This window comes from Elaeis guineensis, chromosome 16, assembly GCF_000442705.2.
Source record: "Elaeis guineensis isolate ETL-2024a chromosome 16, EG11, whole genome shotgun sequence".
Classification (NCBI taxonomy): domain Eukaryota; kingdom Viridiplantae; phylum Streptophyta; class Magnoliopsida; order Arecales; family Arecaceae; genus Elaeis; species Elaeis guineensis.
In genome coordinates this window covers 29,549,280-29,621,368 of record NC_026008.2, presented here as the reverse complement: position 1 = coordinate 29,621,368, position 72,089 = coordinate 29,549,280, and the positions used below count along the sequence as shown (strand labels likewise).

The window sequence follows — 72,089 nt, the reverse complement described above, 5'->3', positions numbered from 1 at the left end:
AAAATAAATATTTAAAATTTAAAAGTTATTGCAACAGCTTTGCCATCGCTAATAACCAAACAGTCCATCGCTATTAGATGTTTGACCCTTTAATGGCGGTTTTCTTTTCGGTCATAATTTTTCATCGATAAATATCTCTATTAGCGATGGCTAGTGTGTCGTCGCTAATAGCCATCGCTACTAAGAATATTCTTATAATAATTATAAAAAAATATTTTTAAAAATTTTTTATGATAATGCAGTTATTATTTTTTTATCTAAAAATAATAATAATGAAAGCTGAAGTAAGCACATCGATATGAATTATCTTTTTATTATAAAAAATATCTAGAGACATGAAGTGATCATTGAATCTATAAGTACTAAGCTAATGAATGCCGACTCCATGGACAAAGCATCGCCAGCAAACTAGTACTATGATCATATGTGATCTATGAGGTATGTTAACTCATTTCCTACGTAGTTGTCTTTGTAATTGCTCTATATTCTTAGACATGTCTATTTTAGGCATTCTTAGAAAATAAAGTTTCGATGTTTATTCATGTATACATAAGAGTACATTAATATCCGCTGAGATATGTGAAGTTGGACCTGAATGCTTATTGGAAGTCATTCGTCAAAAAATTAAAGCTCATAAAGTGCTCAATTAGGGAGGGCTATGCAATGTAATATATGGAAGGAAATACTTGTCATTTTGAGTATGACTACTATGATTCGTGTGATGGAGTTCTCTATTTGAGTATTAGCAGTTCCACAACTATTTATTATGGATATTATTTGGCCATATAAAGATTATTATTACCTATAAAGGGACAATATATCTTGTAAGACAAATGGGAGAATGTAAGAAACGTCTCACTATGAAAATTTACATGGCCTATATACCAATAGGTACCACCCATTTTAAGTAAATTCATTAAGATGATAAATATAGTTAATAGCAATATAGTAAGTTGTCTTTTATGGAACATAAAATATTTCTATGGAATATTAAGAAAATTACAATATCTTCTAACTATTCGTGATGGAAAGAATATGAAAAGATTGTCTAACATTAAAGAGCGCCCCTACCCTGGCCTTTATAAAATAAGGTTTGTATTTTTCCATCGGCAAAAAAATTCAGCAAAATATAAGCTAGAAGAGTCCTCTTAATATTAAGAATTTGTGACTTGTGAGTGGTTAATTTCTCTTTTAATTGAATAATAGTAGCTGGAGGTAAAATCTGGTCATATCATTTATCGCTAGATATTTGTGTATGAATTTTATAATATATGATATATGTCCTTTTTCTAACAAAGTAACCAATATATATTTTTCTGAATTTTTTGAATTGTTAAACCTATCAGGAATCTAAACAAAAGTAACCAGGATGCCCAATGACCCTACAGTTAGATTCCTCTTGGATCTAGCATGCCCAATGATACGTAGGATGGATTCCAAAATCTATCTGACTGAAGGGTCAAAAACTGTCATAGTCTGCATGGAACCAGTAATCTTCTAAGACGCACAACTTTCTGCAAATATGTTGAATCTTGATGATCTTAAAATCCTTGGATAGGTCTTTTCAATATTTAAAATTGATATTAGCAAAATTTTAACATTTCTGAGTCCAAAGCGACAGAAAATTATTGCCATTGTTCAAGGATTTTCGATTTTTCAAATCTGAGTTACATGAGGAGTCTAAATAAAGATCGCCAAGGTTTCTTCAATTAAATTCAAAATCCACAATCTTGATGCCAATGTCTTGGCCAAGAGCTTCATCAGGATGGAACTCCTGATTCTTCCAGAAATATGTTGCAAGCATGATATTAGCAAGATTGTTCATAAACTACTTCTCAAATAATAAAAATAAAGACAGCTTTTGCCGGAAGAGTTTGTTCTCTCCTCCTAATTCCTTCTTCTATCATTTTTACACCGAGAATATCCTCCTATCCTTTTAAAAAATATTTTCATTATCCTACTAGCTTTGTCACTAGCATTAACTGCCACATGCATATTCTTCTTTTTTACAATTATGGTGGACCATTTATATAACTCTAATAGATTGGATTCGATATATATTCCTCTAATTTGACCCCCAATCATATGATATCTGAGGGCATGGAAACTTAAAGACTATTTAGAATTGCTACATTATCTCTTTGCCTTGGTTGGGAGTTTGGGGAAGAAAAGAAAATATTAGTAAGGAGAGAAAAGAAGAAAGTTTTTTTTTTTTTTTTTTGATTGAGAGTTTAAAGAAAGAAAAGAAAATAATTTTTTTTTTGATCAGAAGCCAAAAAGAAAAGAAAAGAAAAGAAAAAAAATGTTATAATTTTTTTTACTATTATACCCTTGAAAGGAATCCAATAAATCTAACAAAGAAACCAAAAAAGTTCCAAAAAAGAACCAAGAAAAGATCTTATCTTTTAATTTTTTTCCATCTTTCCTTTTGTTTTCGCTGATTTTTTCCATCCATAAGAGTCTCAATCGGATGGGAGGCTTAGGTGGGATGTTTGAAATAAGTCTTAAGATTGAAATATAATATTAATTTTGTTCTTCATTATTAAAGAAATAAGATGAAAATTATAAAAGATTCACTAATTCTCATTTATTTTCTTTTCAAATCTACTCGATTTGGAAGAGAAAAAAAAATAGAGATTTGAGAAGATTTGTATCCTCTTTGTTTCTCTCATTTTTTTTCTTTTTTTTTATAAAAAAATTTTCAATCAATAGAAAATATTAATTTTTTCTCTCATTCTTTTTTTTTCTCTCGTATTCTTCTATCACAACCGAAGCGTTAAAAGATGAGTTTGCGCTGTTTCTTAAAAGAAACTATCACAAATTTAAATGGATCAGACAAGGCTAAATTTAATCTGACATCCAAACCGAAGATCTAAACATTTGGTTAGCACAGGTCCTTAATTCAGAGCCAAAACCTTAACAAAATCTGATTTAGGCGAAGCTCCCCTAAAGTGGAATTTATTTGACTTGATATTGTTTTCTTAGTCTATCCACGATTCATTTTAGCAAGAATTGGTGTTAGATTTCAAAAAGCTGAAGGATAAAGGTCTTCCTGCTTTTTTTTTTTTTTTTTTTTGGTAAGAAAAGGTCTTCCTCCTGTTTGCTTTGTCTTTCCGCCAGGGGTTTGACCTAGAAAGTTGGCGACAAGTCTGTTTTGCAGGTTGGCCGGGGAAGAAAGCATCCACTTTGGTGTAATATCATCGTAGCCCACTTGCAAATCACTGTTGCTGGACTCAAACATCTAGGCAGGTGAACCAACCAGCCTAGGCCCAGCGTTTCCTCGATGCCTGTGTTTAGCAATCATGGTTAGAGTCTCAAATTATTAGAAGACATCATGACGGCTAGAGAAGTTCATTATGAAACTTCTTAAATTTTTTTGAATTCATACTAATTGGCTGTGCGTTGCTACCAGGTGATTGAATAACATATTATATATCAACATTGGTATATCCATTTTATATGTACTCAGAAATGATGAGAAGGTTTTGGATCCTTATAAAAAAAGACTGCGATCCGTATAAAAAAGACTGCCCCCAAGCTCGCGTGCTACATCTAGATTTGTGGGTAGGCATTATACAATGCAAGGATCCACGATCCTTCTATGTCAATTTAATTGGATTTGTTTTTGCATGGAAAGATGCAAGTACGAGTAATTACAGTGCATCCACCTGTATATTGGTTAAGGATACAATCGTGCCGGATCGAACAGGTAGAAGCTCGAGTTTTACTAAACTCAAAATTTTCAGATACGAAACTCGACTCTAGATTTATCAAATCTTAATATTCTAAGTTCAAACTTGATTTAATGAAAAATAGACAAATCTCGAGATCGATTCGATTCGACTTAAATATCAATTGAGTCATACTTGAGTTCGAAATCGAATTTTAATCTATTAATAATATATATATTATAAATAAAATTATATATATATATATATATATATATATATATATATATATATATATATATATATATATATATATATATATATATTTGAATAGACTCACAAATTTTTGAGCCGAGCATCTTGCTACTCAAACTTAATTTGAAAAATTATTAGAGCTACTCGAGCTCGATAATTTAATTGAGCTGAACTTAGACTCGAATCGAGTTCGAGTAACTCATGAGTGGCTTGACTTGTTTGCATCCTACTACTGATGTACTTTGATCACCTTTGCTCGGTTTTGGCTGCCAATGCCCCTCTGACACTTGATTGTTCATGACCCTCATCCATCTTTTGTTTCTTGATACCTACCATAGGTTTCTAGTTAAGTATCTATTATGCTAGAAAATGAGTTTGATGATATGGCATGATCAAATTGGTCCAATCCAAAACTGAAATAGCATCATGCACTGCTAGATCAAATCCACCTCAATTAGGCTAGGGAATAGGATGGGCAAACCAAAAGACTTCCAAAGTCACATGCTGCCCAACATGAGAAGCACCATAGCCCAAGTGGATATTCCTTAGCTCAGTGTCTACCACAAGCTAATTAAGGCCCCCTCATCTTTTTTTTTTTTTACTAAAAAAAGAGAGTTGGATGGGGAGGGAGGATCCGGTGCATTTACCTTCCCTAAGTATAACCATAGAGTCTCAATTTCTACTGAAAAATATTCGATTCGAGACCGAATTTGGATGAATAGACGGTCTCCTTCTCACCATATGGACGAATACAATGAATGAGTACGTCAATCCAGTATCATCGAGAGCCAACGGATCAGATATTATTTTCAGATATCGTGTTCAAACCATCAAAATATACTCTATTCGATAGTCATTTACATTCTGATATTTAGTCGCAATCTGATATCCATCGTGATTTAAATTTAAATAGCAAATATTTTTATCATAAGTAGAAAAGCACACTTTCCACCGAACCAAGATGAAGATTATCAAAGTATCCTTTGATGGTTACATTAAATTTTTGGACGGTTACAGCACAATCCCAGATGGCTGCAATATGTACTCCAAGCTGTTAAGATGTGATTTATCGAATATTTGGAATCCTGCAGCAATAAATAGACCATAAGCGCCAATAAAAAAGGTACAAATCCTTTAATGACCAAAGCATTCCTAATACTGGTATTACTAAGCTTTTTATTCTCTTTATCTTCTTCCTCCTCATCTTCTATGAACAATGGCTTTGACTTAAGCACGGAGGTCCCGATCAAAGTCAATCCTCTTTAATCTTGTTCATTGCCTTGCAAATCCATTGAAATAACCCACATTATTGATTTGGGATCTAGCAACAATATCTATACAAAAAATAATATTTATTGGAATTGCAAACATGCAAGCGAAACATTTGATATTAAATGACATATTTCTAAATACACACCAATTTGAGAAACAAGCAACGTGACACATTATAAGTGATGGACAAATAATATAATTAACGTCTTTTATAATCTTGTTGTGATGGTCTACATGACCTGTTTAATTAATAACTTGATGTTCTCTTCAATTTTATCTGGCATACTGAAGCATCTATAGGTTCTCATTTACATCTATATTATTTTTTGAGTGCCAAATTTGTTTTATGGCTTTTCTTGTGGGAATCAATTAAAATTAATTCAAAACATATATATTCCAGACGTTAAATCATGATTTGCTGCAAATAGTCTAGAACCCATCACAGACTGCTTTCTTGAGTGGTATCATCTCTTACCCATACACAAGAGAGTGAGGATTCAACTCTAAGCAGTGCCGGCCCTCACTTTGGCCCTTATTTAACTAGTTCAAGTTGCATCTTTTGCATAAAAGAATGATTGATCTTCTTTCATAGCGTTGATTATTGGATTGCACCCTACACATATGTGTGAGCAATTCGAACTCCTTCATTCATCCATCTATACAAATCTCAAAGCAACTATTATGTGATCCAACAATAAATTTGTGCGAAGGAAGGTGAACCTTTTTTCATGCAAAAGGTACAACTGTTCTTGTTTAACAAAACTTGTTCGTCTAAGTCTAAACTCTGGCCTAGAAAGTAGGATGAGAACGGGTAGCAAGAGGTGACCAATCAATCCTAATCTCAACAATAAAAATTGTTCAGAACTCTAAATTTAAAATGTAGATTGGAGTCAGAGACCTAATGCATCCATACATTTTAAGTCACTTATACCATCAAATCTATATTGTTTAGTTGATAATTAGGAGTCAATTTTGAGCTAGAGCTATGCTTGACATAGCAGACTGAGCGAATTAAACATAAGCTTTGGTTGCAAAGTGCTTGAAAGATAGGTGCCTTAAAGCCAATCGAATTTATATTTCGATGACATTTATCTTTGTAAAATTCCAACTCATGTATTGACATTTATATATTAATAAAGGCATCTTTTGATTCATCATTTACAACTGTATCTTTCTATATTTAAAAGATAATGATGAATCCCATAGATTAGGACAATGATTTTGGGGTCATGAAGTGGTTATGCCTGTAAGATCCGAAATCCTAAAATCCTAATCTAAAATTATTCCTAGTTATAGGAGCATTGAGTCGGGGATCAATGTTTCGGATAGACTGGCACATCCTATGTATGCTCAATGGAGAGAGTGGCTGATCTTATAAGCCACTTGTGTGAGATATAATACAAAGATGTTGATGCTCCTTAGGTAATGAGTTCACTAAATTGATCTACTGAAAGAGAACTTCTTATAGAACCCTTACATACATGTCAAAAAAAGATTCTCTAAGTGGGAGTTATGCAACTGGTCCTTAGACCTGAGGCCATCATGAGATTTTATTCACATGAACCCATATTTTAGTTCATACTCACTCATGACTAAGTCATGAACGGGATGTTTTGGCTATGGTGAATTATGTATAAAGATCATGAGTTCGATCAACAAGGAATCGATTACTTCTAGTAAGAGGAGATGTATCCTAAGCTATCACGTCAAATGATGACTAAAAAAATCTTTGATCAAAGCAGAAAAAGATTAGAAATAGTTTTTAATATTTTTTTAATCGAGTCTTCATTAGCAAGATGAGATTCACATAAATAAGTATTAAGATTTGATTTAATTTCATACCCATCGCTTATTCGGGATGAAGATTGATCGAATGATTGAATTACATGATAACTTACCATTGAAGGATATTTTTAAAATTTTTATCGAATTTCACATCTTCTGAATAAGCATGATACGTTGCTAGACGTCAATCTTATCTTGTAAGTTTTCATAAATTAAAGAGTTCAATTCATGAGTCAATTAGAAAAAATTCTAATTGGACAACTTGGGTCGGCATGTGATTTGACCTAAATTGATTAGATCGGTTCTAATCTAACTTGGTCAACATGCACATAGATCTACTACCAGCTAGATGTAGAACTCAATGAGTCACACACATCAAAAATTGATCAAAGAATCAATTAGATTCATTCTATGGATTAATTGAATCTATTTGGGTAGCTAAGCTAGCATTTGTTAGCTAATTCAAGCTCCTAGCCAAATTATATTTGGCTTAAATCTTATTTAATTGGGCTTACCTATTTATGTAGGACCCTAATTGGATCGAGCCTAAAGGGGGTAGCCAAGTTTGGACATCCCCAAGCCTTATCCATACCCATATCAAAGAGTCCAAAGAGGCTTAGATTCTGGGTGCACCATATTTTTGCAACGAAATAAAAGTAACGTACAAAAGGACCAAGAGTCCTTCTGCATGTTAATCACTTATTTTAAGTGATTTTCAGATAGATAAGAAAACCTTCCAACATCCCTTGAATTCTGAAAAGATTAGAATTTTTATTTGAAATTGTGTGGAATTTTGAATGGACACCAAACATAGATGGGACGCCACAAAAATTAATATGCTAATTTGAGGGACACATGAAGAGGTATATCTGAGTCCTTTTTTGTGCCCCTTCTGCTCTTATAAATAGGACTTATATCGAGAGTCCAAGGTACTCAAACTCTCAGACAAAATCAGTCCCTCTCTCTTCCTTATTTTGTTAGGATATAGTTCTTTTATTAAGACAAGTTTGCTGATTTTAAGGCAAGGCTTAGGAAGAGAGTAGAAAGTGATTTAGAGAGTAGAGAGAGTGAGGAAGAAAGGTTAAGGGTTCATCTGAGAGGGGTCTTGGTCTGGGTGAGGCTAAGAGGCTCAATTGGTGAATCTGTTCATAGACAAGGTTCTGTCGGAGTAATTCTTTGATCAACTTTCTGTGTGGATCAACGTTGGAGGACTCATACTTGGAGGTCTTGTGGAATCGATTATCGTTTTCTTCCCTTTCTTCATCAACTTAATAGGTATGAGTTTTATATCTATTAGTTATTTTGACTATATAGTTAAGGGGGTCCTAAGGTTTGGATTTTTGGAAGACTTGAGTTTCAAGAAAAATTTTAAATTCTATCTTCCGTTGCACTCCTCGGATTCTAATAGTGGTATTCTTCCTTAATCAATACAATCAAAGAGTATTTTTAGAATATATATATATATTTTTTATTGGTGCTGATTAGGAGTTTTGATTTCTGACTAAGCATCAAAATCCTAATCAACATTAGAGATATGTTTAGAATTGATTATCCATCATTCTATAAGGTTTCCCTAGCATAGTAGTGGATGTCTGCTATATGGTAAATGATTATCTTAGAATGATGAAATGACTATCACCTTGCACATCATGTGATATTATTGTTACTTTGATTGTAGCATGTTCAAATTTTTGTTATAATATAAAGATGTGCATGAGACCATGAAAAACCCTCATTAAAGTTATATTAAGTTGTAGTAATAAGCAACTATAAGCTAACCAATTCTTGAATCGATTAAATCAATTTGATGTCTAAGAGTGTTTCAAGTGTGGCGGTTATTTAATTAGTTCTATTTGCTGGCTTGGCCAACTTGTTGATATTTAGAAATGTAATAGAGAGACTCCCACCAATCTTGTTTTAACACTTTTCTAATCAATTGGATTGGTTCGAATCTTGAATTAGGATTGCTTGACGTTGAAAAATTACTACTAGGGGCCTTCCTTCATGCTAGGTCTATGTTATGACTAGAACTATAATAGATTTATTGTGTAACCACAAGACCTGCTATGGGAATAGTTGTAATATAGTTTTGGTACATATTAGATGCTTACGGTATTTTTGAGTGTGCTGCTTTGTTGTGTAATCATAAGGACAGCATTATTCAAATCTGACCGTATGAAAATAAAAGATTTAAATTAACTAAAATTTTATAGTTTGTTGTATAACTACAAAGTTATAAAAGTTTTAGAGGCAAGAATATGGTTGAGAGTTGCATGGGATGTAATTGAAAATGGTCTCTTATCTTTGAACTCATAGGGGTTTATTGTGTAATCACAAGACTGATATAAAGAATTAGGATCTTAACCCCACTTAAGAAATTAGGATAGGATTTTTCATTTACCATAGGAGAGGACTATGGTATTCGATAAAAAAGTGAAAAACATAACTAGATAGAAGACCTTATCTTGTTGTGAATGTCATTATGAGTAGTTTGATTGTATATTGTTCTTATTATGTAGATAATTTCATTATGGCTTCTTCACTCTCATTACGAAGCATCCTAGATAATAATAAGTTGATCGGTTCAAACTTTGTAAACTGGATGAGAAACTTGCACATTATTTTTATGCAAGAAAAGATCTCCTACATTTTGGATACTCCCAGCCTTGATTCTATTGGAAAAAATGCTACTGAGGAGGAGAGAGCTACAAATAAATTATGGCAGAATGACAGTACTACCATCAAGTACATCATGTTGGCCTCCATAAGTAACGAGCTACAGAGGCAATATGAGAAAATGGATCCTCAATCCATACTCCTTAACCTTAAGGAGTTATACGAAGACCAGACTGCTAGGTATGAAATATCCAAGCAGCTTTTCTGAGCTAGGATGACTGAGAGCACACCAGTTCAAGCCCATGTACTTAAACTCATTGACTTGATCACTAGATTAAGTCAATTAGATTTTCACATAGATGATGAACTCAGTCAGGATCTGATACTACAATCTCTCCCAGACTCTTTCTCTCAATTTGTAATCAACTATCATATGAACAAGCTGGATACATCATTGCTAGAGCTACCTAATATGCTTTAAGTAGCAGAAACCCACATCAAGAGAAAGAAAGGTATTGTTCTTCTTATGAATAAGAAGAAAACTGACAAGAAGGGTTTGAAACAAAAATTGAACCCTAATAGTAGCACCTTCAAGAAGAAGAAGGCAAAGGATGTCACCTATTTCCACTGCGGCAAACTAGGATATTGGAAAAAGAATTGCAAAAATTTTCTTGCAAGCATAAAGCAGAGTGCAAGCACTGCACAAAAGGGTATGTATATGATACAAACTGCTTTTTCATTAAGTCATTCAGCTAGTAATCTTTGGGTATTAGATATCATCTGTGATTCACACATCTGTAAATCTTTGCAGGGACCGCAGAAAATTCGAAGGCTAAAGAAAGACGATTTTAAGCTGTTTGGTGCTAGTGGAGAGACCATATACATCGAAGCTATGGGCACCTATCTACTAAAGTTATCTTCTGATAGAATTTTGGAACTGAAAGATTGCTACTATATGTCAAAAATAATTAGAAATATAATATCTATACCCTTGTTATTAAGACAAGATTTTGAAATAAATATAAAGGATAATAGTTGCTCTATTATTCATTTTAATAAAATATTTGGTATTGATTTTATTGAAAATGATCTTCTAGTTTTATCACTTAATGATGGAATTTTTCATATTAATGTGAATATGAAAAGAAAAAGAGAGGATATCAATAAGATATACCTCTGATATTGCCGTCTTGGTCATATCAGTAAGTCAAGAATAAACAAGTTGTATAAAGATATATTCTTTGACTCATGTGATTTTGAATCATATAGGACTTGTGAATCTGTCTCGAAGAAAAAATGATTAAGACTCCATTTGTTGGATATGGAGAAAGGGCAAACGAGTTGTTGGCTCTTGTATACTCTGATGTATGTAGGCTTATGATGACTCAGGCCAGAGGAGGATACTTTTATTTTATTACATTTATTGATAATCTATCTAGGTTTAGATATATATTTCTTATGAAATATAAATCTAAAGTTTTTGATAAATTTAAAGAGTATCAAAGCTTGATCGAGAAACAAATTGAAAAAAATATTAAGATCCTTCGATTTGATCGAGAAGGAGAATACTTATCCAGTGAATTTTTTGATCATCTTACGTCTAAAGGTATTCTTTCTGAATGGATCTTTTCTTACACATCATAATTAAATGGTATAGAGGAAAGAAAAAATTGCATCTTATTAGACATGGTGCAGTCTATGATGCACTTCGCCAATCTACCAATATCTTTTTGGGGATATATCCTGAAAACTACTGCATATATTTTAAACAAGATGCCTTCTAAAGCTGTTTCTAGCACTCCATATGAATTATAGAAGGATAGAAAGCGTAGTCTTAAGCATCTTAAGATTTGAGGCTGTCCAGCTTATGTCATAAATAATTTTGGATATAAGTTAAGTACTAGATCTGAAAAATATAAGTTTGTAGGTTATCCACAAGAGAGTATTGGATATATTTCTATATGCTTACAGAATAAAAGATAATTGTTAGTAGGTATGCTACTTTCTTGAAAAGGGAGTTTATCTAAGAAAGGGTTAGTGAGAGGACAATTGAATTTTAAGAAGTTGATAACCTACAAATAAATATGGATAGCCCTCAAAAAAATCTTCAACTAGAAGTATTAAATGAACAAGAACATCTATAACACATACCTCTTCTCTGAAGATTAGAAAGAGTTCGTCATATACCTATAAGATATGGCTTTGTCATTGGAAATAACAATGAAGCCAATATCATTGAGAATGATGATCCATTGATATATTTGGAAGCTATTATGAGTAAGGACTCTGATAAATGGCGAAAAATCATAAAATCTAAAATGGACTTCATGATGACCAACCAAATATAGACTTTGGTTAATTTGTCTGAGGGTGTAACCCCGATAGGTTGTAAATGAATCTTCAAAAAGAAGATTGGGACAGTTGGCCAAGTTAATACCTACAAGACTAGGTTGGTGGCGAAGAGTTTTAAACAAAGACAAGAAATTAACTATGATGAAACCTTCTCACCAATAGCTATGCTCAAGTCCATCAGGATTTTACTTGCTATAGCTGCATACTATGACTATGAAATCTGACAGATAAATGTCAAGACTATTTTTCTTAATAAAAATCTTGAGAAAAAAAATTTCATAATATAGTCGAGGGATTTGTCTCAAATGAGAGAGCAAATCAAGTGTGCAAGCTAAAAAAATCTATCTGTGGATTAAAGCAAGCATCGAGGAGTTGGAATATCCACTTTGATGTTACTGCCAAATAGTTTGTCTTCATCAAAAATATAGATGAACCTTGTGTGTACAAGAAGATAAGTGGGAATGCTATTGTCTTCTTAGTTTTTTATGTCGATGATATATTATTAATTAGAAATGATGTCTCAATACTTCAATCGGTCAAAACTTAGATATCAAATCAGTTTTCTATGAAAGACTTAAGAGAAGCATCCTATATACTTGATATTAGGATCTATAGAGATAGATCTAAAAAGATGTTAGATTTATCCCAGCCTAAATATATAGACCTTATGTTGAAGAGATTTAACATGGAGACAAGTAAAAGAAGTTACTTATCAATGAGTCAAGGCATACGTCTCTCTAAGAAGATATCTCCTAAGACACAAGAAGAGAGAAAAAGAATGAATTCTATCTTTTATGCTTCGACTGTGGGATCTCTAATGTATGTCATGCTATGTACCAGGTCCAATGTGGTTTATGCTTTAGGCATAGCCAGTAGATTTCAAAGCAATCTAGAAGAAGAACATTGAAAAACTGTGAAGAATATTCTTAAGTACTTGAGAAGGACTAAAGATGTTTTTCTAATCTATAGAGGATCAGAGCTAAAACTAGAAGGATATACCGATTCAAGTTTTCAGTCTGATCTAGATGATAGCAAATCAATATGTGAGTATGTCTTTATCTTAAATAGAGGAGCAGTGAGTTGTAAGAGTTTCAAATAGTAGACTGTAGCTAACTCAACCACTGAGGCAGAATACATCGTTGCTAGTGAAGCCGTCAAGAAAATTATTTGGATGAAGAAATTCATCACTGAGTTAGAAGTGATTTCTAAAATTGAACGGTCAGTACCACTTTAGTGTGATAATATTGGAGCCATTGTTCAAATAAAGGAGCCGAGATCTTACCACAAATTCAAGCACATCCTCAGACACTATCATCTCATTCGAAATATTATCGAGAGACAAGATGTATCTATTGAACGAGTTGAAACGAAGAATAATATAGCAGATCTATTCACTAAAGTCTTATCATTATAGCTGTTTGATCGCTATCTTGATAATATGGATTTAAAATATAGAGGCGATTGGCTTCAGTGTAAGTGGAAGAATGAAAGATAGGTGTCCTAAAGTCAATCGAATTTATATTTCAATGACACTTATCTTTATAAAATCTTAACTCATGTATAGATATTTATATATTAATAAAGATATTTTTTGATTCATTATTTATAACTGTATCTTTCTATATTTAAAAGATAATGATGAACCCCATAGATTAGGATAATAGTTTTGGGGTCATGATGTGGTCATACCTGTAAGATTTGAAATTCTAAAATTCTAATCTAAAATCATTCCTAATCATAGGAGCATTGAGTCAGAGATCAATATTTTGAATAGACTGGCACATCCTATGTATGCTCAATGGAGAGGATAGCTGATCTTACAAGCCACTCGTATGAGATACTAATACAAAGATGTAGGTGCTTATTAGATAATGAGTTCACTGAATTGATCTACTAAAAGAGAACTTCTTATAGAACCCTTACATACATGTCAAAAGAAGGTTCTCTAAATAAGAGTTGTGCAACTAGTCCTTAGACCTGAGACCATTATGAGATCTTATTCACATGAATCTATATTTTAATTCATACTCACTCATGACTAAGTTATGAATGGGGTATTCCGGCTATGGTGAATTATGTATAAAGATCATGAGTTCGGTCAATAAGGAATCGATCACTTCTAATAAGAAGAGATGTCATTCTAAGCTATCTCGTCAAATGATGACTCAAAAAATCTTTGATCAAAGCAGAAGAAGATTAGAAATAGTTTCTAATATTTCTTTAATTGAGTCTTCATTAACAGAATGAGATCCACATGAATAAGTATTAAGGTTTGACTTATTTTCATACCCATCGCTTATTCAGGATGAAGATTGATCGAAGATTGAATTACATGGTAACTTGCCATTGAAAGATATTTTTAAAATTTTTATCAAATTTTATATCTTCTGGATAGGCATGATACATTGCTAGACGTCAATCTTATCTTGTAGATTTTCATGAATTAAAAAGTTTAATTCATGAGTCAATTAGAAAGAATTCTAATTGGACAACTTGGTTTAGTATGTGATTTGACCTAAATTGATTAGATCAGTTCTAATCTAACTTAATCAATATGTATTTAGACCTACTGCCAGCTAGATGTGGAACTCAATGGATCACACACATCAAAAAATTGATCAAAGAATCAATTGAATTCATTCTATGGGTCAATTGAACCTATTTGGGTAGCTATAACAAGCTAGCACTTGTTGGCTAACTCAAGCTCCTAGCCAAATTAGATTTGGCTTAAATCTTATTTAATTGGGCTTACCTATTTGTGTAGGATCCTAATTGGATCGAGCCTAAAGGGGGTAGCCAAGTTGGGTTATCCCCAAGCCTTATCCATGCCCATATCAAAGAGTCCAAAGAGGCTTGGGCTCTAGGCACGCCATACTTGTGCGATGAAATAAAAGTAACATGCAAAAGGACCAAGAGTCCTTCTACATGTTAATCATTTATTTTAAGTGATTTTTAGATAGATAAGGAAACCTTCCCATGCCCCTTGAATTTTGATAAGATTAGAATTTTTATTTGAAATCGCGTGGTGTTTTGAATAGATGCCAAACATAGATGGGATGCCACAAAAATTAATACGCTGATTTAAGAGACACATGAAGAGGTATATCTGAGCCCTTTTCTGTGCCCCTTTTGCTCCTATAAATAAGACTCGTATCGAGAGTCCAAGACACTCAAACTCTCAGACAAAATCAATCCCTCTCTCTTCCTTGTCTTATTAGGATATAGTTTTTCTATTAAGACAAGTCCACTGATTTTAAGACAAGGCTTAAGAAGAGAGTAGGAGATGATTTAGAGAGTAGAAAGACTGAGAAAGAATTGTCCGGATTAGGCTAAGAGACTCTATTGGTGAAGAAGTTCATAGACAAAGTTCTGTCGGAGATTCTTTGATCAACTTTCTATGTGGATCAACGTTGGAGGACTTACACTTGGGGGTCTTGTGGAATCGATTACTAGCTTCTTCTCTTTCTTCATCAACTTAATAGGTATAAGTTTTATATCTATTAGTTATTTTGACTATATGGTTAAGGGGGTCCTAGGGTTTTGAGTTTCAGAGAGAATTGAGTTTCAAGAAAAATTTTGAATTCTATCTTTCGTTGCGCTCCCAGGATCCTAACAGTGCTAATCGATGCTTCAATAGTATGTGTTGAATTTGAAATTAGCCTTGGCCCAATGCAATTATGCAACTTGCCCATTGTGCATCCCAAATTGTTTCGGTACTTCAGTTTAAATCAAGATGCTAGTTTATGCATTAGTTGTCATGTTCTGAATTTAGCACTTAGATTGGGTACATGATGGCCGCACACTTCTTGGAGTGCGGTCCTAAAGAATATGCAAAGTCTATCTTTTTATCAATACATGAATCCAATTCAGGTAGTGATAAAAGTAAATTTACTAATTTTTATTCACTATAAAGATAAATTCTCCAAAATAGAAAAAAGATCAAATGAAGGTCCAAAATAATTTTCATTTTAAAACAACTAAACAAATAACAACTAAAATCCTATGCTCCTCACAGATTGATCTCAAATCCCATAGGATCTTCTAGATCTGAAATAAAAAAAGAAAAGAAGAAATAAGCTTTACGGGCTTAGTAAGTTATCAAAATCTTTAATTCAATTAAGTATTTTGTATCGAAAATAATTTTCAAGTTGCATGATTTTTGCATAAAAATATTTCAATGAATATAAAAACATTCCATATCAATCAACATAGAACTAAAATATGCGATTGCTTGAAATATATTATCCGAATAATCAATGATTGATTCTCAACTCTCACTCTCCTAGTCACTCTGACTATGAACACGATCGGCCCATGGCTAGCCTTAAAAGAGACTAGATTCTTGACTACAACATGCCATTCGTTGGTCATGCACTAGTGATCACCCTACTAGAGGCTCGAAAGAAAAATTAGCTCTGATATCATATGAATAAACATATTCTCATTAATATGTGCCAGCAATTAGGCCCACTTGGCTAGGTCTGAAAGAAACACTAGCCTCTAACTACAATACACTGTTCGTATGTGTGTGCCAATGATCATAATCAGACTAGAGAATAATGGACCAATACATATAATATATTATTTTGATGCAAAGAAATACAATTCATTTTTTCACTAAAACATGCATATATAATCAAACATTTTATATTTTTCATATAGAGTATAGAAGATAATTAGTTTAAATATAATACCATAGCAACAGATAAACATAGAAACTAAATAAAATACATTAGAGATAGAGGTAATTTACAATTTTTGCCCTAGATTCCTGTGAAACTTCATCAACTAGGAATATCAATAAAAATCTTAAATAATTAAATATCCTATTAGGCTTCTAAGTAGAAGATATTCTAATCGAATTTGATTTAATATCCAGGAGTCTCGACCACCTCTAGGATCTAAATATATATTTGTTAGATATAGATATCTAGGTGGAGATTATGGTTGTCTTTCTTTGATGGATTTGGCTGTGATCAAAATCTCCTCACTATCTGGATCAGCGATTCCAGTCGATCAATTCAAAAAAATTTCTAAGTCAGATGTAATTTCATAAATTAAAAAAGAATTAAAAATTTAGGCTTGATCTGTATCCATTGAAATAGATAGGAGAGAGAGAGAGACTTAAGTTGGGTAGATCAGGATCGGGATCTAAGCCATCAATAATCATGATATCCGGAGCACAGAACAGGGAAAGGAGATTAATAAACATAGAAAAATAGATTCAGAGAAATTAATTAAATAATTAAAAGATGAACAAAAATAAAAAAATGGGGGAGAAAGAAGAGAAGGAAGAGAAAGAGAGAGAAGGAAAGAGGAGAAGAGGAGAGGGAAATTGATGGCCGGCTGGGATGGTGGTGGCACGACGGGCATGGTCGAAGTTCGATGATAGTGGCGATATCGATGGTGGCAGCTCAAGAGAAGGCCAAAGAAGTAGAAAATAGGGATCAAAATAGGTTTAATTAAAACAATATGAAAAATAGTGTTTGGATCTGGGAAGAATGGAGAAAGAAGGAAGGAAGCTCATTGGTGATCATCCGGGGCGGTAACTCTTAGTCAATGGCAGTGAGCTCCGATGGTTCAAAAAGGTATTGGATCGAACCCAAATAAGGCAAGAAAGAAGGAAATGGGTGTTTTGGATGGTCGGACTTGGGCTAAGATGGCTTGTCGGCCGTCAGAGATGAGAAGGAAGAGAGGGAAGAAGCTCAGTGATGCCGATTGCTGGAAGAAGGGAGGGTTTAAATAGGAGGCAGCTGCTGAGAAGATAAGGCTGGTATAATGTTGGCTATTCGCCGGTTGCATCGACCTCCAATAGCCTTCAGCCAATCATACCGGCCTAGCGACCTCACATTGGCCATCATTGGGTGGCCTTATCCCAATGACAAAGATGCTTGGGATGGGCGATTGATATTCCTCTATTCCAAACATAATTTTTCTTTTTTTTTTTCTTTTTTTTGGTGTGTTTTGGATAGAAGTCGGCTGGGATTGCTGACTTTGGTCCAAAACAGGTTTATTTTTTTTTACCAGATTTCACATTAGTACTCTATGCCATGGTTCGGCATCCTTTATGAATTATGCCGCTTAATAGGAAGGAGTACCTACCAAACATGAATTATCTAGATTCAAATTCTAGGAATCAGACTATCTAAGACTCAAATCAAGAGCCTTCTTTGAGGAAAGGACAGGTGTGTTTGCTAGGGTGTTGCCACCTTCACATGCCACTCTTAGTTGCCACACGTGAAATGAGAGTATAATTCACAAGATTTTAATAGGTTAGTGGACTGAAATGCCTCCAAAAAGCTATATCAAGTGCAGAAAGTTAGTGACATAAAACGTGAAAGACGTCGCTTCATTTAGTTCCACAGAGATCTGCACTCCCTCCCTGATTAAAAATACAATTATAATGTGCATATTTATATATAGACAAGCATAAATATAAATATAAAGGGCTGGTTTTGGGGTGGGGGTTTCGTCTAAAGCTGCGAAGGGTAAAGACAAGTAGTCTGGACCACAAACGACTAGGTAGGATCAGTTTCAGCTACTCGGAGAGAGAGAGAGGGGGGGGGGGGGGGGGGGGGGGGGGGTGTGGGGGTGTTGTTGGCCTTCTGAGTCCTCTGAACCATCATTGCGTATCTGCCTTCCTGTTCCTGTGTGCATGCATTATTATTATTGTGTAAAGGAAATCCATCCCGCGAAGCAACCCGGAACCATCCTTGTCTCCTCTTCTGCTTATAAATAATATAAGATCACATGCATTCCATTCACCTCACTCTCCAAAAGGTCCTAAAAAATCTCTTCTCGAGATACTATACATGCTACAACTATAGATAACCAGTATGTCCTCCAACACCTTCAAGTACTCCATCAAAGCATATCCTTCTTCCCTCCTCTTCAGACAAAACTCAAAGAAGTCTAGAGCTCGCCTCTCGCATACCGCAAGGATGAGGAGGTGTAAAACATTCCTTCCCTTGATCTCAAATCTTTAACCTTATTTCTATTAGTTAAAATCTATGTATTGATTTTCTGAAAGTTGAGATACTGATGATATTAGTAGTTATTATCGACGAAGGTTGCGCAGGAGAAGAGAAAGTAGGAAGGAAGAGGATCAGGAAGAGCGACGCAAGATGGAAGCAAAGATGGAGTTGGTGAACCTAAAGCTTTACTTGGAGAACCGATGCATCATGGAGGAGAACGAGAGGTTGAGGAAGAAAGCTCTCCTCCTCCGCCAAGAGAACCAGGCTTTGCTCTCCCACCTCCTCGTCACCAACTTCGCCAGCCCCACCACCCCACCACAACCCTTCACAGCTAAATGATGGGCTTCTCTTCCAACTTCTGATTTATGGATATATGTGTTCTTCCTTCTTGTTTGCTGTTCTCTTTGATATTATGTATGCATAATAAGTTTTTTAACTACTAGGAGTCACTGTGAGACTTTGAGGTGTATTAATTGTTTACTTTAGAAATTACCGAAAAGCATGTAAACCGTCAGTTTGGAAGGTTTGTGATGTTGAAGCTACGTCAATCGTCTTATATCTTATTTTAACCAAATAGTGTTATACTTTTAAACTTTAGTTTAGACCATCCTATTGCTTCTAGAAGTGCTACCCGTCATCCATGCTTACCATCATCTACATAGGAATTGCTAGTCAGGTTAAAAGAATACCATATATCTCACAGACATGAGGGTGAAGAATCAATGTAAACTTACTTTAAAAAAATAATAAAATTACTTCAGAAAGAATCAACGTAAACAGAATTATTTCACCAGAGGATATTTCAAGTGGATTTTAGGTAATAACTTGAGCCATTACGTTTTGCTGTTGCTGACATAGGATTGTCAACTAAACTTAATAATGTTTACCCAACAAAGAACATTTTGAGATCATTAAGACATGAATAGTTTAGGCCAGGCAAAAAAAAAAAAAAAAAAAATCTAATTTACAAGCAATCTCAAGATAGAACAAAATGTTTTTTTTTTGGGTAAGATAGAACAAATATGATTCAGATACAAGAAAAATAACAATTCACTTATTCGGATTATGTAAAAAAAAAAATCTAATTCATAAGCAATATCAAGATAGAAAAATCGCTGTCGTTGATAGGATAGCGATTGTTTGCAACATCACAACTGCAGCGAGTTGTTATGCATGTCGGTAGCTACATGTTAAACCAACGGCAGGTTGGTTGTGCTGCATATATGGTTACATCTAGATTGATCGAATGTGATATGTCCTGAGCTTTTACTCTATGCTTGAGGTCACCTTCACGTAGTCACATTGAACCATTTCCACCCAAAATTTGTTGCAACCTGCCATTTGGGGCCGGTAATAGAAGGTAAACTGTTTCAAATTGACAGTCTCTCATCCACTTACCTGTACTCAGCAAGTGAATTTTCTCCACCTTCCATTGCCTTCGGTCTTTCTGCTTATTAATTTCTCGGTATTAGCTAGGATCTAGTAGATAACTGCAGGTTTTCCATTAGCCTTCTAGCTGAAATACTTATTATTTCTTCCACCATACCATGAGGTTAGTAATTGGCATCTTGTTTCCAAACAAAGCAGTTCTCCACTAAGCTCCTTGGAATGCCTTAAGGTTTTGAACAAAGTTAAATTTGACAAGCCTCATGATCTAAGTGGATCACCAGACAAGATATGAACTATTTTGGCCGCTACGGATGGAACTGGCTAGTATGCAGAAGCAACATCTACCATATTAGGAAACCAAATTATGGACTAAATGTTTTAAGAGCATAACTTGGTCATATAATGCTGAATTGAGATGATTTGAGTAGGTTGATTGAGTTTTTCTTTCCTCCTGATCGGATCACCATTACCTCGTATAGAGGCAAACTGGTAGTTCTAACTTTGATTTTCTTTTGCTTTTTTCTTTTCTTTAATTGAATCAGCGATCAATTTGCTATCAAACAATTATTTTGATTTGGCATGGCACTACTCAAAAAGAAAAACTACACAAGTAGCCTTGTTTGGGGGGAATTTAAAGCAGTTCAAGAGTTCAAAGCAGTTAGCAGGTTGAAGTAGCTCAAATGTGGTCAATTGGAGAGCGGTTCGCTCCTCCAGATGGGTCATCTAGCTATGTTGTTGTGTAGCCCTTTTTCCTTTAAAATTGAACTAGTTAGAAAAATTAGACTTTGCTGATAACTGCTAAGAGAAAACAAAATCACATTTCTGATCAACAGAAGTCATCCAATTAATCAGGGTCAATGTTACAAAAATTCAGCATTTAACATGAAATTGGTATCTGAAAGGCATCCATTTCTCGATTGCGAAATCACGAGCCACTTGTCGATACAAACCCATTGAACAAAAAAGATTACAGACAGGATGAGTAGAACTGCAAAGACTGAAAGTTTCTGCGAGAACATCGGCCATATGCCAACATAAGTTGCTTGAATCTGTACAAGTGCAACCAATGCAAATCACCATTCCTTTCGCTGGCATCAGTACTAATTAGCACCAACAGCTTCAGAGTCATCATAACTTGAACATGACGCAAATCAACCCAAAAATTTAACAGTGGCATTCATTGTACTGTGTTGGGGAATCATGCCAAAAAAGCCTATCAGCCGTGCAATGAAATCCATGTGAAATAAAGAAAAAAGTTTTGGCAAACGGTCCCCATTCTACATTTGAGCAATCGATTGCCTTTCATGAAAACTTTGATGTGAGAAAGGTTGGCTTTTGCTCACAGCATTTAGTGTCTAATTTTTAAGTCTTTGAAATAGTGACAACCTAAGAAATTTCACCACAACCCATCAGAGCTGATGATATTAATAGATTGTCTGAAATAGGAATTGTTCACTAAAGTTTGTCGTGCACACCTTCGCTGATAAAATTTTCCTGTTCACGCCCCAGCCTTTGGAGAAAAGGAGTAGCCTTTTGTGCTTTGAAGCGAGATGCCATGCACCTTTTCATATGTAACGACATGGCTTGAAGTTGGTGCCAGAGAAACTAGCGGAAAAATACTCATGTAGATATCTATAAAAAAAATAATTTTTAGTGATGATCATTAGTGATGGTAATTTTATCATCACTAATAATATATTTTATTGATCACTAATGATGATAAAAAAATAAGTCATTAGAAAAAAAAAATTATTAGCGACAGCATTTTTGGTTTTTAGTGACAGCAACTTTGCGTCACTAATAAGTAATAATTTTATTTTTTTAGTTGGATCATAAGATTATTAACGATGAAAATATCTTATTAGAGATGGTAATGTCCATCGTTAATAATCATTAACGATAATGTTATTAGCAACAGCTTTCGCCGTTGCTAATAACCCTAATTTTTCCTCCAACTATTTTGCCTCCACCACACCCCCCCTCATTCTCCCCACCCCCCTCCCTAGTGGCGGACCTAGGATTTTTGGTCAAGGGATGCAGTATACAAAGAGATCGACGAGAGAGAGAGACAAAGGCAAGGTCGAGGAGAGGGATTTTAGGTTTGCAAGCAGAGAGTTAATTTTAAAGTTAGGGATTTTAATTTAGGAGGTGCAGCATTTTTTATATAACTAAAAATGAAAAAAAAACTAAAAAATTAATGGTGCACATTCTATCAAGGGAGTGCAGCATTCTTTACATAACTATATTTTTTTTCCAAACTATATATATATATATATATATTTTATTTTATTTTTTTTTTTCGAACAAACAGAATGCAGACGAACCCCCTCCCTTACTAGTAGGTCGCCACTGCCCCTCCCCGCCCTCGTTTTCCCCGACCCGGTGACCAAAACCCTCATTTCCCTGACCCCCCCTCCCTGACTCTCTCAATTTTTGGGTTGGCTCCTCTACCGGTGACCGCCCTCATTTTCCCCCACCCCCCTCCCCCCTTGTTTTCTAGCACCCAGCGACCAAAACCCCCATTTTCCCCGACCCTCCTCCCCGGCCTCCGACCCCCCTCCTCGGCCCTCTTGGTCTCTGGGTTGGCTCTCCCGCCGGCGACTGCCCACGTTTTCTCCCACCCCGCTACCCCACCGACGACCGCCCTCATCGATGAAACCAAATTATTTCTAGTGAATTAGATTTTTTCCTTCTTACCGGTCCAACTCTCCTCAGATTACATCTTAATAGAAAGGGATACAATGGTAGTGCCATGCCAATGTGTTATGCTTCTATGGCAATTCAAAATGCTAGAAAAAAGATCAGCATGAATTAGTGGGAAAAAAATGCTAATTGAAGACCACTAAGTAATTAATGGAAAATGCATGATGAAAATACTTGATATTAACTTAAATCCTCCATACATATTTGCAATAGAGTCATGATCAGCAATATGAAGTATATAACCATTGAGAAACACGAACAAAAATATTTGGAAAACATTGACTTCATGCAATGTACCGCCACGATGATATTTCCTTGCTTGGGTAACTAATAGAAGAACTTAAAATTCACACTTGGAAGAAAGGTTTTGTGATTAGAAGGTATCCAAAAGGAACATATGAAATGATTAAGGATGTGCAGGGAATCTTTCACATGTTTAAAGTTGCAATGAGAAATACTAGTTTTGTATGTGGTGGCTCTACACAGTGTTGCCTCTAGCCATATCTATTTATGCCTGATACTAGTGTATCTGCCATCGTTCAGGACAAGGTGTGATTATTGCATGTTATTTGTGAATGTTTTGTATAATTTGGTAATGTTAGGACGGTGTTGAGGCCTGACTTGGAATCATGAACAAAATCTTTGTAGGACAAAGCTTAGAACCCCACAAGACTAATACAGAAAGTATAAAATGCTATCTTGACACGAATATAAACAAAGACAGAGTCTCAATCATGTTGATAGCCAAAAATAACACACTGGCTGCAGTTTTTGCTGTCTTGCATTATTATGCAAATCAATCACAATGCACAAAGACATATCTAATAGAAATAGGACGCACGGGCAGGAGAAAGTGAATAAGTCTGTTTGGATTAAGTACCTTCTGGTTGTTGCATGCATTTGAGACTTGGGAAAGAATATTATAGGACAGCAAAGGCTGACAAAGTTATATGATTGAGGATCTTTTGTCCAAGAACATAAGCTGGGTATCATAAAAAAGAAAAATAGAGGCAGATGAGTGACAACTAAAATTATGGCTTTTCAAAAAGAGCAAGTTGAAAATAAGTTAGCAGCTGAATTAACATTTAATGGGTGCTGGTGTGCTGTGACTCGCACATCGAGACATATGGATGTTCATGTAATTTAAAGATTGTGAATGCATGCTTGAAGGGGAATGTAGAAGCATGTGTTTGTCTATGTGTGTTTGTGGTATCTGGGTCCGCAAACATATATATACATGTGAGAGTGTGTGTGCATTTCTATGTGCATGTTTGCATCAGCGTGCAGTGTATGTAGAGGGGGAGGGTGCATTTCTGTGCACATGTGTGCATATTTGTGCAGATGTGTTTGTGTGTTCACAAATGCAAAACCTCCAAAACATAATATAGCAAACATTTTCTCGCAAATTTTCTTACACCTCATTAACTGGAGCTTAAAAGATTTTAGTTGTTAGAGAAGATATTATCGATTGTACCTTGAAGGCTTTGAAACTTACAGTAGGCCTAAGAAGGGAGTTGAGAGAAGATCTGATAAATCTTTGATTTGGAAATAATTTCAGTAGGATTGGCAGACAGAAAGAATATCAAATAGCTGCCAACATAAAATTGGGAAGAAAGTAAGCACTATTGTACCAATGATTCCGTGAACTTTAGGGCAATAATATGTATGCAAATATTTATTTCTTACAATGAGTATTAGTGATTGTCATAGTTTCATGAGCTAATTATGTAGGTAAGTCAAAGGTCGGTATCATGTAAGATTTGAACTATGGCTTCCTCATAATAGTTACCATTGGATCATTTACTTGTATCAATAGTTAGACCACTAGCTAAGAGGACTTCAAGATATGATTTTGGCTTCCTGAAGGAGAACATTTAATGATGCCACTTTGTCTTTGAAGGTAAATTGACCAACAAACCCATAAATTTCAAAAATGAGATTGACATGGCTCTCCTTCACTTGAAGACAAAACAAAATTTTGTCAAGAGGTGCACTTTTATAGGAGTAGGGGACAAGGCTTTTTGCCATATTGATAAAATGTAGGAGGCTACTCTACAATTGTTAGAAACTATACATCTAAAATTTCAACACCATAAAGATCACATTGTTTGAAATTCACCTACCTATGCATCAAGTGACTACAGAATGGATATATAGTTCAATGGCTCAAAAGGACATCTCAAATATTAATTAGCGCTCTCAAACCACATGCACCAGATTAAATTTGCTCCACACATTTTTGTAAGATGTCTTGATCATAACCAATAGGATGGAGCCAAAGTCTATGTTCCTTATAATCCATTTTAGCATGGTAGCATTTCCGATAATGTCCGTTATGCCATTCCTAAATAGAAGAAGCATCCATCTATTTTGTTGGTGAACAGGTAAAAGACCTGTAAAACATGACCCTCTTTGCTTTCAAATATTTCAGATACTATAGATCTTGATCAACAATGTGTATCTTATTCTAGAGAGAGAGAGAGAGAGAGAGAGAGAGAACTGGAATATAATTTCTCCTTGAATATCTAGAAGATGAATATTCCGACTCAATCGCTCAAATATACCACCCTCCATGCATGAATATTTGTGCATATCAAGGAACATAAAGTTATTAACAATATGTATATGTGCATGTGTATATATGTATGTATGTATACATGTTCATCTACATGTATATATGTATATATGTACATGTATTGTGTAAAAGCAAGAATGCTCTTAAGAATATTTGGCAACAGATTCTTCCTAATGAAATATCAACAATACTTCTCCGAACTCAAAGACCATGCTGTCAATTATGATCCTTAAAAATCTTAAAATCTTAGAATTTTTAGTGCTCAGCCCAAAAAAACAGTTTGGCCATCCCTATCCCTAGCTGAGGAATTCCTTTTTTTGGCCCTTCCTAAAAATTCTCACCTAGGAGTTTTCCAATCCTATGGTGAATTTAAATTTTGATGGATTTCCTAATGGGCCATGGGTGCAGTTTCTACTACACAAATCCACGTACCATTTATCCTCTTATAAATTTTCCTAGCTTTCTAAATTTTTGAGCTTTCTAGGAGTAATGAAAAAGCTTTATCTTGTCTTGCTACCTTTGTTTATCTTATATAAGGAAAGATTCCACTGTTTATCATAATTTTTAACATATGATGCGGCAAATGAAAGCCAGGTATATTCATTACAAGTAAGCAATCTTCTTGGAGATTTCTCTTACTTGTGATTACTTTCTTTTTCGCTTTAGTACTTGATGCAATGCAATATTCTTCTCCTAGAAGTTGTGATATTAGTCCTTTTGAAGAGGCATGTCTAAATAGAGAATGAATTCTACTCTCACATGGTCACCATTGAAATAGAGTTTGCTATTGCTTAGGAGGTGGAGGTTCTTTAACAAATAGGTGGATGTTTTTCTGGAGGCAAAATTAACATTTTGGATCTATCGTTACATATGAGGTCACTTCTTGAACAATAAAACTGAGGGCTTTAGGCCTATACCAATCTCCTGCAATTATCACACATAAGGTTGCTTCAGAAATACTAACAGCAAGGCCATTATCTTGTTCCATCAAACATGTGTATTACCTTAGAATAGAGATTGAGCATTGCCCAGCCATAAGATTAGTGCAACTCCATAAATTATCTTATTTGTATATCTGCTATGACATAATTCTTTATCAAATAAATTTACATTCTGAAATTTATGAAATGATGGACTACATGAGTTTAAACATATAGAGGCCATTTGGAAAAGTAGCAATGTTGTTATTGAACTGAAAGAATAAAATTTTTGGTTTGATAATAGATTGATTGTGCAGTGGTCATTCCTTTTGCAAAACTCAAAGTTTAGCCATTCAGATATAATAAATTGATCATAGACAACCTTCCTTTTATTCCCCAAAGATGAAATTTGATTGAGTTTATACTTGTTTTCGGCAGTTAAGTTTCATCATTGTTTGCAATATATACAAGTCTGTTTGTAAAAAAAAATACTTTGTTTTTCTGTAGATGCAACTACTCATTAATTTATTCGTTTTGCTCCCTATTTATCTAACTCCCAAATATGTATGCATAGAATGGTTAATGTTTCTCCATGTCAATCTAGTCATGTGGATTTTCCTATCAACAGATCTTCTTATCTTTGAGCTTCTATCATTCTTATGTTGCATCATACTCGAAGCAGAAATTCCTATGTCTGCACCTGATTTTATACTCACTTTGATGTATAAGTACAACTTCCAAAACAAATTGTTCTCTAGTTTTTTGATATTTTAAGCATTCAAGTCCAAATAGAAGCCACCCACCCCTACTTCTGTTTTCTCATCTCATCATAGCAGGAAAGAAATGGAAAAAAAGCAGTAGGTATGTGTGTGGTATAACAAACTATCTGAGCCAGATATTGTAAAAAAATTAATAATGATTGACAAATGATAAGGTTCAAAACTAATATTCACTGAAAAATATTAGTGATCAGAAATATTTTGTCAAACAATAATATTATTGTTGAGTTGTGTCTACTCACTACTATGATGCCATTTAACAGCTAAGATCACATATGAGAGCTGCCTGAGGCATATTTTGAATACCTGAGGAACACTTGAGTTTCAAAGTATTTCTCATGATGTGGAAACAGATGCACGTGAATATTACATCTAAACTTGCCCGAGAATTTCGCAAATGTTCTGATACAGATGTACTCTGATGTTTGGAACCCAGAGATTACATCTGTCTAAGCAAACACAGTTCTAGTTTCCAAAAAAAAATAAGCACAGTTTTGGTCCAAAAGGAAGTAAGTTATTTGAAGTGCATCATTGATAGCTATTTAAATTTGTAAGGTCTACTTAATGAACTTGTAATGGAATAATGGTGCTAACAGAAAATGTCAGATACAGAATAACAAAAAATTTATAAGAATGATTATATATGTTGATCGACAGACTTCAGAATTACTCTTCTAGGTCTTGTAGGTGAGAGTGCGAAGGAATTTTCCAGGACTGAGTAGAATTGTAGTAGTAACTTGCTGGTGTTTTATTGTCATTGGTTGTTGATGAGCAGCCACCAAGAAATAGTGCCTAAAACTACAAAGGAGCAAACAAGGATGTTGCTTACATTGAGAACTGATTACTAGGTTTCCTCTGCTCTTTTGGTGTTATGGATCATAACAATCCTGAAAATTGTTAAGTTATAATAAAGCAATGTAAATTTCGTAAAGCTACCAGACATTGAACAGCATATTGCTAGTACCGACTCGATGATATGAATTCATCATCCTCGCGTACTTGTACTCCTTTTTCTCCCCATTTTTATCCCCATTCTCATGCCCATTTGCCTGAACGATACTGACAAATCCTATCATCTTTTCGCGAGGAAGTGGAACATAAGGTAACTGGAAAATGGGTCTCACCACCACCAGCTGAGGTGATACTATGTTAAAAGCAACTGGATTTGGCTCATGAAAAAGCCATTCTAAAACAAGTACACTAACTTGGAATTCAAGGAATGGTTAGTGCCCTGGGACATAAGTGCATGCATGCATCAAACATACAACAAGGTTACTAGCATCAGAAATATAACTCCAGTAGCCCCACACACCCACCTAGCCCTATGACACTTATCATCATCACCTCTCCAAACTGGCACACCTTTGTCAACATAATTTTTAATCTAGTCCTTTCCAAAGTTTTCCTTAATACCCACCAAGTAATGGTATTGTGAAATCACATGAATCACAGGAGGTATGTTTTGTGCAGTCCTTGATAGAAAATAAGGTAGGCAGCATATATAGATTTTAAAATTTTGAAAACATGCAGCAAAAAATAAATCGGGTTAAATCCTTTAACCCCGCATGTAAAATACCAGATCTAAACCTACCCAAGCCCAGAAGAAAACACATATAATTAATATGGAATTTAAGAAAAATATGAGATCATATCTCGTTACCTTTACGCGGGTAGAAATTTACCGCTTCAGATGATCTCGGATTCGTAGAAGATTGAGCCGCACATGTGTCCGGCCTCTACGGATATTCATCGGGATCAATCTCGAACTTTTCTTCTCGTAGAAGGTTCTTCTTCTTAAGAAGAACTTTGACCTTAAAGACTCTGATCAACTCTTTTGATCTTAACTGAGAGATTAACTCCTTGATCTGCAGCCTTCTTCTTCTTCTCCTCGACCTTGATCTCTAAGTCACTAGAACTCTTTCTAGGCATGTGGAAGAAAGAACACCCAACCTTTGGACATGGAAAGGAAGAATATGAGAGAGAGGAGGCGTGGAGATGGAGAGAGGGAAGGTTTCCTTGATGAAAAATCAATACTAAAAAACCCTAGAGACCTCCCTTTAAATAGACATAAGCCCTAACACATATTAGGAAACCTGTCATCTTAAAAAGGTAGATCTTATCTCATAAAAATTTTCTACCTTTTAAATATGATTTATGCCAAATAAAATCAGATATAAAAAATAATTAATCAGCCTTTTTAGGCATATACAATAGCCATCCATGGAATACATGTCAAGTGGTTGGGACGCCAACTCTTGGCACCCCACAAAGGGATCTCCAGCCATAAGAGGTGGGGCATGGATCCCACCCTCTCTCCTTCACGCCATGACACATAAAAGGGGGTGGGCCCCTCTAGGATATGGCAAAATAATTTTCAAAAAAAAAAAATTACGCCACCCATTCTTCCATCTATTCCACATGCATACTTAGAGATAATTAGCAGATATGGAAGAGATAATGTTAAGATAATTATGCCAACTAATTGACTTAATTAAATCCTCTTGAACTTATAATTAAGAGCCTAATTAAATCCAAATGAATTTAGGTTAGGTTCAAGGCAATGGACTTGATCAAATCAAAGTCCCGAGAAGAATTAGATTTAACCATGTGCTAGCATGATTCTCATAAATCTAATAGAGTTTCAAATAAATCTTAACCCAATTGAAACTTTATAAGCCCAATTGGTAAATTTGAGATTAAATTCCTTAATGTGTGATCTCATAGGTTCCATTCTATCTGGTAGTGAGATATATTATTATCTCTATTACAATATCATCGAAACTCTTTTCGATGGATTGGAACATTTTCAATTCTACCCTTCGAGGACCATCAATCATCAAGATAATGCCCGATGACTCTCACAATCCACCAGTGACACTTAGCAGTATGTAGTGGCGACCTAGTAGAATGAAAATACGAATCTCTAGGTGCAGTTATCGTATGATTTAGTCCTTCTATTATGAGTTCCGACTTGACGGAGGTCATGGAGAACTCGTTAAATCCCATCGTCAGTCTTATGTAAGATTGGCTCGACTCGAGTTCATTTGTGAATCCCATGAAAACTCTTTTCCAGTATTCATACTTGCTTTGGCCAAAGACTTTCTGAACTCAATCTCGTAAATCACATAGGACTTCTCCTTTTCTACCAAAGTTGATAAATTCCATCTAGGTGCATCCTACTCCAAACAGCGAACCGGAACCTACTGAAGCCAATATACACAGCAAGGACCCGAATAGCTAGGGACCAAGAGAACGTGTAGTCAAACTCAGTAGCCTCGCTGTGAATAGCTAATATCAACGCAGGTCAAAGGACCACTCATACCACTACAGCATCGAGAAGACCACTGACAAGTAAGTAAACATCCATGTGGTTCTCGTATTGGTCACGCTCAGTGCAAGTTGTTCTCTAACAACCACCTGCACCTTCACCCCAGTGTCTCTACACTACAGACCTAAGACTCATCTGCCCACAAGGGAGGTGAACTGTGCACCAATCAAATAGATTGATCACTATCTTCCATGATGATCTCTTGATCGGGAGCATTTAGAAATTAACCACTAATTAATGTATGTCTCAAATTCTTAACTCTTTAAGACTATACAAAAATCATCTTTGTTAATTTTTAAAACAAATCATGGACACATAAGCATGATTGGAAAGAAAAAGCCCTTTTTTATAATGAAAGTATTACAAGTACAAATTTAGGTCCTGAAAATATATAATGTGTCAACCAACAATTGACTTCTAGGGCACAAATCCAACAAACTCCTACTTGACCTAAAGCCAATTGGCCATATACCTTAGACCCATCTTCTCAAGGTGAGCTTCGGTCTTCTGTCTGCTGAGAGGCTTGGTTAGCTGGTCTGCTACATTTAGCGCGGAGTCAACTCTCTGCATCTCGACGAACTTTTTCTCGAGGTATTCGCGTATGATGTGAAATCGCTGCTTTATGTGTTTGGACTTCTAGTGAGACCTGGGCTCCTTAGTAAGGGCTATGGTGTCGTTATTGTCACAGTGCAGTGCAATGGCATCTGATGGAATCACACCCAGCTCTGCAACGAACTTCTTGAACCAAAAGACTTTTTTAGCAGCTTCAAAGATGGCGATGTACTTGGCTTCCATGATCGAATCTGCAATGATTGGCTGCTTGAAACTCTTCCAGCTAACCGCACCACCATTACACAAGAAGATACATCCCGATGTAGACTTTCTATCATCAACATCAGCCATAAAGTCTGAATTGGTGTATCCCTCAACTTTCAGCTCCGATCCTCTACCAAAGACCAACATTAAATCCTTAGTCCTTCTCAAGTACTTAAGGATATTTTTAACAGCAATCCAATATTCTTCACCTGGATTTGCCTGATATCCGCTCGTGACACTCACGGCAAGTGCTATATCAGGATGTGTGCATAATATGGCATACATGAGGCTCCCTATTGTCGAAGCATAAGAGATCTTGCTTATGTGCTGGATCTCCTCAGGTGTGTCTGGACACATCTTCTTAGAGAGATGAATGCCATGTCTAAAGGGCAAAAGACCCCTCTTAGAGTTTTTTATACTGAATCTCTTTAGCACTTCTTCTATGTACATATGCTGTGAGAGTCCTATCATTTTCTTAGATCTATCTTTATAGACTTTTATACCAAGAATGTAGGAAGTTTCTCCTAGATCTTTCGTGGTGAACTCTTTCGACAACCATACTTTGATCGATGTCAGTATGGGAATATCATTCTCAATCAGGAGGATGTCATCCACATACAATACGAGGAATGTGATAGCGCTCTCATTGATCTTTTTATACACACATGGCTCCTCCTCATTTTTGATGAAATCAAACATTTTGATCACATCATTGAAGCGAGTGTTCCAACTCTGAGATGCTTGCTTGAGTCCATATATGGATCTTTGTAGCTTGCAGACTTTGTGATCACTATCACTGGACATGAAACTCAGAGGCTGCTCCATATAGATATCTTCCTCAAGATATCTATTTAGGAAAGTAGTTTTCACATCCATCTATCAAATTTCATAATCATGAAATGCTGCTATAGCAAGTAGAGTACGGATGGATTTCAGTATGGCTACGAGAGAAAAGGTTTCATGATAGTCGATGCTTTTGCGTTGACTATAACCTTTTGCAACTAGTCTTGCCTTATAGGTCTCTACCTTACCATCCGACCCAATCTTCTTTTTGTAAATCCATTTACACCCAATAGGTACAATACCTTCAGGTAGATCTACTAAGGACTAAACCTGGTTGGAATGCATGGAGTCAATTTCTAACTTCATTGCTTCCATCCATTTCTCGGAGCCTACATCTAATATTGCCTCATCGTAGGTTTTGAGATCATTCCTAATGTCCCTATCTCCCACAAGGAACGTTTTCTCTAAATTCTCTATAAGAATACCTAAGTATCTTTCAGTAGGATGGAGACCCTACTTGATCTACGAGGTAGAGGAGGTATCACATCTATTGGCTCGTTACTGGGTTCAAGTTCTCGGACTCAATGCTCTTCAGAGACTTTCTCTTCGAGCTCAATCTTCCTCCCACTGCCTTCATCTTGGATAAACTCTTTTTTCAAGAATACGGCATGACGGCTCATAATCACATTGTGATCCTTAGGAATGTAGAAGTAGTATCCCATGATTTTCTTAGGATACCCTATAAAACGAGCCCTAAATGACCTAGCTTCTAACTTATCCGCCTGCTGTCTCTTGACGTGGGCCAGACATCCCCAAATCTTGAGGTACCCAAGAGTTGGTTTCTTACCATGCCATAACTCATATGGTGTGGTAGGAACGGATTTAGAGGGAACCGATTCAAGAGATGAATCACAGATAGCAAAGCATGTCCCCAAAAAAAGTCAGAAAGATTTGTGAAGCTCATTATGGATCGAATCATATCCAATAGGATTTGATTCCTCCTCTCGGATACCCCATTGAGTTGAGGTATTCCTGGAGGTGTCCATTGTGAGACTATGCCATTTTTCTTGAGATAGGCCCAAAATTCTCCACTAAGGTATTCCCCTCTTTGATCTGATCGAAGAACCTTTATGGATTTTTTGATCTATTTTTCTACTTTATGTCTGAATTTTATAAACTTTTCAAAGGCTTCAGATTTTCGGTGCATCAGATATACAAAATCATACCGTGAATAATCATCAGTAAAGGTTATGAAGTAGATATAGCCACCTCTGACTTCTACATCAAATAAACCACACACGTCAGTGTGTATCAGGGCTAATATCTCAGTGGCCATTTCCCCTTGTCCCACAAAAGGCAGCTTAGCCATTTTTTCTTGAAGAAATGATTCATAGATTGGATAAGACTCGGAAGTCAATGGTCCAAGAAGACCATCTTTCTTCAGTTTGTTGAGTCTGTCCTCTCCAATATGGCCTAGCCTAAGGTGCCACAGATACTTTTGGCTGATCCTATTTCTAGATCTCTTAAACCCCATGGCATTCACAATTTGCTCGTTAATGTTTACACTTGCATCAGTATGCAAATAGTAAAGACCGTCAATCAAGAAAGTACGTGCCATAAGTTTATTTCCAAAATAAATAGAACACATATCTTTATTGAAATAAAAATTATAATTATCCTGTGCCAGCACAGAGATAGAAATCAAATTTTTACTGACTACAGATATAAAGTAAGTCTTTTAAAAATAAACTAAACCCTAACGGTAGTCACAGAGGGTAAGTTCCAACGGCCACAGCAGCAACTCTTGCTCCATTGCTGACTCAGAGTGTAATCTCGCCTTCCCTTAGCCCCCTAACTTCTTCAAGGCCCTGCATTGAAGTACACAAATGAGCACTTAAACCAGAATCAAGAACCCAACTAGAAGAAGAAAAAATCATTAGGTTAGTTTCTATAACAAGCAACTCAGATGTACCTTCAGAAGGCCTATCCTTCTTCTTGTTCTTGAAAGTTGTCAGGTAGGCCGGACAGTTCCTTCTCCAATGGCCTTCGATATTGCAATAAAAATATTTTTCTTTATCATCGACCTTCTTTGGAACCTGTTTCTTGGGCTTGGCCTCATTTTTTTGCTTCTTTGTGGGCTTTTTCTTCTTCTTGAAAGAAGATTTTCTTTTAGAGGAAGCCCGCTCCACAACCAGAACTGTGCCCCTTGAACTTTTCAAGGTGCCCTCAGTAGTCACCAGTATATTCAATAACTCTGGCAAAGTAGCATCAATCTTATTCATATGGTAGTTCATAATGAACTGTTCATATGAGTCAGGAAGAGACTGGAGGATCAGATCCACCTGTAGTTCCTTGTCCATGTTCATACCGAGCTTCTGAAGCTCCTCTATGTCCTTGATCATTGTCAAACAATGATCACTGACGGCCTGCCCATCATGCATCTTTGCTCTGAAAAATCTTTGGGAGACTTCAAAACGAGCTGCGCGACTCTGTTCACCATACAACTCTTGCAGGTGAACTAGCATTTCTTTGGCAGTCCTCATGTCTTCGTGTTGTTGCTGAAAATCATTAGATATGGACGTTAAGATGTAGCACTTTGTTTTGTTATCTTCGTCCATCTACTTCTCAAGTATAGCTCGTTGATCAGTGGATGGACGAGTAGGTAACTCAGGCGCTTCCTGATCGAGGACATGGATGAGCTTTTCAAAATTGAGAATGATTCTCAAATTTTGGAGCCAGTTTTGTAATTGGTGCTGGTCAACCTATTTGTATCGAGGATTCAGACTAAAGGATTTGAACTTGACATGATTATCTGTGGAGAGAACAGTTTCTAATTAGATTTTGTACTTATAATATTATTTATTTTAAAAATTTTAAAAACAAACAAAAAACTCTCACTATTTTCTCGAATCTCCTACACTCCTCAGGTGGAGAAACGAAAACCTATACGTGATCGATTTCAAGTAGATAATGTGGTCTCATTAATCTATACACACCTCATCTAATAGTTATTGGTGAGTACAGACCGATGAGTGGACAACATTTTATCCATTACTTCACTAAGCAAGATGCAGCGGGCTAGGTCTCTAAGTCCTGTGGCCTCACCTAATAGTTATTGGCACATTCCTTAGTCAAGTCAAACCCATTATTCACCAGCGAGTGCAAAGTCATCATTGGGACCCTCACCTAATAGTTATTGGACCCAACCCCATCTCTAACCCGAGATATCATATGTCAATAGAGTGGTTGTACCTTTTCGATACAACTAAACTACTGTAACCAGTCGAGAACAATCAACGTCAGAAAGGCACCCGCATCTCTACAACGATGGAAGACCTCTAGACTTAATATTTAATGAGGAGATTTGAGTTTAGATCTCTTCTAAATCAGTAGATCTGACATCCGACTGATTAAATTAGATTAGCACATCAATATGTCTAACCAACCTAGCTGGTATGAATGAACTCGAGTCAACAAGTAACCTAATACGAAACTAGATCTTTTAATATGGCCAGGTAAGTTAAGATGCATGGGGGTCCCCCCATTGCTTTCCTTAGACACCAATCAAAATTGGCCAGGTCAGACAACAGAATCAATTAAATAACCACCATCTAAATACTTATCTTAGATACCAAATTGGTCGATTAGAATCGATTAGATTAACCTATTGAAACAGGCCCGAGCCATTGAGTCAAATGTTGGTCTTGAGTCAATCAACTCACATCAAAATATGAATCGATGTGACCAACTACAACTAAAGTTGACTTTGAACCCCTTTGATCTAATCCCAATCATCCATCGATTAGGTTCAATCAATTGCTCAAAATCAAAAAATAGATTTTAGCCTGATCTAATCAATTAGACCCTAATTGTAGTTTGAATACTTAGACCTAATTTGTTCAACCTATATCCACATGCAACAATTTAATTTTAGATCTAAAAATGATTTTGGATTATATTTCATTGCATGCTATTAATGGCTTATGATCTTAAAACTGTTTCAGATCTAAACCTAGTTTCATATATCGAATATATGTAGTTTCAAATCTAAATTAAATATGTATCACAAATACATTAATTTCATATCTAAAACTAAATTTACACATATCAAATATGTATAAAATCAGATTTAAAATAATGATTAAAATATTTTGAAAGTACCTTTTCAAAAATTGATTCACATCAAACTAGGACAACCTTTACAATATAGGGGGTAAACCTTATATCAGGACAACCTTATACCAGTTTGATGTGAACTTTTAATCATTCTAATTTCAGATCTAAATCAAAAATAAACATATCATATATGTTAATTTTTAAATCTAAAAGATTTGATTTAATTATTTCGAAAATAGTTTTCAAAATCAATCAACTCGTGCTAGGACAACCTTTGCAGTATAGGGGGTAAACCCTATACCAGGATAACCTTATATCAGCACAAAATTAATTTTAAATTATTAAAACTTTTAGATCTAACCTAAAAACTAGATCATATGTGTTTTCAAAAAAATCTGACTCTGATACCACTGATAGAAAACAGGGTAGGTAGCATGTGTAGATTTTAAAATTTTGAAGACATGTAGCGAAAAGTAAATTGGGTTAAACCCTTTAACTCCACATGCAAGATACCAGATCTAAGCCTACCCAAGCTCAGAAGAAAACACATATAATTAATTTAAAATTTTAAAAAAATATGAGATTATATCTCATTACCTTTGCATGGGTAGAAATTCACCACTTCAGATGATCTCGGATTCATAGAAGATGGAACCGCACACGTGTCCGACCTCTACGGATATTCATCGGGATCAATCTCGAACTTTTTTTCTCGTAGAAGATTCTTCTTCTCAAGAAGAACCTTGGCCTTGAGGACTCTGATCAACTCTTTTGATCTTAACTGAGGGATCAACTCCTTGATCTGCAGCCTTCTTCTTCTTCTCCTCGATCCTTGATCTCTAAGTCATCAGAACTCCTTCTAGGCATGTGGAAGAGAGAACACCTAACCTTTGGGCATGGAAAGAAAGAATATGAGAGAGGAGAGGCATGGAGATGAAGAGAGAAAAGGTTTTCTTGATGAAAAATCAATATTAAGAAACCCTAGAGATGTCCCTTTAAATAGACATAAGCCCTGACACATATTAAGAACCCTGTCATCTTAAAAAGGTAAATCCTTATCTCATAAGAATACTCTATCTTTTAAATATGATTTATGCCAAATAAAATCAGATATAAAAGATAATTAATCAGCCCTATTAAGCATGTACAATAGCCATCCATGGAATACATGTCAGGTGGTTGGGACGCCAACTCTTGGCACCCCACAAAGGGATCTCCAACCATAAGAGATGGAGCATGGACTCCACCCTCTCTCCTTCATGCCATGACACATAAGAGAGGGTGGGCCCTTCTAGGATATGGCGCTCAATAATTAAAAAAAAAAAATTACGCCATCCATTCTTTCATCTATTCTACATGCATACTTAGAGATAATTAGGAGATATGGAAGAGATAATGTTAAGATAATTATGCCAACTAATTGACTCAATTAAATTCTTTTGGACTTATAATTAAGAGCCCAATTAAATTCAAATGAATTTAGGTTAGGTTCAAGGCTATGGACTTGATCAAATCAAAGTCTCGAGAAGAACTAGGTTTAACCATGTACTAGCATGATTCTCATAAACCTAATAGAGTTTCCAATAAATCTTAACCCAATTGGAACTTCATAAGCCCAATTGACAAATTCGAGATTAAATCCCTTAATGTGTGACCCCATAGGTTTCATTCTATTTGGTAGTGAGATATATTATGATCTCTATCACAATATCATCGAAACTCTTTTCGATGGATTGGAATATTCAATTCTACCCTTCGAGGGCCATCGATCATCAAGATGATGCCCGATGAGTCTCACAATCTACCAGTGACACCTAGCAATATGTAGTGGTGATCCAGTAGAATAAAAATACGAACTCCTATATGCAGTTATCGTATGATTTAGTCCTTCTATCGTGAGTCCTGACTTGATGGAGGTCATGGAGAACTCGTCAAACCCCATCGTCAGTCTTATGTAAGATTGGCTCGACTCGAGTTCATTTGTGAATCCCATAGAAACTCTTTTCCAGTATTTATACTTACTTTGACCAAAGATTTTTTGGACTCAATCTCGCAAATCGCATAGGACTTCTCCTTTTCTACCAAAGTCGATAAATTCTATCTAGATGCATCCTACTCCAAACAGCGAACCTAAACCTACTGAAGCCAACATACACAGTAAGGACCCGAATGGCTAGGGACCAAGAAAACGTGCAGTCAAACTTAGTAGCTTCACTGTGAATAGCCAATATCACCACACGTCAAAGGACCACTTATACTACTACAGCATCGAGAAGACCACTGATAAGTAAGTAGACATCTATGTGGTTCTCGTGTTAGTCACGCTCAGTGCAAGTTGTTCTTTAACAACCACTGTATCTTCACCCCAGTGTCTCTACACTGCAGACTCAAGACTCATCTGCCCATAAGGGAGGTGAATCGTGACCGATCTCAAATGGATTGATCACTGTCCTCCGTGATAATCTCTTGATCGGGAGTATTTAGAAATTAACCACTAATTAATGTATGTCTCAAATTCTCAACTCTTTAAGAATATACAAAAATCATCTTTGTTAATTTCTAGGACAAATCATGGACACATAAGCATGATTGGAAAGAAAAAGTTCTTTATTTATAATGAAAATATTACAAGTATAAATTTAGGCCCTGAAAATACATAATGTGTCAGTCAATAATTGACTTCTAGAGCATAAATCCAACAGTCCTATGGGGCATGTCAAAGGACACTGAAAATGTGAGTCTAGTCCTTGCTCAGATGCCTTTCCATGATAAAAATGGATATCAAGGGACGTGTGCATGCATACTCAAAGCCCTTGTTCAGTTGCAAGGATTGCCTCCTTTATTGAGTTACGTCCAGCATTCCCTTTAAGTTCAATTAATTTATGCGCCAAATCAATTAACCATACTCCCAATGAGCATTCTGTGTTCATCCAAGTGCATTAGGTGTCCTCCTCCGGTTGTTCTATTATCCCTCCTTTCTGCACCATTCACAATTTGCGTTTGCATTAGGGAGTCATAAGCTTCAAGATCAAATCCCTCATCAGGTAAATACATTCGATAGCTTTGATCCAAAAAAAAAACTTTTGATAGCTATGATCAATCTGAGACTTCTTAGGTCCTCCACTGAAGTCCTGCAGTGGCGAGGATCCAGGAAACAATTAGAAGAAAAAGGATGACAATGTGGACGTGGATAGATAAGATGGTTCACTAAGATAAATAATGTGACCTTAAACAAATGGATAAACTAATCTTTTAGGTGTTTAAGATAGAGTGGCAATAACTAACAAACTCGCAAAAACAGAAATTCTTTTAGAATTTGAAAACACCATTCTGATCTGGATTGTTCTATACATATATTTTACTCAATGACCACAGATCATAGAAAGATTTCAGCAAATAGGGTTTCGAACATCTTGTAGGGGCATACAGACTTATTCTTCAGCTACTAACCTAGCAAGGAGATTGCAGGAATCAGAATGAATATGAATTATGAAGTAACTGCTACAACATCATAATGACCCAACAAAGATATGATTACATTTAGGACATTTCATATTATGTGGAAGTAACATAGAGCTTATAATGTGTGATCTATATAACCATAATACGCGGAAACTAATATTGGACATGTGCAAATGCAAGTGATGCTTCAAGTCTATATATGACTGTTAAAGATTATAGTTACTACATGAGAATATCTTTCAATAGGCATTCTTAAAGGGCATTAAATGCAATATCAATCATCAGATATACACTGCATATCAAGTCTCTAAACAATTTTTATATTTGAGAGAGAGCAAATGGAGGAAGTATACTTCATGTGCTAAGAGTTAAGGTCAAATAGTTATATAGATATACCCCATGTGCTAGTATCTTTAGACAGCATTTTTCTTTTTTTCTTTTTCTTTTTCTTTTTTTTTTGAAGACGGGGCAATTGAAAGGAGTGTATCCCATCAAACAAGTGTGTTACTATAAGTTCCTACGTTTTACTATGAAACGGATGGTCCAAGTGCAAATTTGTACAACAAAAGGTGGAGGAACAACTCCAATGACCATGGACTTGGGAAAGTTCATGCACTCAATACTTAGAAATAAGTATGTACACAAAACTTAGATATAATTCAGTAATATATAATTCTGAAAGACGCGTGCCAGAACTCGACATCCATACCTGAGTCCATGTAATATGGTTGGGGGAGTGACACAGAAGCTTATACAGAAATATCATTGAGTGCATACGATGCTGATGATGTCCTGGTTTTAGCAATAGTTCTTCTCACAGCAACCTCTGGAAAAAGGAAAGGACTCAGGAGTTGTTTTTTCCAGGTAGCAGAAACGGGAAACAAGCTTTAACAGCAAGGAAGGAAGGACACAGAAAAAGAGAAAAGGACAAGAGAATTACTCCTAATTTTTCTTTTCTTGTTCTCCTAGTATTTTTAGGATTAGCCTCTTATTTTTCTTCTAAGTAATACTATATTATACCATAAGTAGGTAAGCATCTAGAGCCCAAGGGTTCGGATATTTATTTAATAAAATTTGTTAACTTTGGAGATTTTGATGCTCCCCATAACAGTCAAGCAATTCTTCTTCTATAGTTTCTTTGATTTTTTTCTGCTAAAAATATTATTGGTAGGAATTGGTTTCGATATCTATCCATCTATTTTAGGATTAATTTCTTATTTTTCTTCTTAGACATGCTATATCATACTATAAATAGGTGAGCACCTTGAGGCTAGGGGTTCAGGTATTTATTTAATAAAATTTGCAAGCTCGGAAGATTTTGATCCTTCTCATAATGGTAGAGCAATTCTTCTTCTACATTTTTTTTGATTTTTTTTTTTTACTAAAGATACTATTGATATGAATTGGTTCCTATCATCTTGATACCCATCCATCTATTTTTAAAATTAATTTTTTATTTTTCTTCTTAGATATGCTATATTATACTATAAATAGGTAAGCATCTTGAGGCTAAGGGTTCAAGTATTTATTTAATAAAATTTGTCAGCTCAGGAGATTTTGATCTTCCTCATAATAATTGAGCAATTCTTCTTCTATATTTTCTTATATTTTTTTCTATTATAAATACTTTTATAGGAATTGGGTTCCTATCATATTGATATCTATCCATCTATTTTTGGGATCAATTTCTTAATTTTTTTCTTAGATATCCTATATTATACTATAAATAGGTGAGCACCTTGAACCTAGGGGTTTGGGTATTTATTTAATAAAATTTGCCAACTTAGGAGATAGATTTTGATCTTCCACGTAACGATTGAGCAATTCTTCTTCTATATTTTCTTATATTCTTTTCTACTAAAAATACTTTGATAGGAATTGGGTTCCTATCGTCTTGATATCCATCTTTCTATTTTGAAGATTAATTTCTTATTTTTCCTCTTAGACATGCTATATTATACTATAAATAGATAAGCACCTTGAGCCTAGGGTTCAGCATTTACTTAATAAAATTTGCCAACTTAAGAGATTTTGATCTTCCTCGTAACGGTTGAGCAATTCTTCTTCTATATTTTCTTATATTTTTTCTTATTAAAAATACTATTGATAGGAATTTGGTTCCTATCATCTTGATATCCATACATCTATTTTTAGGATTAATCTCTTATTTTTATTCTTAGATATGTTGTATTATACCATAAATAGGAGAGCACCTTGAGTCTAGGGGTTTGGATTTTTATTTAGGGTGTGTTTGGTTGCACTTTTTGATTTTTGCTTTCTAAAAAGTATTTTTTATTTTTTTTATTTTTGCTACAGAACAAAAGTAAAAAAATAAAAAATATGTTTAATAACTAAAGTGCGGCCTATCTTTCTGTTGTGGAGTCACCCCCTCACTTCGTATCGTCTTTCTCAAAAATGCCCTCCTCGCCCTCCTGTCTCACCTACTCCGATCCCAAGAACCCTCATCCTAATTCTTGATTGAAGCTAAGGGCAGCGACAAGGGAAAATTCGAAATCCATGGCAGAATCATCATCGGCCAGACATTGAATCAGTCCCCAATAGGGTGGCGATGATGGATCCGTTGCCGCCCACTGAAGAGGAGAAGAAGGACCAGCTGTGGTCCCTTGCCGCCCACTGAAGAGGAGAAGAAGGACCAGCTGTGGTCCCTGGCAATCTCCCTCCCCTCGCTGTCTGCAGCCTTGCCCCGATAGGACATCGCTGGCTCCACCACCTCCTTCCATGGACTCCTCCCCAACGACCCCCCAGTCGGCCTAGTCCCCTCCTGGCTCAAGATCTGCCTATTCTACATCCACATCACCCCCTACGCCGCCGATGCCGTGCCCCACTACCTCACCCTCTCCCACCTCTGCTGCGAGATGGGCGCCACCTTTGAGATCAACGGCATTCGCGTCTCCAACTCGGAACCCACATCCCTTCCCCTCCGTCACAACCACCTCGATCGCGATGCTGTCGAGGTCACCTACGTCAGCACTGGGGGTGTCCATCTTACCAGCATCGTTGATTTTGAGGTCTGTGATGATAGGGGCAATTTGATCATCTGTGGTGCTTTGGAGAGGGTGAAGATCTCCTGGAGCAATAGGGTCATCGGGTTTGACAAACATTTGGGGTCGGGATAAGTCACTAAGGAGCAAAAATAAATTTTAGAAAACAAAAAAAAATTGCTTTCCACGTAAAGCAAATATTTTTGATTTTTTGATTTTCATTTTTTACTTTTTGGATTGTTATCAAAAGCTACTTTTTAATTTTTATTTTTTAAAAATTAAAAAAAACCTTTTTAGGGCTAACCAAATGCACCCTTAATAAAATTTGCCAACTTAGAAGATTTTGATCTTCCTTGCGCAATTCTTCTACTTTTTCTTTTATTTTTTCCTACTAAGTATACAATTGATAGAAGTTGGGTTCCTAACATCTTGACATCCATCCATTTATCTTGACCGTGATGTGCAACCCAAAGGAAAAGCTTGACATGATAGTATACCTCTGTAATTAGGCTAGTTCACAGCGATGCCTTTGATTTTTGGATCCTTCGAAGCCATTTCCTGAAGTAGAGCTCCATAAAATCTCAAAGGTTTGCAATGCCTAAACCTCTTTGATTTTTATTGGATTTGCAAATCTATACCCATTACACTAACCTGCATTGGATTCTATTAATCATCAGTCACTTGCTATAGAAAATCTCTTGTGACCGTATCTATACGCTTCATGACTTTCTACGATGTCCAGAAAATTATTTAAACTAGAAAGGAAGCATTGAGAGGAGTGAATTACTAAGAACCGAACGTAATAAAGAAATAAAGAAGAGGAGGAAAATAATTTGAGAAAAATGATGGAAATCCATCACAAAATTTTTATTGATAAATGAAATGAAGTATAAGTCGAAGCCACAAAAAAGATGTAGTAGAAAAAGAAAGAAAAAAGAAAAGAAGAGAGAGCGAGAGAGAAGGGGGAGGCAAGAAGCCTAGGTCCAAGCACTCATCCAATCCAATACGGGCCCAAAAGCCACTGGAATTGGGTGAAATTCTTTGTACACCACAGGCGGTGTAGAAAATCCAACATGAAATGTATCACTTCATCCGATTGATTCATATAATCATCATTTTTTAATGCATATTTAATATTTATAGATCGATTTTTTTATTTAAAAATTTTGTATGATGAAAATGTCCTTATCTTTTAGAAAAATTATAACATTCTATATCCATATTATGACATCCTGCATTTATAATATGCACAGGATGTCATAATTTTTTTCTAAAAAATAGAGATATTTTTTATCATTTAAAATTTTCAAATAAAAAAGTCGATCTGCAGATATTAAATGCACGTTAGAAAGTGGTTGGACAAAAATACCTCTTACATATTATAATATCCGAGGCTATATTATGACATCTTGAGCTATATTATGCCATAATGTCATAATTTTTTTTAAAAGACAAAAGTATTTTCGTCATATAATTTTTAAATGAAAAAACTAATCTGCAAGTATTAAATATGCGTTGGAAAGTGATGACTACGTGAATCAATCGGACGAGATGGTATACTTTATGTCAAATTTTCTATACTGTCCGTGATGTACAAAGAATTTCTCTTAAAACCAAACTGCATCTAAATCCAAATCGAGGATCATATAAAGAGCAGGTCATGTCTGTGTGGAAAACTAGTTTTCTGCTTGGGAATTTTTAAGTTGCTTTGTCGAAGGGTGTGAATTTTAAGTTGTTATCTGAGCCCAGGTTGAACATTATTTCTTTAAGCCAAAAATAATAATAATAAATGAACTATGTTATCGATTCTTTAAACTTACGGCAATTAAACTTGTTTAATTAACAACACAGAGGGTTCAAGACAGATGGTATCCTGCGAAACATAGCTGCACAGCTACTGTAAGGAATCCATAAAGATCGGGGTTGAAGTGGTGAACTCGAACGTGCAATCACAGCCCGTCCATCTTCCGAACAACTGCTTGTGATTAGATAAGCTCCAAGCGACAGCACATATAGTAGGACTGCCCAATCACAGGCCATCATGAGATATACAAACGGCCGCAAAATTATTGGATGTGAGCTCATAGGCAACCATCGTCAACTAGCTCAACAAGCCTCAAGTTCGAGGTCCTTGGCGGAATGTTTCTGGGTACTAGGTATCAATCAGATTTCAACATGTTTAAGCCAGCAGAGCATAAATACATATCCCAAGAATTCTATCACATGCCATGACTTTGCAGATAAAAAGCCAGTAAAATTAAATATAACAACCTAGAATCTCACTTAAAATAAACTAGCTAAAACGATGCTATTGGAGTTTCCTATTTTGAATATAATAATTAGAATCTCACTAAAAAAACTAACTAAAGGATATTATTGAAATTCTTTGACCCTACATAAAGCTCAAGATCCATGCAATCACATAATTGATGCGGAACTAAACACACGTCTCAATGAATCCTCACTCTCCTCATTTACTTTCTCTATTCAAATCCTGACACCCCCAAAGATCCAAATTCAATCATAAATACTACGATCAGCTCATTATCAACCTAAACGAACATATGCTTTGATATCTCTTACCCTACATAAGCCATGCACCAGATTCAATCTCATACCATTTGGAATAATTCAAAATCTCACCCAAATACATATCCCAAGAATACCATCATGTGCCATGACTTTGAAGATAAGAAGCCAGCGAAATTCCAATTTCTAAGGATAATAATCTAGAATCTCACTAAAAAAAAGCTAGTTAAAAATTATTATTTGAATTCCTTATTCCAAATATAACAACTAGAATCTCACTCAAAAAAATTAACCAAAAAATATTATTAAAGTTCTTTGACCCTTTATACAAACTCAAAATCTCTATCCAGCGTACAGCCGATGTAGGACTAAATGTATATCGGAATAGATCCTCAAACCAAGTTTCTTGAAAGCATTAACATTCAGCAGAAATGTAACCACCATGCAAACAATTAAATGCTCCATGACTTAGTACTATGATATTACCAATTGCAATATATGTATGAGAGAACATTTTTCTCTAATAGTTATTTTGTCCAACAACATCAACAAATAAACATTTAGTTACAAAACAATTAATTCTGCCATTAAAATAAACCTACGGACCACATAAAAGTCATAATATTTGAATAAGTAAACAGAATTACTACCCTTCTGGTATATATGCTCTATGCATCCAGAAACATCGAGATGTTTGACTTCAGACAGTTGACTGAAATTAAAGATGACAAAACAGAACCAAATGCAGCCCCTTTTGATTTGTTTTCTATGGTATTCATGTAGTGCTTCATATTATTTTTTTTATTCAAGCTTTGCAGCAGCATCAGTATGCTGCTGCTGCTGTGGCTGCAACTGAAAGAGAGGAATCTGAGTAGATTGCTGATGCCGCTGCTGTTGTGACTGCCGTTGCTGCAGATGAAACAACTGAGGATTCAATGACATTTGCTGATTCAAGCTTTTCGAAAGGTGAGCTTCCGTGATTTCTCCAGCAGCAAGTTTCAGACGCTGGACCTCTGCAGTCAGTGCTTCATTCAGAGCTGCATAACAAAAGATATAATCAAGAAATATCGATCAGATGCAATATGAAAATCCTTTATATAGCATTAACAATTAGAAGAGGGAAAAAAAAGAAAAGAAACAAAACTATTCTATAGAAGGGAGTCAAACTGGCAAAATGCTATACAATCAACGATGAATCAGAACCTTAAGTCATACTGTACAGTAAAAATACAAAGAAACAAAATCAACATGATTACATCTGTAAGGCATAGTTTCCAAGTAGTCTTCTAATGGATGTTCATTAATTCTACTATCACTGTAAAATTTGGAAGCAACATTAGTTGCACAAAAGCAAGCACGGGTATAAACATAGATGAGAGTGTTCAGTCCATGATATAAAATTAGGTGAACCAAAGTCAGAAGCATATTACAGAAAGTTGGAAAATAGAGAACAAGCCAAGATGGTGCATTCTTGTGTATATTAAAATCACACATGGACAATGCAGAAAATACCAGATGTCAATCCAGGATTTTAAATATGCAAAAAAGAAAAGAAAAAGAGATGACTTAAGACCAAAACAAGAGGCATCCCTATCCATGAGGCTCCCACCATCTGGGTCTTGGAGGGTCAAATATACATAGCTCTTCACCTACATGCAGAAAGATTGTTTGTGTGTTTTGAACCCATGACATCCAAGTAATGATAAAGCAACCTTACTGTTGCACCAAGGCTCTCCCTCTAAAAGCAAATAGCCAAAGACAATACGGCTATAAAGGATTAGAAGAATATTTTACCGGAGTCCATATAACAGAAGCAAAAATTGATACGACGAGAAGAAAAAGAATCTTTTAAGCTCAACCCACAAATAGACGACGGGACATGGATAGGCTTGTTATCGAGCTAAGTTCAAGCTTTTGCCAGTGCAACCTAATCTCAAGTATAGAAAAAAAAAATGTATTTCAGGATTAAAACCATTTCTCAAATGTTGAAAGTAGTTAGACTCAATTGCATGTAGACATAAAGCTGAATATTTTAGAATGTCTAAGCCAGCTACCATATAATAAAAAGTGAAATCGTAAATAGTGACCTAAATTGAGTGTGCTTGGATCGAAGGACAGCAAGCATTAAGAGATGGAAAAAAAAATACCTCTACAGAAAGATATTAAATGGCATGTCATCAATTTCCCGGCTAACTTAAACAAGTCCTTCAAGATAGTAGTAATAACACTCTTAGTGCTTAAATATAATTATTCAATTTGTTGGGAATACTGATAAGCACATTATGGTTAAGCTATTTTCAAGATATACTTCACCCTTTTTTTTGGTACAAATACACTTCGTGTTTCATGTGCTCATAAAAGACTATAATTATCTTGTACAAGAAATCAGATTGCCATGAAGATGAACCAAAAGAATTACACCATAGATGTTTACATATTTCTGTTTCTAGCTCAAGGTATCTTAATTGTGCAGTAAAACATTAACAATATAGCCAGAAAAAAAAATGACACAACCCACAGTAGAACACCGAAGAGTACAAGTGTGATACTCAGCAATGATAATACTACAAAATTACAGGCCAACATGACAGCTGTTGGGATGGTTAATATCATGCCAATCCAAAATTTCATGCATCCATTCCCACATACTGCAGAACATTGTGATAGTTCAAAACATCAACAGAGAGATACTAACACCCTAAGTTGGTAAAATTCAATGCCATTCACCATGTGAAAACACTAGGTGTTTGTTTCATGGCCTTTTCTTTTACATATGTTATCTAGCACTCAATGAACTATACCATCAATATGCAGAAAACTGAGAAGAAAAACATGACACACTACAAGAAACAATAATGGCCCATAAGAATATTGTCTAAGAAAACATGAATTGACTTTCTTGTTTGTTTCAAGGTGGAAATAAGCATGTGGTATCAGATCTAACCGTTCTCCTGTATAAATAAAAGAAAGTGAAACTTACCCAGAAAAAAAAAAGATTTTGGATATAAAAATGAGGTGAGGCAATATCTGCAACAAATCTCCTAACATTAGTTTATTTTTTTCTGAATGCAATCCTATGAGGATGTGGCTTAGGTACCCTATCATGACCAGGGGTCAGCCAACATGACATGTGCAGAGTAAATATTATCATCGACACTTCAGTCAATCAGTGTTCAAGTGATATATGATGAAAGAGGTAATAGCAATAAGCATACTGCTATTTTGGAAAACATAAAAAGACAAGCATAAGAAATGCTTGGAAATTATCAAGGATCCATTAGCAACAGTTTTCTGTTTTCTCCACCTATAGTAGAATGCATTCGAGAATTTTCATATAATTTCCAAGGAGCCTTACTTGAGTTCTTTTCCTTTCTTTATTAAGCTTCCTATAAAGAAATATAACACAATGATTGCCCAGTATTACCGATGAAATGTGCTACAATTCTGTATAATAAGATCATTAAATTACTTTGCAAGTTGGGACTGAGAAGATTAATTACATGGTTTGATTTGGTTTACATGGACCAGAATTAAGTTGCAAGGGGCAAAATGCCTACATGGTAAAAATTATGAGTTCCACTTAATGTCATCACCCTTTAACCATCATCTTCACGATAAAGTCCAAATTCTAAGCCAAGAATGCCAAAAGATTTTGATACAATTATTATCCATATAACTGATTAAAAATTTTCAGATAGCACAGCATCAGTTGGAGCACTGGACTTGAACGGACACTTGATTTATGGTTTGCAACTCAGAAGTGAGCAAGAAGTAAAGGCACTAATCATGATTAAAGAAGATAGATAGATTTAAGTTGCAGGACAGAGAAAAAGGGTAGGACAAATAGTCAGTTCAGAACTCTGATTTATGAGCCAGAGTCATATTCTCAAAGTCTCCATATAGGTCTCTGTACTCCCCAGAATACATGATTTCTATTGTCATGCTTTCCTTTTTTTTTTTAATTTGTCTGTGTGAAACTTGCAGATTATCCAAAAAAACGAATGCTGATCTTTTAAAATAGATAGCAAACTGTTTTTAGCTTGATTAGAAGGCAGAGAAAGGTAAAATTTGTCCGTGCAAAATTGTAGAGAAAAAGGCAAAGCAAAATGCTTCAGAGGAGTTCAAGAGAAAACCTTAAATGTACACAATCATTATCATTATAAAGGGCAGGACAACAGCAGAAACATAGAATTTTAGCTTCAGGCAGGTAATAGTTGTTGTCTTGTTCCCCCAGGGGTGACGATTTTGCAGCTGAGATATCAAGATGGTTTTCTCATAGAATGGTTAATACACGTCCAAGAATATGTTCATAATAAAGAGAACAAGTTCTAAACTCATCTGAAAGCACAGATAAAGAGGAAGAAAAGGCTAAAATAACACAACATTTTCATAGACAATTTTATGAAACATGAAACTAAAAATAAGCAACCAGAAAGCATTGGGAGAACAAGAAAGACAAACAAACAAAATTAATTTGACATACCAAATAACAACATGAACATAAGGTGGAGTATAATGAAGGTCGATCTACATAGCATATGATAAGGATATTTATGAAAAGAAAGTGACAATAACATGTATAAGAAAAGTTAGATTACGAGTGCATCAATCTATAAAGGAAGAAATCATACGGTATCATAATGTGTAGCACATTTTTGAAACAAAAATGTGCACCAGTAAAGGAAAAAAAAAAGAGAGATCTAGAGATGGGGTCCATTTTCACTCTTTATGACGAATCAAGGCACACTTGAAGTGTTGAATCATCGTATGTAGGGTTTTTATTTTTGCAATTTTGTTTAAATTAGAGGCCTCGGTCACTTGACATAGTTATATCATTAACTAAAAAAACATACACCCTTAACAGGATAAGATTGATAGGATTGCACTTCAAATATGACTTTTTGAGTTGTAGTTTGTTTCGCTAATATGAATGTTTCCATATAACAAACTCTATCACCTTCCCTATATTTAGACATAGATGAAAGTATCTTGCCATGTTGGTCAAAGCGATATGTACCAGCAATATCAGGGCAATGTAAAACAATTCTATATCATGTTTAACACTCATGTGTATCAGTCTATGCTGGTCCAGGTTGCACCAAACAGGACCAATTTTTCCATGAGTCCGACAATTTGCCAGGCACATGACCAATCTAGCAAGATTAGCACATCATAGTAAGCATGTGCAAGACAATGGTACTTAGTACTTACAATGGCTTGCCGAATAGACCTGAACCAAACCGATGACAAGTCGGAACGGTTTAGCTAGGTCGGGTCAGTTCGATCAAAAAACCCCTCCCTTACTCCCGGTTCACCACAATAAAACCCCTCCCCAACCTCCCGATTCGACTTGGTTTGGTTTTAAACCCCTCCAGTGCACACCCCCCCCCAAAAAAAAAAAATATAATATAATATAATAAAAATAAATAAATATATATATATATATATATACATATATACATATATATATATACATATATATATATACATATATATATATACATATATATCAGGCCCCTCGGGACCATTCAAAGTTGCGATGGTGTTCGGCTTAGAGCCTTTTCAATTGTTTACAAGTATGACCATAGTAACATGAAATTTAACAATAATTGACAAACTAAGTCTTGCTTTCCTAGTAAGGGTGAAAATGAATTAGATAATCTCCGTCGTTATCCATTTCCCTATCCAAATATAGATATGGATTTCAGTGTCCTAATATCCAAATCCAGATTTATATCCATCAAAAAAAAGTCCATAAGTATATGAATATATGGTTATCAATCCATATCTGAATATCCATTTGCGATCTTGCTTATTCTCGTCTCTCTCTTAAGCTTCAAAAGGAAATAATTGACAACATTAACATGCTTTTAATTTAAATTGAATTCTCTGTAACATATCTTTGAGTCGGTGGCTCATAAAGCTCAACAAGCCGAAATCTGCATTTGTCTCTGTATTCTCAACATTCTATTTGTATTTGTATTAATTTTTATCAAATATGGATATGAATTTTAGCATTCACTTAATATCTATATTGCTATCCATATTCCTCAAGTAAAAACAAATACAGATTAGGATAATATTGATATCAGATCCATTCTCAGCCCTATTTCCAAGAACTGGACTTCTCAGCTTTATTACAATTTCTTATCTCATCTTAAATTGAATGTGCTAGAGATATAGAGCAATTTTTTCAAGAGATGAAGTTCGACGAACAGCACATTACATAACTTATTTAACCTTTCGATTATATTTGCGTATAGTGGATAGATCCATAGATGCAACGTATCATACTACCTTCATAAGATTTTATACCAATAACGCAGTGGTGTTGATGTAGCTGAAACACTATACAATGTTAGTCAGTACACCATGGGCTTTACTAAATTGTTCTTTGACACAGAAAAATCAGAATATGAACTTAACGCCGTAATAAAGCGCATTACCATCTCTTAGCTGTGCCTGTTGCTCCATGGCCTGAAGTCGGAACTTCAACTCACTGTTCTGGCTGGTAAGTCCAGTTGAGTCCCTCTGCAAGAGGATCAGAAACACAAGAAGAAAGGAAAAGCTAAGCAATCAAAACCAACGAAAACAAATACAACAAGCTCTCAATACTCAGAATTTGTAGACAATCAACCTGTAATAATGTAAGTTGTGCTGACAATGTGGTCGCTTCTGTCTGCAAGGTTTGCACCTTGTGCTCCAATTCAGCAATATACCGCATCTTTCTTTCTTTGGAACGAGCAGCCGACTGCCGGTTGGCCAAAATTCTAGCATCCAAAGATCACAAGTTGTTAGTAGTTACGAATCTAGCTACACTCAAATCTCCACACCCATTTCATGTCCCCATTACCAAAACACAAAATTCACACCTCTTGACTCGTTTGGGATCTGTTAGCGCCATCTCCGCAAGCTTCTCATTCACCATGATCTTCTTCATATCAGCACCGCTAAATTCACCATTCCCAAACTCCAAGCTGAATGTGCTACTTGTCCCATCCATCGAGCCGCTCCTTGAATGCTGACCCATCTGATTGCCCAGGGAAGGTGGCAGCTTCGGTGACTCATCCCCAAAATGCAGCTCGCCCATGAAACCATCCATCGAGATACTCCTACAGTGGCGTGAATTTATCGGAGACAGATCTGCAGGAGAACTCCTCTTAGTCCCTTCCTTCTTCTCGGTCGAAGGTGTCCGGAACTGAACGCTACTACCACTCTCATTAACGCTGCTCTCTGATTCATTCTCAGAACTATCAGCCTTCGTGCCGCTAGCCCTACTATCCAAGTCCTCGCGCTTCTCCTCGGTCCCCAATGAATTCATAGCATCCAAGCTGTCCAAATTCATGTAAGCATTGACCGGATCATCCCCTGAATCCCCTTCCGGCTTCCGTCCTCCGATTCCCGCAGCTCTGCTATTCCCAACCCGTTCCCACTCGTTCTCCTGCTTCACGAACTGCGGCGGCTGCCGACCAGGCCCGAACCCCTCCCTCGCCGACGACGACCGCTCGAGGAAACCCTGCGCCCGCTGCGGCGCCAGCGGAGGAATTCCCGCGATGGGGAGGCTCGACTGGAAGAACCCGAAGGGTACGTCGCTCTGCGACCGCCGGTGGGCCTTGCGGGGCGGGAGCCCGTCGCCAGAGGCCCGGCCGGAGGACGACCTGGCGAGCGGCGCTTCCGCGGGCGTAGGGGAGCTGGCCGTCACACGGTCCTCCATGGGAGCGTCGGCGGAGGAGGACGGGGGGCTCAGAGAGGCGAACGAGTCGAGGTTAAAGAACGCCGGCTGGGAGAGGGAGCGGGAGTGGGAGGGGGCGGCGGCGGCGGCGGCGGCGGAGGGGATCTGGGGGTAGGGGGAGGCCGGGGGAGGGTGGGGTGGGCCGGCGGAATGCCGGGGCGCTTGCTGGCCTCGGGGCTGAAGCTGGGACTCGGTGGCAGCGGGCAGTGCGGCCCCCGGGCTTGGGAGGAAGAATTGAAGCTGGAGAGATCAAATATATTGGGCAGGTTCGGCAGAGTAGAAGAACAGGTTCCGGTGGATAATTTCAGGCGCTGCATCCACTCATTCCGAGACGACTCCGCCTCCTCCATTCTGTCGTTCTTCTTGCACTCCTAATACTCCCAGTCGTGCTAACGTTATTATTGTGAACAAATTTAAGACAAGGTTTCGATCTGGGATTTTTTTTTTGCTTAGTCTTTTGGCTGGAGAGAATGCCGGCAGCGAGGCGGGGGTTTTTAGTGGATGACAAATGTAGGAGAGAGAGGGGTTTTGGGCTTTGTGCTGGGGGCGGAATGGCCGAATGGAATGGAGCGGTCGTGCTGCCGTCGAGGGGCCTTTGCTGGGTTTCTTGTACTTCTGGTGCTGTTCCTTGTAGATAGGCTGCTTCCGTGTGGACGCCAGAAGGAACCCCGAGGCCTCCCTCTCTTTCACAAAGCCGCGTGAATTTAAGTAAGGTTTCATTCCGCGTGAATTTAGACTTGCCAAAATTTGAATTTCATTCCGATGGATTTCCGCCCCGTGGAGTTCCCATAAATGCCTCGGTGTAATCACTCGCTCCCGACCGGCTCAATCGGGAATAGGAGAATTCTCTTTGTTTGCACGGGCTAAATCCTTTGTGCCCATTATTCACATGTTAATTAACAACTCTTGGGTTGAACCCTTGAGATTGGAACTAGGATTCCTATGTACTGAATATCAGAGCAGACCTTTCCAAATCCATTCTCAGTTTTTTTTTTTTCTTTTACGAAATTTTGGCTGATCCACTCCAAAAATATTCCTATTAAACTCGTGAATATAAATCTGGTACAGCTTATATCTATTTTTTGCTCCACATGGTCATGTGAATCATGTTGAATTAGATAAAATTATCCAAATAGGCCTTTAGTGTTGTCCTTTTAGTAATAACTTGACATATAATAAATTGCGGCATTATAGATGGATCGAATCCAAATCGGTATCTAAAGGAACCTGCCTAAATCGAATGGGTAAGAAAAGCGCAGGCGGTATCTTGACCAGAGGCGGTAATTCCACTCAAAATGCCAATTTTAGTGTTTGCAATTAATATATATCCTTTCCGAGTTGGAACAATTACGGAGCATCCGTTGGGCCCAACGAACGGTGAATACCGACCGCGTTGTGATGACTCCTCGAAAATCCAAAACGGAACCATCGATCAAGCGTCACTTTCTTGGAAACCATATCAACCGGGAAGCAGTAATTATAGCCTTCCAACTCATCCCGATAATTCCTTGCTATGTATTATCCTTAATAGTTGGATGAATAGTCAGTGAATTATCCAAAATTGATGGCCGACATTCAATGAACATTTAATAGTAATAAAAGGATGGGTCGCTCCTAATGGATATAGTTTTCTTTCAACCTTTTCTAATACAAATAATAGAATATTAAAAGAAAATTTTCGTGGGAGTGATGGCACCCTGATTTCCAGGAGGCAATCATTTATTGATGGGCTCACGTTTTACATTTCAGCTGAAAAAATAATTGATCTTTTTTTTATGGGATCAAATACTGGATCGAGCATCGCATCTGCAGCACACATCACATGATGCTTTCAAAGATGTATAATATGTGATCCATCTGTTGTTGTCGCGCTAAAAAGATCAATCATTCTTTCGCACGAAAGATGCAACCCAAATCGTCTATTGATATCAAAGGAATTGGCCTAGTGCAGCGGGGCTTGAGAAGAGGAGCATGTTCTCATGCAACATGGCATTTGGATTGAAACAAACCTTTTCTGGGGTGAAGTATCTCCCAGACTTAATTGAGAGGTGCCAAGGAACTAGGTAGTTTGGACTCAAGCCTTACCTAATCCAAATTTGGGTTTGAACCATCAGCTTGGCAATTGCAAAGTAGCAATAGACATTGGAGACCACAAGGTCTTCATCTTAGCCGAGATCTTGCAAAGTATAGATCTTCTTCCATTATGACCTAAATCAAGGAGTACTCCAATTTTGATTGTTCCTATATCACAAGTAGGGGTGGCAAAAATCGATCCGACCCATCAATCCGATCCGCATTTGATCTATCGTAAATAGATTTCGATTTAGATTAAACGGATTCAGATTGTAAATGACTTGACCCGTTTAACCTGTTTAATAATCAGATTGGATCAGGTTTCAAACAGCTGACTCGTTTAACCTATTTAATAAATTGATTAAGATAGGTTGGGTCGGATCGTGTTGTAATCCGTAAACTCATAATATTATGGCTTAAAGGCCAAAGCATTAAACAGTTTAAATTGATCGTTGTCATTAATCTTTCGCCCTTCGATCTCATCTCGAGTATAGAAGGCTCTTTACTCTCTTTTCTCCTCTGGTCTGACTTCTAGATTTATGATTTTTGGGTTTCCTCCTTCAGTCCTCAACTCCTCCTTCGGTGGCCGGTGCTTCCAGCTTCCAACCCATTTTCCAATGGCGGCCGAGAGTCCTACACTCCTTCATGGCTTCTAGCTTCTTTTTCAACGATGTTCAGACAAACTACAAAGCCAACCCTCTCTTGATTTTGTCCTTCGATTTTCTCCTTCGGTCCTCCTCCATCATCGGTCCTTGAGAGGAGATGACCGTATTCATTGGCACTCAGCCATCGCTAAGAGAGCCCAGATCTACACCATTTTCTTTCTCCTTTTCCTCCTTAATGACCATTGCTGAGGGACTGGTGCCTCTTGGTGCCTTGGCCACTTGAGATCTAGAATTTTTTTCTATTTTCCTCTTTCGATGGTCAGTGCTTTCTTCCCCAATGACCGTCGTTGAGAGGGATTGGCTGCTCGAGATATAGAGTTTGGTAAATAACCAATTTTCTGAAACAAATAGGTTAAATAGGTCAGATCATGTTGGATTTGATAAATAGATTATTTATTTAGTAAATAGATTAAATGAATTAGATCGGATCAGTTAAACAAGTTACTTGTTAATAAACAAATTAAATGAATTGGGTCAGATGATCTATTTTAAATTTTTGTTTGAAAATCTGATCTATTTAATAAATAAATCGGATTCAAATTTGATATTTTTTAACTCGATCCATATTTGATCCGATCTATTTATGGTAGGATCCTAATTACAAGATAATCATATATGAATAAGGCTTGTACACTCTGAGGCTCATCCAACCATGGCTAGTGCAAGACAAGTGACTTGTATGATGGATAAACTAGGCCCCTATAGCTCATGTCCTAACTAGAGATTGAGGATCCACTCCGAAATCTTAGCAAAAGGTGGCTTTCATGTTGGATTGCTTGCCGTAGATGGTAGATCAATAGGTTGACCATGCAGTAGTCATCATCTAACATCATTTCCAAAACTCAAAATAAACCCTACTTTGAAAGCAGGAGCAAATTGATATTGGTTTGTATTCATATTGGACCCTCCCAATATAATATAGCTAGTATATTAGTCCTTATTATCTTGATCAATATAAACTTGATATTTTAATATTTTTGACCAATAGTATTGAAATATTTGTAGAGATTTCTTGTCAATTTATTTTCAATTTGATATTATCTATTTTTGTAGCATTTAAACTAACTTACTAATGTCCTCACCAATATTGATTTTATTATATTTTATCAAGATCCCAAGATCTTGATTCCTCATTTATTGGTTGGGATCTAAGAATATTGGTTCTTTTCCTATTTCTAATAACTTTCTTTCAGTCAGGATAAATTGAGGTTTTAATTTGTTTTGGTGTAGGTTAGAGGTATCAATGGATCCAAAATTAACATATCGCTTCCATTTTTTATTGATTCTTTTTATCAGAATGAAAACAAATGTCTTAAAATAATTAAGATTTTCGAATATCTCAATTATTTTCATAAATTCTTAAGTTTCTATCCTAAACCAATTAATCCAAGGTCTTACTTTATTTTAATTACCACCAAAATGGCCATCTCAAATTAAGATTCAAGCTCAAGTTGTATTGGATGTGGATCTGATAAAATTGGACCTCACTGCTCATTTGCATCTGATGGTGCTTCACTAGACTCAACAAAGCTTTACTTTATGATTAATATTTATTTAGAAGCAAAAGTTTAGATTCAAAGTGGACATGCATGTACTATAAAAAAATTGATTATTAGCGACAGCCAGATGCCATTGCTAATAATAGCCAAGCCATTGCTAATGGTATTAGTGACACAAGCTGTCACTAAAAAGCCATCTGAAAGAAGCTCGATGCTAAAGGTGTATATTAGTGATGGCAAAAATATCATCACTAGTAACTAATAGTAGTAATGGTAATTAGCGACAGTTTTTCATCGCTTGTAATATTTTTTTGAATTTAAATTAAAAAAATTAAAAAAAATATTAGTGATAGTTTCCTCTATCTCTAATAATCTATTGCTACTAGTCTTGTTCAGTGACGGCTTTGTCGTCGCAACAACCGTCGCTAATAATAAGTTAAAAAAATTTAGCAATTATATTTATTAAGATCTATTATAATTTAATTAATAAGTAATTATATTTACTAAAATTTATTATAATTAAATTAACAAGCAACATATATTTACGAACATTATAACAACTAACAATTAACTATCACCATCATAAATAAATAACTAATATTATATATTATATTAAAATTAAATTATACAAATAATATTGGTCAAATATCAAATATATTACATCAAAACTAAAAAAAATCAATAGAGATCCTCCTTCTCGTCCTGCTCTTGTACGTCCTCTGCATCAATAAGTGGATAAGAGCCAGATATCCCAGTATCTTATAGTAAAAAAATAAAATATTATTAATAACTTTAGAACTAAATTAATTGAAACTGTAAAACTAAATTAATTGATGCACCTCAAGTCTAAATCTTTACGGAGAGATATATTTTGATATATTACTTCAATTCTCAAACATATTATTTCTATATATTTCATTCGATAATACAGAGCTATAGACACCTTCAGTCAGTACTCCATCGGATGGTTAAGTTAAATTTTGACTTCCTGAGTACTTCCTCCCTCCTGCTTGAAGCTTAAACCAGTACGGAGGGATGTATTTTGATATACTCTTCTAATTCTTGAACGAATTATTTTTATATATTTTATTTGATGATACGGAGCTATAGACATCTCAGTCCATCTATCGAATAGTTAGATTGAATTTTGACCCCCTGGATATCCCATCCTTCTGTCTTAAGTCTAAACCGGTATGAAGGGATATATTTCGATATACTTCTTCGATTCTCGAATGGATTATTCCTACATATCTTGTTCAATGATACAGATGTATCTACACCTCCATCCCATTCATCAGATGAATAGATTGACTTTTGACCCCTAGATCCTCTTCCTCCGACTCAAGTCTAACTATGTGAAGCTTCTAAATATAAAAATTTAAAATAAATAAAAAAATTTAGTAATACAGCTTGACTTATCTTTGATGATGGTTGTGATAACGAGCTCAGTTGATTGTGTAAATATGGATCTCGAAGAATCTTAACAATCGTGTCGCAGACGACATCCCAGAAGCTTTCAGATCGCTAACAAAAAAGCCTCTACACGACCTCCTTGATATATGCATCACCTCATGTCTAACTTATATAATAATTATATTCTACCATCAACTAATAGATATAGAAGGTCCTATCCTATTCAGAAATTGCATTAATTTTATAAATCAAGTACAGTAATCAAACGATATGCAATAGAGGCCAAAAAAAATTTCGACAGCATCTTCTCTTAGTTCTCCCCCACATGATATAAGATGTGTAAGGAGAACTAAAAAAAAATATTATCTGAAATTTCTCTTGAGCCTTCAGTTGAAGAAAATCTAAGGTGGCATATATGTTAGAACAACAAAAATTTTTATATGCACAGCAGAAATAATTTAATCTAACATATATCTTGTAGATCTCATCTCATGAGATCATCCCTATCATGTTCTTAAGATCTATATGCAGCAAAACAATTTATAAAATATAAGCATGAAGATCTCATCTTCATCTTTGCATGGGTAGATATACACCGTAATTTGATGATCATGGATATCTCTTTATGGTTCATTTTTTAGCTACATAAGCGTCTAACCTCTATAAGTATCTACGGGATAGATTTAAGAAAACTCTTCTTTATTTCTTCATCAAGAAACCAGCAAATAATCTTCAAAAGAGGAAGAAAAAGATGAGAGAACTCCTCTCAAATCAGCACTTCGCACCTTGCACATAGAAGGTAGAAGGCATCCAACCCTTAAGCATGGAGATCAAGGATGCCTAACTCTTGGGTGTGATGAAGAGAGGAGAGGGAGAGGCTTGGCTTGGATTGCTTAAGGCTAAGAGATCTCATATCAAGATCCTTTTATAGGCAAAACAGAGTTCTACTTGGTTTAGAAATTGATCAAATCATATCGTTATCTCATAAGGAATCTAAAACCAACTTTAATTAGGACTCTTAGGGTGCCTCCACTTACTCTCTTTGAGGCCAAACCCTGATGGGGCGTGCACCCCATCCTCCTCTTCCTATTCCTTGTCGCAGTAGGACTAGAGGGTGCCAACAGTTGGCACCCCATGGATCCTATCCAATTGGATTCAAATCTAATTTCTTCCAACTTAATTAATGATGGAAAACTAACTCTGACTATCCATATTGTTTGTAATTGACTTGATCCAATTCCCATCTCATAGAGATTCAAGTTTAAAGAAGATTTTGGGTTCATCATGTGCTAGCATGATTTTCTAAACCCAATAGAATTTTTCAAATCTAAACCAATTGGAACCACATGAGTCCAATTGTATGATCTCAGATCAAATCTCTTGTTGTGTGACCCTATAAGTTCAATTCTATCTAGTAGTAGAATATATTGTGATCTCCATTAATAATATCATTAAAAAAAATTTCAATAAATTAGAACCCCTTTTAATTCAATCAATTTGAGAATTATTGATCATCAAACTAATTCTCAATTATCCTACGTACGATCCATCAGTGACACCTAATAGTATGTAGTGGCAACTCAGCAAAACTGAATCGATGAACCTCTAGGTGTAGTTGCCCTATAGTTTGATTCTTCTATCGTGAGTTTCGACAAAACTAAGATCATAGGTAACTCGTCAATCTGATCTTGTGATATGTAAGATTTAATCAATCTGAGTTCTTAGTGAATCTTCATGGAAACTCCTTTCCATCATTCACACTTACCATGGCCATGGACTTTTGAACTCAGTTTTATGATCCTTATAAGACTTCTTCCTAACTACCAGGATCAATAGATCTCATATAGATGCATACCCTATTCCTACAATAAACCTACTGCAGCCAATATACACCTCAAAGCTCTATATGACTAGAAGATCGAGTTATAGTGTAGTCAAACTACAGCAATCTCATTATAAATAGTCGAGGTACCACAAGTCAAAGAACTATTCATACTACTGCAGCATCGAGTATATCACAATGAGAAAGTAGATATCCAAATGACTATTCGTGTAGGTTACGCTCAGCATCCTTATTTCCTAACAAACGCCTACACTCTTGCTCAGTGTCCCCACACTGTAGATTCGAGACTCATCTATCCATAAAGAAGTGATCCATACACTAACCTATCTGGATCGATCACCGTCTCTATGATAATCCTATGATCGGGAGTAGTTTATGAATTAACTACCAACGACACATACTTCAAATTTTTAACTTTTGAGAATATATATCATTATCTTATTAATTCATTGGATGATTCATAGACACATTATACAATATAAATGGATAAATAATCTAAATTTTATTTCATTAATAAGTCAAGATTACAAATTATGCCTTTAAAAAGATTATATGTGTCGATCTAATTGGCTTCTAAGGCTACATCTAATAATTTCTCACTTACATTAAAGTCAATTGGCTATAAATCTAAGTTCCATCTTCTTAAGATGGATTTCATTCTTTTGTTGGCTCAACTGCTCGTTAGTGGGTCAGTCATGTTGTTCATGGTGTCTACTCTCTGTATCTCAATATATTTCTTCTCGAGATAATCGCGGATCAAGTGGAATCATCGCTCGATGTGTTTAGACTTCTGATGAGACCTCAATTTTTTAGCAAGCGCTATGGCACCGTTGTTGTCGTAGTAGAGGAGAATGGCATCTGATGGCACCACACTCAATTTCGCAACAAGCTTCTTGAACCAGAATGCCTGCTTTGTAGCTTCCAATGTGGTAATGTATTCTACTTCCATGGTGAAATCCGCTATGATAGGCTGCTTCAAACTCTTCCAGCTCACAGCACTACCATTGCATAAGAATACACTGCCTGATGTCGGCTTTCGATCATCAATGTCAGACATGAAGTCTGAATCAATATATCCCTACACCCTCAAATTTTCACCTCCAAAGATCAGGAACATATCCTTACTTCTCAAGTCTTAAGAAAATATTTCACAGATGTCTAGTGCTCTTCACCTAGATTCGACTAATATCTACTCAGAATACTCATAGCATGAGCTATATCAGGTCGTATACATAGCATGACGTACATGAGGCTCCCTATGGTCGAAGCATAAAGAATTTTGCTCATGCATTCTATCTCTTTCAGTGTATTGGGATATATTTTCTTAGAGAGATGAATTCTACGCCTAAAGGGTATAAGTTCTCTATTGGAGTTTTTCATACCGAACTTCTTCAGCACTTTCTCTATGTACATTCTCTATGAAAGTCCTAACAATCTTTTACATCTATCTCTATAGATCTTAATCTCCAAAATAAAGGATGCTTCCCCAAGGTCCTTCATGAAAAATTTCTTAGACAACTATAACTTGACTGATGTCAGCATGGGAACATTATTTTCAATCAAGAGTATATCATCTACGTACAGTACAAAAAAAGTAACAACACTCCTACTGATCTTTTAGAACACACAGTTCTTCCTCATTCTTGATGAAATCAAAAGATTTGATGATATCATTAAAATGAGTGTTCCAACTCTGAAATGCTTTCTTAAGTTTATAAATGAATCTATGCAGTTTGCAGACTTTGTGATCTCCATCATCGAAAGTAAAACTCAAAGGCTGCACTATATAGATATCTTCCTCAAGATATCCATTCAGAAAAATAGTTTTCACATCCATCTGTCATATTTCATAATCGTGGTATGCTATAACGGCAAGCAATGTTTGAATAAATTTTAGTATGGCCATCGGTGAAAAGGTATCCTGATAATCAATGCCCTTGCGTTGACTACAATCTTTTGTTACGAGCCTTATCTTAAAGGTCTCTACCTTTCCATCCGAACCTATCTTCTTCTTGTACATCCATTTACACCCGATAGGTACAATACCTTTTGATCGATCCAATAAGGTCCAGACCTGATTTGAATGCATTGAGTCAATCTCCGACTTCATTATCTTTAACCATTTCTCAGAGTCGATATCCGATATTACCTCATCATAGGTCTTAAGGTCATCAACATAAATTCCATTTCTTGTGAGGAACATTTTCTTTATATTCTCTATTATGATACCCATATATCTATCAGGAGGATGAAAAATCTTATTAGATCTATGAGGTGAAGGAGATGCGCATATTGGCTCAATATGAATAGGTTCTTCGGGTTCTGAAACTCATTGCTTTTCAGAAAATTTCTCTTCAAGCTCAATTTATTTTCTTATGCCTCCATCTCGAATAAACTATTTTTCAAGAAGGACGGCATGCCATCTCACAATCACATTGTGGTCCTCTAGAAGATAGAAATAATACCCTAAAGGCTTCTTAAGATATCCGATGAAATAAGCCTTAAAAGACCTGATTTCTAATTTATCCGCCTGTTATCTCTTGACATGGGCCAGACAACCCCAAATTTTGAAATAATCCAGATTTGATTTCTTACCATGCCATATGTCTTATACGATGTGGTAGAAATAGTTTTAGAAGGAATCCTATTTAACACATAATTCACTGTTAATAGACTACGTCCCCAAAGAAATATAGGAAGATCCGTGAAGCTCATCATGGATTGAACCATATCCAATAGAATTTGATTTTTCCATCCTGAAATTTTGTTGAGCTGAGACGTTCTAGATGGAATCCATTATGAGACTATGCTGTATTCTTTGAGATAATTGAGAAATTCTCCACTGAGATATTCAACTCTTCGATCTGATCGATGAACCTTAAAAAATTTTTCAATTGATTTTTTTATTTTATTTTTGAATTTTTTGAACCTTTCAAAGACTTCAGACTTGTGTTTCATAAGATACATATATCCATATCGTGAGTAATCATCAGTAAAGATGAAGAAGTAATGATAACCTCCTCTGACTGCTACATCAAATAGGCCACACATGTCAATATATACCAGGACAAGTATCTTAGTGGTTTTTTCTCCTTATCTCACAAAGGGTAGCTTGATCATCTTTCCTTGAAGGCAGGACTTACAGATCGGATAAGACCCAAAGGTCAATGAGCCTAATAGCCCATCTTTCTCTAATTTGTTAATCTTTTCTTCTTTTATATGACCTAGCCTAAGATGCTACATATATTTGAGGTTAATATCAACTCTACGTCATTTAGTTCCTATGGCATTCATATCCTACTCGATTATATTCACAAAAATATCAACATGTAACTGATAGAGACTGTTAATTAAGAAACCACTTTCAACCATTTTATTTTCAAAATAAATGATACAGTAGTCCTTATGAAAACTAATTATATAGTTATCTTGTGCTAAATAAGATACATAAATTAAATTTCTACTAGTCGCAAGTACAAAATAACAGTCTTTAAGAATTAAACTAAATCTTAATGGTAGTCGCAAAGGATATGTCTCCACAGCTACAACAGCAACTCTTGCCTCATTTTTGACTCATAAGATCATCTCACCATCCCTCAACCTTTTACTATTCTCAAGACCCTACATCAAAGTACATAGATGAACATTAGATCTAGAGTCTATCACCTAATTGGATATAGAAAAAATCATAAGGTTAGTTTCGATAATAAGCAGATCAGATATATCTTCAGAAGGTGTGCCATCCTTTTTGCTCTTCAGGCCTGCCAGGTAGTTAGGACAGTTCCTCTTCGAATAGCCATCCTTTTTACAGTAGAAACAATTTTCTCTCTCTACGGCCTTCTTCTTGGGAACCTCCTTTCTTGGCCTGTTCTCTACCTTCTGCTTCTTCACAGACTTCTTTTTCTTCATAGTAGACTTTCTCTTGGAAGAAGAAGTTCGCTCCACAACTAGAATAGTACCCCTTGAACTCTTCAAGGTGCCTTCTATAGTTACCAACATGTTGAACAATTCAGTCTTGGTGAATTTGATTTTATTCATATAATAGTTTACAATAAACTACGCATATAAATCAGTAAGAGATTGCAGGATCAAATCAATCTGCAACTCTTTGTCTATGGACATCTCGAGCTTCTCAAGCTCCTCAAAGCTCTTGATCATTGTCAAACAATGCTCATGGATTGACTACCTAACACGCATTTTCATCTTGAAAAATCTCTTGGACACTTCATAGCGAGCTACGCCACTCTGCTCACAGTATAACTCTTATAGGTGGGCTAACATACTTCTGCCAGTTTTCATATCCTCATGCTGGTGTTGGAGCTCATTGGACTTGGAAGCTAGCATGTAGCACCGTGCTTTATTGCTGTCATCCAACCACTTCTCATAGGTAGCCTTTTGATTAGGAGTTGGACGGGCTAGTAGTGCATGAAGGTCTTGGTCAAGAATATAGCTCAACTTTTCTGAACTCAAGATAATCTTTAAGTTTTTGAGCCAATCTTTATAATTGGATCCAGTCAATCAGTTATTTTCTAAGATTCGGGCTAGAAGATTTAAAGTAAACATTTTTCTATAGAGAGAAAAAGATTCTAGTTAGATTTTGTAATTGATTTTTTAGTTTATTTTAAGATTTTTATTTTAAAAATATACTGACTCCACTATTTTCTCGAATCTTCCACACTCCTCAAGTGGAGAAATAGAAACTTCTGTGATTAGAGTTTCAAATGGGTATTGCAGTCCCACCAATTGGTATACCACCTTATTTAATAGTTATTGATGATATGTCAATCAATGAGTGGATAATTTTTATCCAATATTTCTCAAACAAGTTACAGTGGTCACTGATCTCTAATTTCTAAAGTCTTACCTGATAGTTATTGACCTCATTCCTTAGTTAAGTTAGACCCATCATTCTTATGAAGTGAAACCGTCATTGAGACCTTCATCTGACAGTTATTGGGTCCAATCCTATCTCCACCTTACAGTATCTTATGCTAATAAAGTGGTTGCATCTTTCTTGATACAACTGAACCACTGTATCCAATCGAGAATAATCAATATTCGAAAGGGCCTACACATCTACAATGGTGGAAGACTGCTCGACTTAATATTTTATGAAAAAATTTTAATTTAGATCTTTTTTAGATTTAATTATTTATTTACATCGCTTATAAATCCATAATTGATTGGATCTACTAGTGAGATCTCATTTTAACTCATCAAAATCAGACTCATGGTGCAATGCAATTTTGGTGAACTCAACCTTAAACACCCCAAATCAGAATTGATCAACCAAATTGGTCAGATAAGTGGAGATCGATGAGAGACTTTCCACTACTGGAGTAACGGTCCTAATTAAGTAACTAATTTTCAAAGTACTTGCCTTAGACACCAATAGGTCAACCTCTTCCAAATTGGCTATGGCTTTTGGTACCTCACCACTAATTGATCTGTTGCAACCATCTAAGTGAATTCATAATACAACTCTACACCAAGGGTCATAGTGATTCAATGTAATCACTATACTTATCAATGAACCACATTACGACTATCTCATAATCTAATTAAGTCTTTTTTTTTCCTCAAAAGATGACTTATGATTAAAGGATTTGATCATTTATCATCCTACGATAATTTTTTAGCATAAACAACTTTATGCTAGGGCAACCTTATGTCAAGATGAACATAGACTAATCCAATTACTTATCAATTAGATCCCTAATCTAAAATCTTAGATCCAATCTAAATTTTAGATGTGTGATTAGGGTTTCATCTCTTATCATCGTAGGATAATCTTTCAGCATAAATAACTTTTATGCCCGAGCAACCTTATTTTAGGATAATCTTTGATTAACCTCATATTTATCAATTATATTTTTTGATTTTTCATTAAAATTTTTGATCTAATATTTTAGATCTCATCTAAATTTTAGATCATAGTACAAAAAATTAGATTTAAATAAAATAAAAAATTAGATCTAATCTAACAATCATGCTTATTTGAAAACATAAAATTCAGATCTTATTTAAATTTTATATATAATTGATAAACATGAATTTTTAAATCCAATCTAAAATAGAGATCTAATCATAAGCAAAATAATTCATATCTCATCTGAATTACAGATCTATGAATATGATCATGCAATCTGTGCTTTGATACTAGTTAAAGAAAAATTTAGGGCAGCATGCATGCTAGAACAATAAAAATTTTTATATACACAGTAAAAATGATTTAATATAACATGTATCCTCTAGATCTCATCTCATAAAATCATCCCTATTATGTTCTTAAGATCTATAAGTAGCAAATAAATTATAAAATATAAGTATGAAGATCTCATCTTCACCTTTGCATGGATAGATATACAACACAGTTGATGATTGTAGATATCTCTTTCTGATTTCTTTTTGAGCCACACAAGCATCCGGTCTATACAGGTATCTACAAAATAGATCTAAAAAAGCTCCTCTTTATTTTTTCATCAAAAAATCAGCAAGCAATCTTTAAAGGAGGAAAAAAAAGATGAGAGAACTCCTTCTCTCAAATCAGCACTTCGCACCTTGCACGTAGAAAGAATAAAGTACCCAACCCTTGAGCATGGAGATCAAGGATGCCCAACTCTTGGGTGTGATGAAGAGAGGAGAGGGAGATGATGTGGAGAGCTCAAGAGAAAGGGGGGAGGCATGGAGGCTTGACTTGGATTGCTTAGGGCTAAGAGATCTCATCTCAAGGTCCTTTTATAGGCAAAACAGAGTCCTACTTTATTTAAGAATTGATCAAATCAGATCATCTCATAAGGAACCTAAAATCAACTTTAATTAGGACTCTTGGGGTACCTCCACTTGCTCTCTTTGACACTAAATCCTAATGGGGCGTGCGCCCCATCCTCTTCTTCCTATTCCTTGTCACAGTAGGACTAGGGGGCCACCAGCAGTTGGTGCCCCATGGACCCTATCCATTTGGGTTCAAATCTAATTTTTTTCAACTTAATTAATGATGAAAAATTAACTCTTGGCTGCCCATATTGCTTGTAATTGATTTAGTCCAATCCTCATTTTATAAAGATTCAAGTCTAAAGAGGATTTTAAATTTACTATGTGCTAGCATGATTTTTTAAACCCAATAGGATTTCTCAAATCTAAATCAATTGAAACCACATGAGCCCAATTGTACGATCTCAGATCAAATCTATTGTTGTGTGACTCTATAGGTTCAATTCTATCTGGTAGTAGGATATATTATGATCTCCATCAACAATATCATTAAAATTTCTTTTAATGGATTGGAGCCCCTTCCAATTCAGTCAACTCAAGAATTATTGATCATCAAAATAATTTTCAATTGATCCTACGATCTACCAGTGACACCTAGTGATATATAGTGGCATTCCAGCAGAACTGAATAGATTAACCTCTAGGTGTGTTACCGTATGGTCCGATTCTTCTATCATGAGTCCCGACAAAACTAAGGTCATGGATAATTTGTCAACCTGATTTTGTTATATGTAAGATTTAATCAATCTAAGTTTTTAATGAATCTTCATAAAAACTTCTTTCCATCATTCACACTTGCCATGGTCATAGACTTTCGAACTCAGTTTCATGATCCTTATAGGACTTCTCCTTAACTATCAGGATCAATAAATCTCATATGGGTACACATCTTATTCCTATAATAAACCTACTGCAGCCAATATACATCTCAAAGCTCCATATGACTAGGAGATCGAGTTATGGTGTAGTCAAATTATAGCAATCTCATTATAAATAGTCGAAGTATCACAAGTCGAAAAACTATTCATACTACTACAGCATCAAGTATATCACGATGAGAAAATAGATATCCAAGTGACTACTCGTATTGGTCACGCTCAGCACTCTTGTTTCCTAACAAGTACTTGCACTCTCGCTTAGTATCTCTATACTATAGATTTGAGACTAGATAGATCACCGTCTTTATGATGATCTTATGATCAGAAGCAGTTTATGAATTAACCATCAATGACATATGCCTTAAATTATCAATTCTTGAGAATATGCGTCATTATCTTGTTAATTCATTGGACCATTCATAGACACATTACATAATATGAATGAATAAATAATTTAAATTTTATTTTATTAATAAGTCAAGATTATAAATTATATTCTTAGAAAGATTACATATGTCAATCCAATTAAATTTTAGAACATACATCTAATATCCTTACCATACTGTTTGATTACTTGTAATGACCTATAGAATTAATTATATTTTTCAAACTATCCATACTACATAATTAATTAATCAATATATATAATTTTTTTATCCATATAAAAATATATAAATGTACAGATGTCATAGAATATATACATTAATCAAAAGACCAATGTATATAATTCCCCCAGTGGTGCGATGTTCCGATGCGGTGATGGGGGAAGAAGGGGGGATGGGACAACCGATCCAGCATGGAGATGGTGGTGGGGGGAGAAGGAGGGAGGTCGGGGCATCTAGATAGGGGCTCCGACAAGTTTCTAGCAATGCCGAGGGAAGAAGGGGGGAGGCGAGGAAGGAAGGGGAGGGCACGGGCTTGGGGACCGTTGATCCGATGCAGGGATGTTGGATCCGAGAAAAAAATGATGATGCGGGGGCTGGGGCATAGGGATGGGGGCTCCGACGATGCGGTGGGGAAAGAAGGGAGATTGAAAGTGGGAGAAGAAGGAAGAGGCAGTGGAGAATAAAATTAAGCGATCAGGGACAGGAGAGATTTTTAGGATAGAATATTAGCAACAGCTAACTTACATCGCTAAAGCCATTGCTAATACTAATTTTTTTTATTAAATCTTTAGTGATGGCAATCACCTAAAAAGTCATTGCTAATAAGTCTTCACTCTTTTAACGACGGATACATTTAATTTTTATCGTAATAAGTGCTCGGTAAATATTACTATTAACGATGGCTTGTTTGCCGTCGTAAATACCATTTCTATTACATTATTTTCTTGTAGTGATGGTAGGACAAATTTGACTTGATCTATCAAGTAGACCAGCTATGCAATGATCTGTCATTGACTAGTGCTAAATTATATCTCCCATTCTATATTAAGAAAAGGCTATCCTTTAGTTTTCTATCTCATTGTTCATAGAAGTTGCATGGTTGTTGATCACCCGAGCTCTATTAGGTATTTGTTGAGAGTCAGTGCTTTTTCTCTCTAATTTTTTTTCTTTCTTTTGGCTATCAAGAGGTAGGTGGTGTTCATTTTTTTTTCTCTTATTTTGTTTAGGGAAAGGTGAGATGTGAAAAGTAAATTCTAGATCTATTGAGGTATATGTTTTTGCTTGAATGAATGTGATGTTACTCATCTAGAAACAAAGACAAGGTACTCATCTGGAAACAAAGGCTCTCATACAATCTCTCTATTCGAGATAAGCAATATGGCAGTTATCCTTCAATGCAATACAAAATATTTAGAGTCAATGAAGGTGTATATGATTTGAGTCAGTGCTAAATTATATCAATAAGGGCTACCTCCCATTTTCTATCCTATTATTCATGGATCTCATTTGGTTGTTGATTGTCCAAGCACTATTAGATATTCATTATGAGCATTTTTTTTCTTTCTTTTTTCTTTCTCTTTTTTATTTGGCTATCGAGTAATAAGTAGTGTTAGGCTTTTGCTTTATTTTTTTTTGTGGGTTTTTTGCTTGAATGACTGCCATGAACAAACATTCTTACATAGTGTCTCCACCTCATATTTTGGGCACACCCATGCCTGATGCTCTCTATTTTCATGATAAGTGAGAGCTCTCTATTTCCAAGATATGGGAGCCATCCGAATATGTGTAGTGCTAGGGATTCGGACTCAATGAAGGTACATATGATTTTTTGCCAAATGACTAAAACATGCATTATTCTTTCTACGTGGAACCTAATCTGTCTATCTAAATATAAGGTTATGTTCAATATAATTATTAATAAATCACATAAATATCCTTTTATTACACATACCCTTGTACAACTTACTAGCTTGAACACCAAAAGAAGAGAGAAAAATAAAACAAAACTAAGACTATCCTATAATTAAATCAAAGGAGATCATGTGTTGTTGAAACCTTCATCAAACGGCTCACTAATCCACGAATACAGTGATCTCTGCTATGACCATGACTTGTGCACGATGGGGAGAAAGTAGACAACCGTTCTCACAAGATAAAGGATCCAAAAAAAAATAATGAGCGACAACACGGCTATGGAGTAAGAGACCATCCACGAGTAGGCTTTATTCCTGTGTCTCCGATCGGACCAAACCCAGATGGCCGCCATGCTAAGGAACACCAAGACAGTGCTGCTGAACACTAACAGTGTGTATACTACATTTTATGGATGGATGAAGTAGATTTGCCTAGGAGGAATGCAACCTTCCTTCTTCTTCACTGGTTTGGAGTCTCCTGATTCCATACTGCTCTCTCTGTCTCTATGACTTTTGGTCCAGCTTCTTTCAAAGGGGCAATAAATGGGAGGAAAGAAGAAAATATTTGAGTAGGTTGTGATGGAAGAGATTGTTAGGTTAGTTATTGGGATTTAAGGTTCACGGGACTTCACCATTCAAACTTTTAAAAGTGGTTCAATCCATTCAGATTCTCTAGCCAGGAGAAAAATTGGAGCACATATTCTCGTTATGTGAGAAAGCAAAAATCGAGAAGGAGAGAGGCTGATATGTATTTGTTGTTGGACTAAAGTGCATGGTCATCTGAGGTTGGTAAATGAGATTAAAAATAAGCTCATTGGAATTGAACATCATTTGTATACTTCTACAAAGGTGTGATGAATGAAGATGGTAGAGGGAAAAGAAGTTTTGGATTAGTAGATCCTACAAAAAGAAAAGAAAAGTATCTAGCTTGCCACTCCAGAGTACAACTTCAGGTAACCAAGAACATCCCATGAGCATGCTCAGTCAACAAGAAAACCATGGCAAACCACTGAAACAAATTCACTCTTGGATTTTGATGGATGAAAGAAATTCATGAGATTTTTTAGAATTTTCATTTGCTTTTGTTGTTTCCTTTTTTTCTTTTTGCTTCATAATTCTTCCTACGTCTCGTATATAAAACTTTTGAAAAAATTATCTATAGGCCCTTAGATTGACTTGAACTTACTTTTAAGTCCTTGGACCTCTCAGGTGGAATAAAATCTCCTTGAACTGCTTAAGGAGCTATTTTTAGGTTCCTGCTGTTCATTCAAGCCATCTGCTGCTGTTTAAGTCCACCAAAATGATAGAATTATCCTTGAATGGTTTTGGAGGGAAAGATTAATCCTACAAAGACTTATAAGAGGATTTGGTTTATTTACAAATGCCTCTCTTTTAACTCCCTCTATCGGGACCCCTTCTTAATCCACATCTCCAATCCCACGCCACTGTCGCCCTTCTTTTTCCCTCCATCTATACCAGCAGCCAAAGATGATAACATTTCCATACACCCTCCCTTTTCCCTCTCTCTTCCCCTTCTTATTTTTCTTCTTTTTTCTTCGATGTCTCCCTTATTCTTAAGCCTCTTGGAT

General features: G+C 35.7%; 2 protein-coding genes and 1 pseudogene across 2 annotated transcripts; 1 reads left to right on the top strand and 2 right to left on the bottom strand.

Moving 5' to 3' along the window:
• Positions 1 to 18,688: 18,688 nt before the first annotated feature.
• LOC105059359 (uncharacterized) lies at positions 18,689 to 19,464 on the top strand. The gene is given in 3 exon segments (XM_029268625.2): positions 18,689 to 18,897; positions 19,018 to 19,234; positions 19,237 to 19,464. Coding segments are annotated over 3 exon segments (351 nt in total). The 5' UTR covers positions 18,689 to 18,784; the 3' UTR covers positions 19,258 to 19,464.
• Positions 19,465 to 28,245: 8,781 nt separating this feature from the next.
• On the bottom strand, positions 28,246 to 42,509 carry LOC105059385 (4-hydroxy-tetrahydrodipicolinate synthase 1, chloroplastic-like; annotated as a pseudogene).
• Positions 42,510 to 45,827: 3,318 nt separating this feature from the next.
• LOC105059360 (bZIP transcription factor 29) lies at positions 45,828 to 53,666 on the bottom strand. The gene is given in 5 exon segments (XM_010942627.4): positions 45,828 to 46,361; positions 51,771 to 51,855; positions 51,962 to 52,094; positions 52,197 to 53,149; positions 53,152 to 53,666. Coding segments are annotated over 5 exon segments (1,662 nt in total). The 5' UTR covers positions 53,407 to 53,666; the 3' UTR covers positions 45,828 to 46,125.
• Positions 53,667 to 72,089: the final 18,423 nt, after the last annotated feature.